At 40.1% G+C, this 71491-nt stretch overlaps 4 protein-coding genes across 8 annotated transcripts in view; 3 read left to right on the top strand and 1 right to left on the bottom strand.

Annotated features, from left to right (window-relative positions):
* Positions 1–380: 380 nt before the first annotated feature.
* On the bottom strand, positions 381–9232 carry LOC117811366 (epithelial cell adhesion molecule-like). 3 transcript variants are annotated; one of them, XM_034681605.1, is made up of 9 exons: positions 9100–9213; positions 6173–6260; positions 5004–5105; positions 4675–4921; positions 3808–3873; positions 2421–2493; positions 2234–2332; positions 1265–1465; positions 381–1179 (listed from the first exon to the last, which is right to left on the bottom strand). In XM_034681605.1, exons 4-9 carry the CDS (start codon positions 4899–4901, stop codon positions 1135–1137), a joined length of 711 nt encoding a protein of 236 aa, XP_034537496.1. In that variant the 5' UTR covers positions 4902–4921; positions 5004–5105; positions 6173–6260; positions 9100–9213; the 3' UTR covers positions 381–1134. The 3 variants fall into 3 exon arrangements, with proteins under 3 accessions (XP_034537496.1, XP_034537497.1, XP_034537495.1); XM_034681606.1 differs by lacking the exon at positions 9100–9213 and adding an exon at positions 8226–9053; XM_034681604.1 differs by lacking the exon at positions 6173–6260 and having other exon boundaries at positions 9100–9232.
* A 7197-nt stretch (positions 9233–16429) lies between these two features.
* On the top strand, positions 16430–46963 carry si:ch73-105b23.6 (mucin-like protein). Its single transcript, XM_034681585.1, has 22 exons — positions 16430–17747; positions 20382–20504; positions 23186–23319; positions 23864–24031; positions 24173–24352; positions 25993–26584; positions 26741–26890; positions 28427–28644; positions 29674–29749; positions 30759–31049; positions 32152–32388; positions 32478–32630; positions 33570–33748; positions 34786–34978; positions 35060–35179; positions 35260–35379; positions 36294–36314; positions 36446–36507; positions 37038–37230; positions 38550–38678; positions 38966–39098; positions 46158–46963. Exons 1-22 carry the CDS (start codon positions 16472–16474, stop codon positions 46297–46299), a joined length of 4890 nt encoding a protein of 1629 aa, XP_034537476.1. The 5' UTR covers positions 16430–16471; the 3' UTR covers positions 46300–46963.
* A 6465-nt stretch (positions 46964–53428) lies between these two features.
* calm2a (calmodulin 2a (phosphorylase kinase, delta)) lies at positions 53429–57669 on the top strand. Of its 2 annotated transcripts, XM_034681615.1 has the most exons (6): positions 53429–53553; positions 54986–55016; positions 56339–56482; positions 56577–56683; positions 56771–56906; positions 57004–57669. In XM_034681615.1, the coding sequence occupies exons 1-6, from the start codon at positions 53551–53553 to the stop codon at positions 57030–57032; spliced, it is 450 nt and encodes a 149-aa protein (XP_034537506.1). In that variant the 5' UTR covers positions 53429–53550; the 3' UTR covers positions 57033–57669. The 2 variants fall into 2 exon arrangements, with proteins under 2 accessions (XP_034537506.1, XP_034537505.1); XM_034681614.1 differs by having other exon boundaries at positions 53475–53553; positions 54986–56482.
* A 1362-nt stretch (positions 57670–59031) lies between these two features.
* Positions 59032–71491, top strand: part of stpg4 (sperm-tail PG-rich repeat containing 4) — a 14708-nt gene continuing 2248 nt past the window's right edge. Inside the window, exons 1-7 of one of the 2 annotated variants that reach the window (XM_034681611.1) lie at positions 59032–59154; positions 60439–60558; positions 60744–60800; positions 61665–61919; positions 66338–66402; positions 66659–66704; positions 71480–71491. The exon at positions 71480–71491 is cut by the window's right edge and continues 93 nt beyond it. In XM_034681611.1, coding sequence (XP_034537502.1) covers positions 60529–60558; positions 60744–60800; positions 61665–61919; positions 66338–66402; positions 66659–66704; positions 71480–71491 — 465 coding nt within the window. In that variant the 5' untranslated portion in view covers positions 59032–59154; positions 60439–60528. Of the gene's footprint in view, positions 59155–60438; positions 60559–60624; positions 60801–61664; positions 61920–66337; positions 66403–66658; positions 66705–71479 lie in introns of those variants that run through there. The other variant, XM_034681610.1, reaches the window with a different exon arrangement.

The raw sequence follows: 71491 nt of genomic DNA, 5'->3' as shown, positions 1-71491 counted from the left end.
CAGCCCTGAGGGTATCAAACGGAGCGGTATTAAGATAATAAAATGGAAATTAAAACATGATCGGAATCAACAGGAACTGAGAGGCTGCAGATCCTTCGCAGAGGTTGAATTTGTGATGTCTTTTTCCAAATTAATTCACAACCTCAGATTCAGATTCAGATTCAGACAACTTTATTGATCCCAAGAAGGGCAATTCATTTATGGCTTACCATACAACAACCATACAACATTTAACATCTACAACACATCCGTCATATATACATGCTACAAGTCACAAGTCAAGCACCGGGTCTGTACATGGGACTAGAGGGTCTGTGGAGGACAGCAATCAGTTAATGTAATAAATAAATAACAGTAAAATACGACAACGATTAAAAGACAATATAATCTCTTGTCATACCAATGTTATTTAAAATGACTAAAAAGACTGCCGTCTCAGTTTAAAAGCCTGATAGCAGACGGGATAAAATACTTTGAATACCGATTAGTTCTCCTCAAGGGTGCACAAAAGCGGCGAGCTGAAGGCATCAGCACGAACTCGGTACGAAGGACATGTAATGACTGGCCAATAATGTTTTTCGCTTTCATCAGCACCTGGTTCTCCCAGAGGGAACACAAGTCTCTCTGTTTAACTCCTGTGATCTTGGAGCAGACTTTTACAATGCTCTGCAGGCTGTTCTTCTCTTTGATAGGTAAGCCCTCGAACCAGCAGATAAATGAAAAGGTTAAAAGACTTTCAATAAAAGAACAATAAAAGTTACTTAAAATCCTCTTACTGACACTGAAAGAACCTCGCTGAAAAAACTCCGACATGTTGTAAACAACCAAAAACTTCTGAAGTACTCAACACCAAAATAAGTGCAACATTTTCTTTGAAAGCATATTTCGTTATTGCAAACAGACTGGATGACGTTTTAAGACTTTACAGATTAAAAAAAGTATGCAGTGCTGACAACATCTAAACAACAATAAAAGCAAGGAAACAGTTTCTTTTCATTTCATTTTGCATGCCTCAAGTAAAAAGGTGAAAAGGACATTATCCCACTGCAAGTACAGTTAATCAAATAATAGCAGCTCTTTCACCAGACCAAGATAAAGAGAAAGGTCAAGGGGAGTTCATCTCTTTGAGGCTCATTAGGAATGCTGTCTCCTTTCTTGTCGTTGTCGGTATTGCGAAATCTAAAAACACAAACAGGAAGAGAATTATGGCTCAACTCCGGCTCAAAGCGGAACGTAAGGAAAAGCTAAGGGTAGAAAAACTCACACAAATCCACGCAGTGATAACCACTATCATCAACAGCGCCACTACAAGGATGCTGATGTTCACATTTGACATGAGCTTCCCGGAGGAGGTTGGGGATTTCTCATCCATAGAGAACACCTTGATTTCCTTCAACTCAAGCTTTATAGTGCCCACTGTCAGCTTGAACATCTCTGAGGTCTCAAACAGGGGTCTCAGCTTCACCTGTAGGGCGAAGAGGAGAGGAGTGTTTGTGTTACCTGACTATAAAAGGTAAGGTTGTGCGCCACTGTACAATAAGATAAGACTGCTTGGATAATCTGTGTCACTTCACAAGAAACTGTAACCCCCATTTTTTCGAAATCCAAACATTTTGACTGGAAAATTGTTTTCTCTTGGTTTATATTCAACAGGTTTTTTTGTGTGACAGAATCCTAAACTACTATGCCATTACTTATTATTATTTCCCCTTCTAACAACAATAATGTTTGTTAAAGCAACAAAATCTTTAATAGCTGAAATTTGTAAAAGAGGGAAAAAATCCAAACGTATACATAAAGTCTCATAATGTAGTACGGGAGGTAGAGCCTTTAGTTATCAGGACCCTCTCCTTTTGGATCATCTACCAGTCAAGGTTGCGGGGTCAGGTTTGAGACCCTCTCTAATAGTAAGGTTAGTCTTAAAACATTCCTTTTTAACAAAGCTTATAGTTAGTGATTGTTTAGGCTTTGACCAGATCCTAGTTATGCTGCTATAGACTCAGACTGACCGATCTCCAGTCTCTCTCTCTCTTCTTCAATCTGTATACTTGTAAATTTATATAAAAGTAATATATAATAACTTTATATTTTTATGTCCCATTAAAGCATGTAACAGACTTTATATAAAATCTAAATGTAAATGTATAAAAGGTAGTGATTCCGAATAATGTAGAAAGCTTAATATTCCTCATTTAAACTGAATAAACATGTATAACTTTGTTTACTGATGTACATCATTCTCAATGTAGTAGGCCAAGCTGGTCAGGTCAGTATTCTCAACCCCCTCTAGCTCCTTCACGACGACTGCTATCCAGCGGTCTTTGGGATGATACTGCAAGACAACATGAAGTAGATCATTTTTCATGCTGTAATGATTAACAAATGTACTGTTGGACAAAAAAATATGTTTTCTTTCTCACCTCAATGCTCAACATTCGATCAATGTCCTTAATGGAGTTGTTGTAACGTTTGTGAAATTCATCCTTAAAATGACTAAAACAAAGTAAAAGCATACAGAATTAAAACTTTGATGTAATGGGGCTCTATTTGTTCCGTTCATATACTGTATAGTTGCATCTCAAAATTTGAAAATCATGACAAAGTGAATTTCTTGTTCATAATGAATGAATTAATACATCTATATATAGCATATGTAGTATAATAGAAAAAACATATGTATATATTCTATACATGTCAAGTGAAATATTTCAAGCCTTTTTTGTTTTTTCTTAAATTTGGCTTATAGCTCAGATAATCGGAAATCCAGCATCTTGTAAGATCAATCAATAATGGATTGACAGGCACTGTTAAGGTGTTGCCGAAGCCCAGGTTTCTTTGATAGTGGCCTTCAGCTCCTCTGTATATTTGGGTTGTGTGTTTCTGATCCTCCTCTAAAAACCCTTTTCAGAATTACCACTGTAAACTTGCCACATTAGCCTTTTACTGCACATCGACTTTGGCTGCAGATGGAAATGCAGTATTTCCATCTGGCGACTTTGGACTTGATAAAACACAGCAGATGACATAGCACCATAAATCATCACAGACTGCAGAAACTTCACGCCAAACTTCAAACACCTTTGATTCTGTCTCCACTCATTCTCCAGACTTCAGTACCTTGATTTCTAAATGATATATAAAATGTACCTTTGCAGAAGTGATAAAATGACTTTGCACTCCTGAGAAACAGTCCAGTTATTATTAGTCCTAATATTAGGAATGCAATAATTGTAGTCTCTCAATTCTGTGCATGGTGGCTCTTGATGCACTGACACCAAACTCAGTCCAGTCCTTCAGAAGCTCTCCAAGATCCCTAAATCAACCTTTCTATACATTCCTCTCAAGGCTGTAGTCTTCCATGTTGCTTGTACATCATTTCACTTCCATTCAGCTTTCAATCAAGATGCTACTATACAGCTCTCAGTGAACAGCCGACCTTTTCAGCAATGACTTTCTGTGGCTGACCCTCTTTGTGGAGGGTGTCGACGATCGTCCTCTGGACAAATGTCAAGTCAGCTGTATTCTCTGTGTTTTTGGTTGCAAGTATTAAACTGAGCCGAGAGATACTGATGCTGTTTGATTGACACTTACTTAAAATGAAATATTCTAATTTTTTTACATATTCCTATTTGTTTTTAGGTGTGGGCAGTAGATATGAAAGTAAGAAAAATAATAACAAAATACTTTAGAAACATTTTAGTTTACATGTAATGAGTCCAGAATATATTACACTTGTACCCGATGCAAAATATCAAACTTCAATTTCCTAAATTTGTAAGATATACCTGCATTTATAAATTTACTTACACCTCCAGCTTCTTGGCATCCACTTCCCCATCCACTGATTTGTGTATGAGGTCAAGGTGAACTTTGCTGGAGAAAAAAAGAAGATAAAAAAAGGTCAGTTTGGAATCTTGGATCTATTCTCTCAAAACATGCTTTCTTCACTGTATTCAAACATGGAAATTATAAACAGACAGAGAGAACTAAAGGAAACATGAGTTATTAATGTCAGAGCTGTCTTCCAGATTGTTTTTTTTTTTTTTTTAAGTTACCTAAAAATAGTACATTTTACCCATTGTAGTCAAGAATATCTACAAAAATAGTAGCTAACATTGAATTAAAACCTTGAAAATAGAAAATGTAATGAGTTTTCTGCCTTTCTTTGTTGCCAGATGACTCCTAAGTTTAGGGTTAGTGAACAGTTAATTATCAAAAGCATCAGTAGCAGTAGATTAATTCATAAAGGAATAGGAAACACAGCCACATGCTCATATAGGTAGGGTAATTTTCTGCAGACCAGCTAAATGAAGCCACATTAAATCACTTTGAGGGACAGTTGGGGTTGTGAGTCTTTGGCACCTATACTTTGGGGGTTGCGGGCTGAAAAGTTTGGGAACCCCTGCTCTAGTGGATGCAGCTAACCTTACAACTCAGCCAGTTGGGCTACTTATAGGTTTTGTCTTGTTGTCCTGCAAAACTTGCAATGGTTTTCACACAGCCCCCAGGATGGGCATTTATCAGGTCACAAGGAATTAGCAGAGGACCGTTACGGGTATGGCACACGTGAAGCCATACAGAGAGCCCAAAACTCAAATCAAATAAACTCTTAGTTTGAAAAAAAGCGCTAGCCCACTTTAAAGCTTTAAGAACACAAAGGATTTAAATACTCACTTTGTCTTCACCAGCTTCTCACACTTCAGGTCCTTATCCCCCTTGTCTGTGCGGCGAAAGCCAGCGCTGTTGACGCACCAGCACTCCGAGGAGTCGTTGCACTGCTTGGCCTTGAACATGCCGTCGTTTTCACACTCAGGGTTGTAGATAAAAGAGGTCTCCAGCGGTTTTCCCCCAATGGTACGGGTGTCCAGGCCCTTTTTGGCTCTGTACATCTCAGCCTTCATGAGTAAGCACTTTGGGATCACTGAGGGGGGAGGAAAGGAAAAAGAAGATATCAGAGGGAGGAAAGGACAGAACTACCTGCGTGAAAAAGATCTTGTACTTACAGGTGGTGCAGTTCAGAATTTGTTTTGTGTTGTCGCCGACCAAGAGGTAACACGAGCATGGATTTCCTTTACAGTCGGCCCACTGTATGGTTTTACAGACACCTTAGCACAGAATCACATTCAAACAGCATCTTAATACTGACATTACAAATGCTCTTAAGTCTGAAATTCTCAGCTCGCCACGCAGTTAATTTGAGTTTGTGCACAATGTCTACAAGGTCAAACTCACTGATGGGAGAAAAAAATGTAGTTAGTGGACTCTTAAAGCCAGCGTAAAAGAGTGGGGTCTATGGTATTAAATGTATCTGCTATTTTAATAGAATCTGGAAAATGTTAGCCATTAGTTATGACATTCTTGAGTACAGGCATTTTTTTCATCTTTGAAATGGAACAGCCTCATCAAAGAGTTTGAAAAGCAATTATTGAAGATGTTACGGGCAACTTGAGTGTCATGCTCATCTTCAACCACTGACCAGTTAACTGTGGACAGTGTGTGTTCACACTTTTTTTTAATGTTGCTGTAATTAAAATTCTGGTGAATGATCGTATGAACAAAATTTACTTAAGCGCACCAAAGCACACAATAAAATACTGGAAGATGGCCACACAATGGATACGTAAAAAATGTTATTTTTTAAAATCAGTTTCATGGTTGCAGTAATTCTTGTTGCCTTAGTTAGAATGATGAGACATGAGGATGGTCAATAAACTAGGGAAATTGGCTGTTGATGTTGAAATAGGTCAATATATAACAGTTCTTTTTCACATTATAAAACAAAACTATATTCTCCCCTTAAGGTCATGTAGAGAGGAGAGATAAGGTGTCATAAAACGTATATTTAGGTACAATCACCTTGAATTCGTACGTATTATAGATTAGTGAATATACTGAAGTATCTGACATGAAACAAGATAAGGAGAAGTTTATGTTGTTTCCAGGGCCGTAACCAGGATTTGACAAATACAGAGGTCAAGATTTGGTACAGATGGCACAATATGCATTATCTTCTGACCCTGAATACCTCAACCATGGATATTTATTCTCCCATTTATTGCTGTATCGTAACAGCCTCTGACCAAACTTCCTTTGGGGGTAACTGTGGCTTTGATTAATCTACTTGTTGTTCAGAAGGCTGTACTTCTCATCATTTAGCTTTTTATTTTTGTACCTGGCAGGATCCAATTCTTGTAGACAGACTCTCCCCTCTTCTGTCATCTCTCTTCCATCTTTGTCTCCCTCAGTGCTGCTCTCCCTTTCTTGTCCCTGAGAGTCTGCTTCACTCTTTCCCTCAGCCTCCTTTTCTGTGTCTATCTCTTTCTCTCACCGCAGTGAAGTTAGTTTTAAGTTGGATATTCGACAGACATTCGCTCCGAGCCAGCCACTCCAAGACATTTCAAGTGCACCCGTATTGCAGACTTTACAGTAAACACACGGAGAAGGAAGACGACTACAGCGTGTACCGACTTCCTTTTTTCAAAATAAAAATGTGGGATATTTGAAGCAGAGATACTTTGTTTAAAGGCAATAAAACCAGACATATGTTTTAACACTGGTTTCGATTCATTATATCACATGACCTCATAGATATTCAGCTTAAATGCGAATGTTTTCATATAAAATTTATGAATGATTTGAAAATGTGAAAACAAGAGGCGTATCTCATGCAGCCAGTGTTGTACTATGATCCCACACTGATTTTGAGTCCATTGATCAAATTTCCTGGAAGCTATTGAGTTAAAATGCTAATATTTATATGTAAAAATTCATAAAAATTATGAACTGATTTGAAATGTAAAAACAAGAGGCGTATCTCATATGGCCAGTGTTGTACTATGATCCCACACTGATTTTGAGTCCATTGATCAAATTTCCTGGAAGCTATTGAGCTAAAATGCTAATATTTATATGTAAAAATTCATAAAATTTATGAACTGATTTGAAATGCAAAAGCAAGAGGCGTATCTCATGCAGCCAGTGTTGTACTATGATCCCACACTGATTTTGAGTCCATTGAATACAGAACCTGGAAGCTATTGAGCAAAAATGTTAATATTTATATGTAAAAATTCATAAAAATTATGAACTGATTTGAAATGTAAAAACAAGAGGCGTATCTCATATGGCCAGTGTTGTACTATGATCCCACACTGATTTTGAGTCCATTGATCAAATTTCCTGGAAGCTATTGAGTTAAAATGCTAATATTTATATGTAAAAATTCATAAAAATTATGAACTGATTTGAAATGCAAAAGCAAGAGGCGTATCTCATATGGCCAGTGTTGTACTATGATCCCACACTGATTTTGATTAACTTTTTTGCTCAATAGCTTCCAGGTTCTGTATTCAATGGACTCAAAATCAGTGTGGGATCATAGTACAACACTGGCCATATGAGATACGCCTCTTGGTTTTGCATTTCAAATCAGTTCATAATTTTTATGAATTTTTACATATAAATATTAGCATTTTAGCTCAATAGCTTCCAGGAAATTTGATCAATGGACTCAAAATCAGTGTGAGATCATAGTACAACACTGGCCATATGAGATACGCCTCTTGCTTTTGCATTTCAAATCAGTTCATAATTTTTATGAATTTTTACATATAAATATTAACATTTTTGCTCAATAGCTTCCAGGTTCTGTATTCAATGGGCTTAAAATCAGTGTGGGATCATAGTACTACACTGGCTGCATGAGATACGCCTCTTGTTTTTACATTTCAAATCAGTTCATAATTTTTATGAATTTTTACATATAAATATTAACATTTTTGCTCAATAGCTTCCAGGTTCTGTATTCAATGGGCTTAAAATCAGTGTGGGATCATAGTACTACACTGGCTGCATGAGATACGCCTCTTGTTTTTACATTTTCAAATCATTCATACATTTTATATGAAAACATTAGCATTTAAGCTGAATATCTATTAGGTCATGTGATATAATGAATCGAAACCAGTGTTAAAACATATGTCTCTTTTTATTGCCTTTAAACAAAGTATCTCTGCTTCAAATATCCCACATTTTTATTTTGAAAAAAGGAAGTCGCTACATGCTGTAGTCGTCTTCTTTCTCCGTGTGTTTACTGTAAAGTCTGCAATACGGGTGCACTTGAAATGTCTTGGAGTGGCTGGCTCGGAGTCGCACTGCACCCGGAGCCAAGAAGAGGTTTTACCCGCCGGAGCGAATGTCTGTCGAATATCCAACTTAAAACTAACTTCACCGAAGTCTTTCTCTCTGCTGCCTCCATGCTGTCCTCTTTCTGTTCCTTCATCCACTGTCTGTCCCTGTCTGTCCTCACTTGTCTCTCCTGCTAAATTGTAAGGAGGATCATGAAGTTAAATAAAACATACCTCCCTCATATCAACATTGAGACACATTTAAATAATTCAAATAATAAATAGTGACACAACAGCACAAGAGTAAAAGTAAAATTTAGGTTACACAATGATTACTCTTACAGTTGGTATGTTGTTAAATTTAGGCTATATAAGTTCCATTATGATTGCCAAAGAAAACCTCTATGGTCATTACATTGTTTGAACTGGATGAGGACAGTATTTGACTTGACTTCTCAGTCACCACTTTTCTTATTTTTTCTCCCCCTATCATCCTCTTCCTGTCCCGTTTTTTTTTCCCAAAAGAGAGCAAGGCTTGAGTATATTTCTTCATCTCTGTGAACAAAGTAATCACCAGACGACTGAGTCAACGCGGAGTAACACAACAAACTGCACAATGTTAGTTAGGTCCCTGGTTGTTTCGGAATGCCGGGTATGTTAGTTTGTGTGACCCCTAGGTCAACAGAGCTGGGGAACAGGACTAACGAAGACCAGGAGTCGGCAGATTTGCAGAGCTGTTCTCCCAAGCATCCCGGGTGCTTGTTTGATACTGATGTTTCAAATTATTGCAATGCAAGCAAGTCAGAGTCACGAAGAGTCCCTCTACATCTACACATCACGGGCGGTCAAGATAGAACGATACCAAGTTTCTTTGCAAAATGAGTTAGGCAACAGTATTTTTTGCATAATCTCGCATATGATAGCTACTTTTTACTATTTTATGTTCTACTATAAAAGACAGACTAGTACTCACAGCTTTGCGATGAAGGGCCCACCACGAGCGCAGCCAGCACGAGCGCAACCAACATTGTAGAACAAAATAAAAACAGATTGGGTGAAAGTTTCCCTCTGTCCAGCGTTATTGTCGAGCCCACACCATCTGATAGTCTCACCGAGAGAGAGAGAGAGAGAGAGCGAGCGAGCGAGAGCGAGCGCTCAGCATTCGATGGTATCTTCAGGCCTCAAAAGTCTGTATAAAGTGTTTACATGCGCTTTGAAGTGAAAAGGTGACAAATGTTTGACACACTTGCACATATACTTGTTAAGCTCAGGCTTAACCACATAGCCTGCTTGTCATATTTTCCAGTAAATTTCCTGTTTGTGCATCTGCACCAGCATACACCCAATGTGAAGCCCCTGCAGTGTTATGTGTATGTTGCCTTTCTAAACGGTTGTTTTGCCTCAATTAATATCTGTAACATATCTCATCAAAGTGATTGTATAGATTTTAACAGCATACCAATCATGAGGAGCATTTTAAAGTTTTGTGCACATTAAAAATACCAAAAACACTAACAATCTTTTTAAAGAGAAGAAAACTTTCTAGACTGTCATACAGCCTTTTTAGTTCCTGCTTACAGCAGAAGTTTACAACATACAAATATAAGTGTAACATCATATGTAAACAAGAAAACATTAACAGTGCCTTCCTGGTGATAACATCAAAATTACAGTCATTGTGCTGCATGCGCAGCATAGGCTCACATCTTATTAATACAAAACAGGAGATAACAGTCAGTAACCGTTGAGAATACTGTCATGAGGGGAGCAACTGACACATCGTAAGCTAGTTAACATCATAGACTGTATACAACCACATACATTTTACAGAAATTCAACATGAAGAGTATTTACAACTCTGTTACACCTTCAAAAAAGTCAGACCCAAATCATCACAGTTTACTGAAATATGAATTGTTTTTTAAATAAAAAGTATCCTCAGTGGAGTGGAAATATCTCCTGTGGGACCTGTCACAACATTGGTCCATTAGAAAACTGCTGCTGTAGTTTTTCCTAGAGCAATGCCTCCAAGCACTGCTGTTCTCCATCAACTAAATACTTGGTATGTACAAAACCTGTTCCACAGCACAAAATTCAAGACAAAAACAACTGAAAATCCCAAAAACTACAGCAACAAATTTATTTTACTTTCCCTCTAGGTTTCTCTTCTTTTTCTTTCAAATCTATTTACGGTGGCCCTGAAGGGCAAAACAAAACATTTCACAAAAGAAAATAACATTTTACAAAATATGGCAACATTACAGACAACATCTACGGCAAAATTACGGAAGTCGGAAATATCTCGTCTGGAAGATCACTGCAGCAGTCAACAGCGTGGGTTTGGAAAACCAAACTTCAGCTGAAGTTTAAACATTTAATATATAAATCCTTCGGTGGTGAGGTGGCTCTCCTTCCCTGCCGTTACATGGCACTGTGACAGCTTTACAAGTGTTCCAAATTATTTTGCAAGTTGCAGTTTTGTGAATATTTAAAAAAATATGTTAACAGTCATTTTCAAATTTGTTAAGAAGTCAGATAGTGAATATATTTCTTCAAATGTGTAGTTAAAATTATGCTTTTCAAAGTACAACGGCTGTATTTTTAAATAAATGCAGAATCTGCAGAAATAAGAGTGCCAAATTATTATGCAAGTTGGTGATAAGAGCATATAACTTGTGAAAAAAAAACTAAACTAACTAAAACTTAAAACTAAGCACCATTTTAAACATTCTATTTATTGAAAATAGTAATATTTACTACAACTGTATTCAAAGTTCAATAAAAACAACTGTTTTCTTTACATTTGTGTAAATGTAAAACTGTTAATGTCTTTTAAACATTTGAAATCCAAAGTGTTTCTCTAATGTCCAATATAACCTTTTCTTTCAGTGGGGGTCAGAGGTCACTGGTCAACTGATTTAGTTTTAGCTGACACTATGAGCTGCACCTTGGATGGCTTTCCAAATATGCTCTTTTGGACTGCTGAACTCTTGCCATCACTGTGAATGATCTCCTTTATTATTGACCACAAGTTCTCAATCGGGTTGAGATCGGGTGAGCAGGCAGGCCAGTTCATGAGGCGATCATCTTTAAAGCCATGAGATGCCATCCTGTCCTGGGAATAATGTGAGGCATGTGACGGTGCATTGTGCTCATGCATGAACACTACCATCTTTTTCACTTTAGATGAATGTCTTTTCCTCCATGGAAGGAAACTTTTACACCCTCCTGGACCTCTTGGTCATTTCCAGGATGGTGTAAAGATATGAAACTTTTAGAGGCCTTAAGAAAAGTACTTATTTATATTCAGGGGAAATAAGGGCTGTTTGTTTGACAACCCTGACCTACGCCATGGGAAAGGAGGCTGTGATGTAATGACATTAGGACAGCCCCGTGGGAGTGTCTGCTTTGGCCTGTGTACAATATTGCAGTGTTAACAACCCATCATTTCATCATCTGAAATGGAACTAAGCAAACAAGCTACAGGTGTGAAAGCACTGCATTCATTGGTTTTGTAGGAAAAAAAGTTATTTGTTTTGAATGTCTATAAAATCACAGTAGGATGAAGACAAGAATGCAGCAGCAGAAGTCAGTTCGGTTCATGTTTGAAGGACATATTTCACCAGACATTAGAGGTATGGTGTGGCATTTAAAATATTTAATTAGACCTTCATGTTATTGTACAGGTATCAATATAGATTGTAAAGTGATACTTATGTTTTTAACATCTTTGATACAAAGTGATATCAAAAGAATCAAACAGTTAAATATCACTACACTCCCTTTCTGCCCTGATGAATGAAAGTCATCTTCCTCTTGTCTACGGCGAGGAGGACAAAAGAAGGCCTCAGGGGACCGGTCCACTTATTGTTTCTGAGCTGACACACAAACAGGAGAGCATGGGTGTTCCCCTTCCCAGAGGTATAAGATGTCAGGACAGTGCGTGCATGGTGTGCTAAGGTGGACCATTGTCCCCAGCCCCAGGGGCGGAGGAATCAAGATGTAGGTGGAGGAGGAAGATTCCACTTGACGGCAGAGGTTGGACTCAGTGAGGAAAGACAAGGAGAGAGAAGAGGGGAGTTCACTCTCTCTCCCCAGAAAAAATCTCAAAGACCACCAGGGGAAGGGGAAATATGCGGTGAGTGATTCTTTTATATTCCTTTGTTTTCCTTATCTATGTTATTGGCTGTTGTTCAGTGTTGGCTTTCCGTAGGGGTCATAAATCTGTATCGTGTTATTCTAACCTGAGCTATAACACTCTTCTTATTTGTATCAGCTTTGTTCCAAAATCCTTTTTTAATAATTAAAGAACATTCTTCATTTAGATGCAAAAAAGATGACATAACCATTGGTCTACAGATTTTTGTTGTACAAACTAATAAAGTTATTTAATAACTTATCTTACAAGACACCGTGTGTCAGGGTCTTATCCACCCTGAGGGAATTCTATTTAGCATAACCACCTGCTAATCATACATTATCTCGTTTACCCGGCTGCCAACTAAATATCCAAACAAGTTGACACCAAGTATCAATTTAAAGATGATTCTATTGATCTAAAAATGATCTATAAATTGATTGTGGGTAAATCCAGTGCATCCTGTAGCATAGAGATCAGGACCTAATTTCTAGGACATCAATTCTAAGACTCTTGTTGTGTGCATTCTTAATTTTTGATGTAACCATTTTAAGTGTGTCATTATAATACATTTTTGTGTCTAACATAACCCTAACCATAACTGTCACAACAGCAAAGAGTCCTAGAGATGTGAATTGGATCACCAGAGACATAATATATGGAGTCCGCCATCATTGTTGTCAGTCAGTCAGTGGAACACCAGTGCTACAAAGCAAAGGGAAGTTTTTAACATTTTCCACATCTGTCTCTCCCCTCTATGGCTGGCATTACATGATACAGATGTGACAGCAAATGTGATCAGGTATCATACTAATTAAGACATTAAAGAGAACCAAATTTAACAGAAGTTAAAGGTTTAGAGAATTGATTTTAATTCAATGAATTTTCTCAAAATAATGTCCACATAATTGCCAAAAAAATAGTAAAGGCGATAATAAACGATTAGAAGATTAACAGATGTGTGATCAGAATGAATTGAGCAGGCTAACTTGATTTATTATTTCTGATGTCCTCCCTACTGGGCATTAGAGATAATCCAGGTTTTGGACTTCTTTGGATCTTGTAAAACCTGGAGATTATGTTCACAGTGATTAACAGTGTTTCAAAAGTAAACACATTTTTAAAAATGACAAAACACTTGTTAAATTACTTTAGCTCTGAGGAGTTAATCTGTACTTAAGGTTAGATGTACAAAGATTAAAATAGAAAACAGTAGAGTTGTAATTTTCTTAAAGCTAGGGTTGGTAGTCACTGAAAACTAGCATGAATTTGAATGTCGCATTTCCTCAGGACTCCGTCTGTTTGTGTTTGGCACATGGTTTTGCACTACGTCAACTCATGTCTCACTCAGCGGTAAGAAAACACCATCACATTATCATAGTGAAAGTGAAAAACACAAACAAACATGATATGTACGCACACGAGGCGGGCAGAACGGCAGGACGGGATTTGATTGGTTTCATAAATTGGCTCCTGATGGCAGGTATTGGTTGGTGTTTTCCCAGGTTTACTCCGGCTGTAGATAGCAGCTTTTCTTCGCTCTTTTTAAAGAACACATCATGTATTGATTGCCATCAGGACATAAAGATCATTTTAACCAGTATAACAAAAATTGTATCTAAATCTGATTACCAACCCCAGCTTTAAAACTCAATTGCTTTTGCAGCTGGAGTATGCTACACACAGTTTAAGGCTAAATGTTTAGTGTGTACAGCCAGGAACAAGAACTTCTCTGAGAGCTCTGAATTAATTCCAGTCTGAATGAAAGATCACAATATCAGCAGTTTTCGTTCAAGAACAACCTCTTTACAGCAATCTCTTTATAGACTCAAGAGTAATGAGTGAGGATAACAAACACGGACTCAAACAATTATAACCAATGTCAAGCAGAGTGGTCTATTTACAGTATTCACCATGTTTCAGGTGTTCAAGATACACATGTCGCTGATGTTGGTGATTGAATTCAGGGCATATGTCATAACTGTCTATGTGTTAGTCACAGTCCTTCAGGGGTTTTGAAATGATTTGTAGTGGACAGTTCTGCATTTATGTAATAGAATTCTGCCTCCATACTCTCACTGGCCTTTTCAGAGGGTGTCTCCTAGGACACAGACAATAGGGCTGCATGGCCTGGAGGGAATAGTGACATTTAGATGGTAACCCAACCAAAAGAAAAGAGAGCTTGTTGGAGTTTTTCTTGCAATTTAGCTAATCCACGTCTGTGTCCTGTTTATAATGTTGGGATTGATTGACGGACATGAATAGAGCATCAGGAAAACACATTTTAAACCTGAGTCAGTTACCTTATCTGAGAAGTATACATTAATAGGACCTTACAGTATAGGCCAAGTATTCATGAATGCAGAGCTGTGGTAAGATCTTTTTTTTCTGAATTGGGTTGGAAATCTTAGAAATATAAACTTCTATTATCTACATGTTTAAAGTTGACTTGAATAGATTCAAGTTATGACTTCACTTGGGCATGCAAGCACAGATCAACTCTAAAACACATAAAACTTTGAAGTTAAACATAACTTCACAAAGAAACCTTAAACTCTTCTCAAAAGCAAACATAAAAAGGACAGATAAGAGGCAAACACCATACTGAATGATGGACTAAGATGAATTTGGTTTTGAATCAGTCAAATAAACAAATAGTTGGTTGGGATCAATTGTTTGATTATCAAGAACAAGATATCATAGACTAACTTCTTTGGCGTTGAGTCAGGATAAGTTAATAAATGTATCAGTGTTACACAAACTGCAAACAGTACACACTAATCCTTGTCCTGTAGTGTGAAAGTAGGTGTTGCAAACAAAGTACATGTAAGAAAAATAGCACATACTTCAAAATCAGGTCAAACCAAGACTTGACTTCCTTTATCAGAAACAGAGCTGGATGAAATTTCAGACCCCACGTAATCCAAAACTTCATAATCCTCTCAAATGAAGCCACTCAACGTTGCTCAGATTTATACTCTGGGATTTTGGTTAAAAAAAGTTCCACAAAAACCAAAAAATCCTGTTTCCTTACCTTAGCAAAGACAGAATCTGTCATACAGATAAAGTCTCAATAGTCAATATGTAGAACCACCATGTTTCTACAAAGCAGAGAGGAGGGTCGTTCAGAGAGGTGATGGCAGATTCTTATGATTCCTTTTTATTTGTCCTCACAGGTTTTCACTCCTCTGGCTGACAAGTCTACTTGCAGGGCTGGAATACTGCTGTGCAGGTATCTTAGATTCAAATAAACTACCACACTCATCTCTCTATGGTTTTACCCAGCCATCATACAGACAGTAGACAGCCAATACACAATGCATTATGAATATATTCTTTAAAAAAATGTTTGGCACAAAATCATATCCAGTATTTATTTTGGATCTCCCTTCTTTCTGCAGTTGCTGATCTGAAGGACTGCGAGGCCGCAGGCAGCAAGTGCCACCCTCAGGCAGAGTGTCTGAAGGTCAGCAACAACTTCACCTGTGCCTGCCGCATGGGCTACCAGGGCAATGGTCTACTGTGCAGCGACATCGATGAATGTCTCAGTGGTCTACATGGCTGTCACCCAAAGGCCCGTTGCAACAACACCCTGGGCAGCTACAGCTGTGTCTGCATCGATGGATATGTTGGAGATGGCACCAACTGCCAGGACATTGATGAGTGTCAAAAAGAAAATGGCGGCTGCCATGCCGGCGCCCTCTGTACAAACACTGAGGGCGGACGACAGTGTAAGTGTAAAAACGGCTTCAGGGGCAACGGCTTCCAGTGCACTGATGTTAACGAATGTGCTAACCAAAGGACGTGCCATTGGAACGCTACTTGTACCAACAACCCGGGGTCCTACGTGTGTACCTGCAATACTGGATATAAAGGCAATGGAAACTACTTGTGTCTCGACATCGATGAATGCTCAGAGACTCCTCAGGTGTGCTCTTCCTCACTTGGCTACAGAGGCTGCAAAAATCTGCCTGGCAGCTATCGCTGCACATGCAGCAGTGGCTTTGAAAGTAACGGGCAAAGCTGTGTGGACATTGATGAGTGTGCCAGCAACATCTGTAGTCTGTTTGCAGACTGTGCAAACACCATGGGGTCATATCGGTGTGCCTGCAATAGTGGTTTTGTGGGAAATGGATTGACATGTGCGGACATAAATGAATGCAGTGAAGGTAATCAGTGTGACTCCAATTCTGTTTGTATCAACCGGATGGGGAATTACGAGTGCTCTTGTCTGGGGGGGTTTGTAGGAGATGGCCGACTGTGTGAAGACATCAATGAGTGTGAATTACCAAACATATGCCCTTCTGTCACTACCTGCGTCAACACTGGCGGGTCATATTACTGCGACTGTGGAACTGGCTTCATCTTCAATAACTCCCAGTGCCAAGACCTGGATGAGTGTGTGGCAGGCCGATGCAGCCCCTTTGCTGCCTGCACGAACTCACCTGGCTCCTTCTCTTGTCAGTGTGCAGCAGGGTACAGGGGAGACGGCTTCACCTGCGAGGATATGGATGAGTGCTCACTTGCTAAGCAGTGTCACTCTAATGCCCTGTGTGTTAACCTTCCTGGCTCCTATAACTGCACCTGTAGGGTAGGTTATTCTGGAGATGGGGTGATCCAATGTAATGATGTAAACGAGTGTCTGGTGAACAATGGGGGTTGCAGAAACAGAGCTTCATGCATCAACAACCAAGGTTCCTTCTCTTGCCTGTGTGAGTCAGGCTTCATCCTGTTAAACCGGACTCTTTGCCAGGATATAAATGAGTGTGAGGAGCTGGACAATCCATGTGGGGTGAACGAAGACTGCAGGAACGTTGATGGGTCATACGAATGCCCCTGCCGAGTTGGCTACTTTCGCCCTGCCAGTAACATGGACTGTGTTGATATGGACGAGTGTAAAAACAGCCCTTGTCATGTCAATGCAACGTGTCTCAACACCATCGGGTCGCACACGTGCACCTGTAAGCGAGGCTTTTCAGCAAATGGTAGCCAGTGCGAAGATATAGATGAGTGTTCTGCAGCTGGTACATGCCACCCACGGGCGCTATGCACCAACTTCATAGGGGACTTCTTTTGCTCCTGTCAGCAGGGTTTCAAGGGTGATGGCTTTTCCTGTGAGGACGTGGATGAGTGTGCCCTTTTGAATACTATTTGCCCAGCCTTCTCAAAGTGTATCAACTCCCCTGGTGCTTTTACCTGCTCATGTTTGAATGGTACTCTGGCCTCCAATGACACCTGTGTAGAACCAAGTCCTTTGTGTGAACCTGCCTGCCACAATCATGGCCTGTGCCACCTATCGCCAGCTGGATACCAGTGTGTGTGTGACCTGGGTTACGTAGGCGATGGGCTGACTTGCTCGGACATAGATGAGTGCCAGAGGGAAAACATTTGTCCTGAAAATGAAACGGAGTGCGTTAACATCCCAGGATCATTTTCTTGTGTCTGCAAAAAAGGCTACATTCTCAATGGAAACAAGTGCTTTGGTAAGACAGTTACTTTATTGTTACTCTCAGATATTTGATCAAGGGGACAGTAAAGTTAGTTTAGATTAAAACATTGTACAACTGCCCACATCACTGCAAAAAAGTAGCTCTTTGATTTGAAAAGTGAAGACTATGCAGAAGCAGGCCAGAAGGAGGCAACTCTACAGGTTACAGAGAGAAGTCTTAGAAGAAAAGACCAACAAAATGTTAGTTTTGTGAATTTTGATCCATTTCAGGTCAAATATATGTTCAAACAGTTCATGCATTAGGACAGAGCTTCCCTCCATCAACAGAATACTGCATAATAATAAGGACAATAACCTATCATGAAGGATTAGAATGTGTCTACTATCTGCAAATCTAGAGATCGTGTAACGGCACATTGTGTTGTCATCTTTTGCAGTTCTGTGCACACAGATGCATGTTGAGGTTGTTTAATGCACCGAGCGAACACTCTGATGCAGATCACAGGAAACCACACATCTCACACTTTTCAAAGGTTGTCCTGAGTTCTCGAAGTTGACTGAAAGGTGATTTATCCGCTCATTGAGGGAGTTTCAGAGAAGTATTAGAGAAGTTTCGACTCAATTTCCACAGAATTCAGTCAGGACTTCTACCATTTCCATGCAACGGGTGTTTTGGTTTAAAGAGTGACCTAGATAACCGAACTTTATATAAAGTTGTCAGTGGTTGTCATTACAGCAGCTGTTGAAAAACAGAGGGAGTCCTCAGGTTTGCATTCAACTTTATTTTTTATTGTCATCAAAATTGTCTTTAATGAAAAACTAAAGGCTTTACGAGGGATGCTTTCAGCTTAAAGTTGCCAGCAGTTAACAAGGTAACTCTTTAAACCAAAACAGTCAACATCTGCAAATGTGTTTACTGTATCTATCCTCAGCAAAATCAGGTTTTGGCTGCAAATAAATAATATTAACTGCTTAATTCAAATGAATAGTTAAAATTCTGAACCTGTCACCACTGTGTGTAGTTAATGAAAAGTTGGTTTCAAGCATTTTCAAGGATCCCGGTTAACAGAAGCAGAATTAATGCTCATCTAACAACTGTATCATCAAATGATGAACTATGCTAACTAGTAAGCCAACGACCCAAAATGTGTAATGCCCATAGACTGTATAAATAATGGACGTAGTATCTGTGATGTCACCCATCTGTTCCTGAGAGCTGTTTTGAAGCCAATCATCAGTGGGAGCCATATTGGTTATGCTGAACTCAACCAAGCTTAGTGTGAGGGAAAGAGGTGGGGTTTGAGCCTCCTAGCCAACAGCTATGTGTTCCCACCAAGCGGCAACCTCCGATCTAAAAATATGAGTCCAATGTGGAAGTGTTAAAAGCTGCAGTTCATGAAGGATCCGCTTGAGGCTGGCCCCGGAAGTACAGGAAACCACATACACATGAATGGGAAAAAGACGATCTTTACAGCAGAAATAAACATGTTTACAGCCTGGTACAAAAAACGAGTGTAGTCTGGATAGCTCATTTCTCGATCGGCTCTCACTGTGAGGGGGGTGGATTTTTTTCTAATGCAGCAATTTCGAAGATAGTGAGATTACGAGTCTTCCAATGAGAGGCACAGCTGCCTGCGGGAACGCTGTAGCTGTTGGCTAGGAGGCTCAAACTCCGCCTCTTTACGTCACACTGGCTCGACAGAAGCAATATGGCTGCCGCCGCCGATTGGTCTCAAAACAGCTCTTCAGAAACAGATGGGTGACGTCACGGATACTACGTCCATATTTTATACAGTCTATAGCCTACCTGACAGTCAAGTCAGTCATGTCCTTGTTTGGGCAAAACTCGGAATCTTAATATCTTCTGAACTGTTGAAAAAAATCACCCCCCGTACAGTGTGTGCCAATAGAGAAATTAGCTACGTAGACCCAAGCCGTTTTTTCAACCAGGCTGTAAACATGTTTATTTATGCTGCAAAGATTGTCTTTTTTGAATGGGTGTGTATGTGGTTTCCAGTGTTTCTGCAGCCAGCCTCAAGCAGATGCTCAATGAATTGCAGTTTTATAACTCTTCCGTATGGGCTTCATATTTTGAGACCGGAGGTTGCCACTGATGCCACTGATTTGCCATGTTCTGAACATGGGCAAAGATAATGTAGTCATAAGCATCAAGTGACTTGATTTCTCTTAGGTGTACACACTTGATTTCTCCACCAATACATCTTGCCACTGAATATCTGTCCACTTGCTTTCTTTCCACTCACTGATCTCAAACAGATGTGGAAGTCATGTACTGTTCATCAAAGTCCGTTTGTTTAGGTAGCAATTGAAATCTTTGGTGCTTAGTCCTCTCGTGTAGCCTGACAATTGTACTATTATTGTTCTCTTTTGTACTTCTGTTGCCATTCTGTGCGCACATGCTTACTGCGGCATCATTGTAATTAGATCTATTAGTCAACGTTCTTTTTTAAAAGTGTGATATATTTTCCTGTCTACAAGCAGCCACCAGCATAAGCAGTTTTTTTCCCCTCACAAGTTAATTTTAAGAACTTAGCTTAAACCAAACAAAGAAATGTTTAATTCTGAGAAGACTGATGTGATGATATTAACATGAACCATCCCTTCATTTCTCTTTTCTCACCAACCTATTTGTCCAAAATCTTTCTAGATGTGAACGAGTGTGAGACAGGGCAGCAGGAGTGCAGTGATTTTGCCCAGTGTGTCAACACAGTTGGCAGCCATTCCTGCTTTTGTCTCAGTGGCTTCACAGGTGACGGGAAGAACTGCTCTGGTAGGTATCAATTCCTCATTTGAAACATCTATTCTTTTTCTTCCTTTCCCCAATAAGTTGACACATAGCTTACCTGTAGTACTCTTTGGGGCTTGTTTTGCCTGACACTGTCCCATTTTGGATAAATTATAGACATTGATGAGTGCCAAGTCCAAAATGGAAGATGCCATCCAGCTGCCAGCTGCACTAACACACTTGGATCTTTCTTCTGTGCCTGTCCGCCTGGCATGGAGGGCAATGGCTTTGACTGTCAGGATGTGAATGAATGCGAGCAGAACACCACCCTGCCGCACAACTGCAGCTCCCAGGCTTTGTGCCACAACACGAATGGGTCCTACATCTGCCAGTGCCAGATTGGATACCAGGGTGATGGTTTTGTTTGTGCTGATGTGGATGAATGTCAACTGCCTTCAACATGCAGCAGGAACATGACATGCATTAACACTCCTGGCTCCTTTGCGTGTTCGTGTATCTTGGACCTGGAGTACGAAGTAGGTACATGTGTCAGTGAAGAAACTTGTCTGAATGCAAGTAAAGACTGCCACCCCATTGCCAAGTGCAAGCCATATCAGGGCTCTTTCTACTGCCAGTGCAAAGACGGGTACACAGGCAGCGGCACAGAATGCCTGGATGTGGATGAATGCGACCAATCAAAAGAGCAAATCTGCCCTGCCTTCTCCCACTGCTTCAACACCAAAGGCTCTTATTTCTGTAACTGCTGGGGTGGGTTTCAGGACAATGGGACACATTGTCAGGACTTGGATGAATGTGCGACAGGTAACTTCACCTGCCCTGACAACAGCACATGTACTAACACAGAGGGGAGCTACGACTGTATCTGTGATCAAGGCTTCTCAGGCAACAGTTCTCTGTGTTTGGATGTCGATGAGTGCTCTCTTGGCATCATCCAGTGCCCTAATTTCTCCAACTGCCTGAACACTGCTGGATCTTTCATGTGTGAGTGTTTAGAAGGATACCAAGGCAACACTGTCTGTGAGGATGTCAATGAATGTCTACACAACTCTACCTGCCCTGAACATAGCACTTGCATCAACACGAATGGAAGCTACCAGTGTGTTTGTGATGCTGGGTTTTCCAGTATTGATGACATGTGTGCAGATGTTGATGAATGCAGTAACATGGGGTTTGGGGATCTGTGCACCAATGGCACATGCATAAATGCTTTGGGCTCATATTACTGCGAATGCAACCAAGGATTCTGGAGTAACAGGACAGAGTGCATGGATGTAGATGAATGCTCTGACTCCCTTAACTCTTCTTTGTGTCAGCCCAATTCAACTTGCATCAACATCCAAGGGTCCTACGAATGTCCCTGTAATGAGGGGTATGTACAGAATGGTACAACGTGTCAGGATGTGGATGAGTGTCACGACCCAGATGGCACCACTTGCCCTGAGCACTCATCATGTAACAACACAGCAGGGTCCTTCTTCTGTCTGTGTTTACCTGGGTACAAGCCTGTTAGCCAGGGCTGTGAGGATATAGACGAATGCAATGACAACAGCACCTGCCGCTTTGACCAGGTGTGCACCAACCTGCCAGGCACATTCAACTGCGCCTGTCTGCTGGGGTATCAAGAGGAAGAAGACGCATGTGTGGACACCAATGAATGTGGGGATTCACCATGCCACCCCTTGGCGCGATGCTGGAACACTCCTGGCTCCTTTTCATGTCATTGCCCACTGGGTTTTGCTGGAAATGGTTCCTGGTGCAAAGATGTAGATGAGTGTGTGGCCCTGACTAAACCATGTCACCACCTTGCACGCTGCCACAACACCCCAGGGTCATTTGTATGTGTCTGTATGCCTGGCTATGTGAGTATTGGGCCGTTGTGTGTAGATATAGATGAGTGCCAACAGGATAACATGCAGTGCCACTCAGCTGCTGCTTGCTACAACAATGCAGGAGGTTTCGAATGCTCCTGCATGCAAGGCTGGAGTGCTACCAAAGACAATGGTCATGGAAAAGAAGGATGTGTTGACCAGGATGAGTGTGCATCACCCAATATATGCCCTGGGCAAACATCGTGCACCAACCTGCCAGGGACTTACAGCTGTTCCTGTCCCAAAAACAACACACTGTGCAGAATGATGATTCAGAACGGTTAGCTATGTCTATGGTTATGACTTTACTTGATAATCATACTTACAGGCTTAGTTCTTCTGCCCTTTGTCGATGTTGCTGTATTAAGCTTTTCCCCCCAAAAAAGCGCATCATGCTAATTACAATGACAACATGGCAGCTTAACTTCACCAAATAGCAAGCTAACGACAGCTGCATTATAAATAGTTCTGTAGACTATTATCCAAATTTTTTCCAGCTGAAGTTTAAAACTATAAATGAGACCTCACATGACCTCTAAGGTGGTTTGGAGTTTTTAGTGTTTAACACAGTGTGCGACACAGCTAGCTAGTCTTCAGCATTGCATGTATGCTAAAAAGACTGGGATAGCCTAGCTACAGGGCAGAGAAGAGTTTAGAGAGACTCCTGCTGGACCAGGGTACAGTATTGGAATTCTTCAACATCCAAACAACATTTTGAATGTAAAATGAAATGTGACAGCTTTTGCAGCAATTGAACTTGGTCAACCATTTGGCGATGATGACAACAACTATCTTAGATTTAAAAATGATCATCTGTCTTTGCTTCCCTCCTAACAGAGAGCATCCTGTACCCATTTGGAGCAGAGGTTGGTGATAAAGGAGTAAAGATTGACGTAGAAGACGGAAATTCACCATACATCAATCCACCAATGGGTTTCCCCTTTTTGGGGAAACTGTATGAGAGAGTTTATGTGAGTTTCTCAGTTTAGTTACGCATCCCGTACCCATCCCAGCAGAGATTGTATACTCCTGGGTCACCTTGGCTCACTGACCATATTCACACAGCAGGAAATTTTCTAAGACGCCATTACAAATATGGAAGCTCAAACACTTCCGTTGAAGGGTTATGTTGGTTGGTCAACAACTACAAGGACAATTGATAGTTAAAACCAGAACTGGTCCATTTTCCAAGATCAAACAACATATTTGATAACCTGTTAGTTAGTATTAGACAACAGCTAATGCCAACACTCAGCTACATCCTAGCTAAAAAAACATTATCATCCCTGTGAGAAGATTGAAGTTAGTCAACACACAAAAATAAACAGTGGTGCCTCTTTATGACCTTAAAATCTCTCTCTATATAGATTGTAAATCTCAACCGTTATTACAGAAGTAACATTATTGCTTAGTGCAAAAACATGACTATAGTATTTGATGGAGGTACTAACAATTTCAATGGCTCATAACAAGATCAAAACCCACTTGGTGATATACTTTCCCTTTCTTTCACAGTTTTCTGATAACGGTCTCATCCAGTTCCAATCCATTACTGAGAACGAGCAGTACCTTCTTCCCGCTCCGTCAGCTGGTGGTTTCCCAAACAACATGAATGTGTCTCTTTTGGCTGTGTTTTGGGATGATGCTGACCTCACACGCGGGGACGGGAAGCTGCTCTACCAGGTGAGATGATGCGTTCAGACTCAGATTGAGGCTACAGTCATTTATTCTTTTGATAAGGTTCAGTAAAATCAAAGAAAAAGTCATAGAACTATCTTTTGTTTGAGTTGCAGAGCTGTAATTTCCTATATCTTTTTTCTTCAGGAGTACCATGAGGATGATCGGTCTGATGTCTACTCCCAGATAGTTTTCAATCGTACAGCAGATGAGGTAACAAAGTTTGAGGAGCGGAGAAACAAGCCTGCTTTCAGCCCTGCCTGGATCCTCAAGATCACCTGGGACCATGTGATGCCCGTCTTGTATCAGAAGGTCAACTTCTCAGAGGTACGGTTAATGTTCATTATACGTAAATCCTTAACTGTAGAAACTTTACCACTAAGCTTTATCCCATATTTCTGGTAAAGATCGGTAAATACAGATTCTAGTTTTGTGTGTTTGCAAAATGTACTGAAATATTACACATCACGTTCATGACCAAGAGAAGTGACTTTGTTTAAGTGGTGTGATTAATACAAGTCAAAACAATGACCTGAATATGCACATTTGTGTCCTTTGATGTGAATCATGCATTTTGTAATCTGTTAGTCACATATTTTCTTTTGTTGAATTTTGACAAAACAAGCACAGATGAAAAACATCTTAAAATACAAAGAGATTGTTATCATTTAATTCTCTGATAACTGGTCTCATTGAAAGGTGAGATGGGGAAGAGAGAGTTCCTGTTTGCATCCAGGCTTGTTCTACTTCATCTGCTGTTATGTGCAAAGTGAAGAGGCAGACACTCATTTCCTTTTGTGTTACTCTGATGCCACCTTGAGGCTGTTTTACATACAGGACTTAAATGCAGAGTTTAGAGCCATCTGCTGCCACCTGCTGACTGAATGTGTTGTGCAAAATACCATGTTTGCTTTGTATGTGATGTTTAGTTGCTCTTTAATGGTTTAAGCTGTGCGGTCGTGCAAAAAAAAAAAAAAAAAGAATCCTGTGATTTAAATAAATATCAGATGTGGTCATGTATGCAGATATATCTTTTTGCTTCTTGAAATGTTGGGTACTTGTGTCAGTTTAGCATATTGTTAATAAGTTATGATTGATGCTAATGTTAAGTCATGTTGTCTGGCTTCCTTAAAGCTCCTGTGAGGAGTTTTGATCTGGTTATGAAACAGTCCGGTTGTAATACTGATGTTTTTTATGATCTATTTATTTATGTTTATTTTTATTTTTTTGCTAGGGACAGAAAAAAGTATACATAGACAACCTAAGAACAGCCATTTGGTTTTTGAGAGAATAAAATAATAATACAGTAAGTTAAAATAAAAAAGAAAATGTATGATAAGTACAGCAAGATACAATAAAACACACATTTGGCAATGACAAAACATGCAAAAAAAATCAGACATGAGTGCAGGTTTGTTGCTGAATTAACCAGGATCCGATGACTCACATACATGGGGAAGTTTGTAATGAGTTTGACGTGATCAGAGAGTTCCAGGATTTTGCTCCTTTTGCAGAGAGAGCTGTTTGAGCAAAAAATGTTCTGTAGAACGATGTTCTCTACCTACAGAAGCAAACAACACTATCAGCAACATTTTTTTTCTATATTGTAACCATTAATACCTGAAACTGCTGCTGCAGGAGAGATGCCAGATAAGAAGATGTACAGCAGCCAGCAAAATGAGCCTTTTGTTACATTAGATAGAAAAGATGAATGATTAGTGATGCATTTGACAGTTAAAAGAAAGCAGGAGAAGATAACATTGTTAAGGGAAGAACACAACTTGCATATGTACAGGCCAAAACAGCGAGAGATACGAGATAAGTCTTATCCACAGGGGGGCGCCAACATCAGCATAATCCTAAAGTTCGTCATAGGAGCCTTGATTTAAGCAACATTATTTTTCATATAAAGAATAAAGAGTAAACAGGACATAAGTGCATTAAAATGGTCTTTCTTGTGGTTTCAGACAAACACATTTCAGTGTATCCTGACCACAGACGGAGCACGCTCCTTCGCCCTCCTGAGATACGGGGAGATGCTCTGGGGTCCCGGCCAAAGGAAATACCATGACGCGCTTATTGGCTACACAGACGGAAAATTCTCCTTCAAGGAGCCCACTATACCCCCTGGAAACCTCTTTGGGCCTGGGGGCAGCTACAGGCCCCAGCAGGTGAAAGGCATCATGGGAAAATTGGGTCAGCAGGTATATGATCTGACAGGGCGGGTGGGGTCAGACGTGGATCCTCGAATCAGATGCCAAGTGTGGGCCATGAAGGAGCCCCACCCTGCTGAGTGGACAGAGCAGCTGTTTCCGTGTCCCTGCACCCGCACACAGGCTCTGGAGGACCTCTCCTTCCTGCAAGACACAGCAGATCAGGGGTCAAGGGTCAAGACTCTGAGGGTTCAGCGGTGGGGGGGCACAGGAGGACACGTCTTCCGGTCTATTCTGTCCAACAGACAAGGATCGGGGAAAAGGTGTGTGTACGAACCAGACGGACCGCTGCTGGCCGGGTTCAGTGAACGCTACTTCTCTGGGCACAGCATCCAGAAACACATCGGTAAATACTGATGGTTTTACTTTCCATGCATATAAAGAATGAATGATAACTCCTGGTGGTCTCAAACCGATCCAGTAGTTATTAGGAATATTTAATTTGAGGTTAATTTCCTCACAATATCAAACTCATCCTGGCTAATCTGACTCTCTTGTGCAGATGAAGATCTCCTGCCTTTCCAGTGGTGCTGCATGGAGTCTCCTCTGTGCCACCTTTACCTGAACAAGAGGCCTCAGGACCGTTGCCAAGGTTACAGCTGGTCCAACCCCAATGGCTGCACCCACAGCATGAAGGCAACACAGGGTGTAGGTGAGGAACGGAAGAGAAAGCACCTGACAGGAATCAAATCTTTAAGTAACGCTGGTGGGATTTTTAGTTTCTGACCAGTGTTATGCATTGTCCAATGATTTTATTAATTTCTGTGCAGAGTGAACTTGGCAGCATCTTTTTCTCCTCATGTCTTTCTCCAACTTATTACATGAATTCATTATAATTAAAAAATTACATGACATGGACACTGCCCTACAGGATGTGTCACGCTAATTTGTATAATTGTAAAATATGCATCAATAGCTACATGATTTCTGATTGGTCAAAACCCCACAACAAAAGTACTTAAATCTGAATATCAAGAACAACTACAGCGACAACCAAATCACACACGTCATTTCAAGCCACTCCACAGAAAGGAGTCCAACACATCTATAAAGTTTATGATTTCTCCTCTGCCTGTTGATGATGTGGCAAAAATGTCAGTTTCTGATGGTATTGGTGGACTTTTAAAACATCATTCTCAATTTATTTGGAGAGCACAAAACTTTAGATCTGTGGTTAATGGCTGACTAAACACCAGCAGAGAAAAGAAGACGAGAGGAGGGAAACAGTGCAGGAACTAATGAGAAATATTAAAACACATAAGGAGCTGAGTGAAAGAGACGTCGAACAAACTGAAGAAAACAGACACGAAGCAAACACAGACTGTAATATGGTATGAGCTTTGGCAGAGCTACAGGGAAGTTGATCTCATACAACTGCTGCTGTTGTTTTCTGTATCTGTTAAGACTTGACCCTGAAATTCAAATTTTAAGGTTAATGTGACTTATCACAGTAAAGCAGGCTAATATTTAGACTTTAATGTAAATTTGACACTTGAGTGGGCTGATAGAAATACTGTTGCCATAGATGTACCAACCTTCAAAACAGAGGGACTATTTTTTCAGCTGCACAAATAAATCCCATTAAAATAAATGAGATTATCTTGAAATCAACTTAGAGTCAACTTTTTTGTATCTTTGGGGAAATATGAGAGATAATAGGAAATGAGCGGGTGGTAATGTGAAAAAATCCCTTCAAGTCGGGGACCTGTTGGGATTCTATATTGCAGTACATTCTGCTAACTATACATTATCCCATACATAATGTCAGTAATGTATACTATACTGGAAACTCACTCTACATAGTTTTATACAGCTATACAGCTGCAATACTGAAACATATATACAATATACACAATATCCAAACTAGGAGATTGTGGTGTTTCAGAGATGTTAAAAATGTTCGCATAACAATTCACAAAGATGCTGAAATAAAGTTTTTGGTGCTCAAAATGTCAGGCAGAAGCCCCCTGACCCCTTTATTGTGTGCACCCTACACCAGGTGGCCACAGTCAATCTCACATGATGGTGTAGACAATTTACCGGCTTATATCACTGGGTGTAGCTTTGTAGTTAAGTGCTCTCTGTGTGAATTTCTGCTTTTCAGTCCTTTCTCAATCAATCATGTGTCTTTATGCTTAATGGAATAGATTGATCAGAAAACCTCTCCCATGTGTGTGTTCCCCTGCAGGGATGGTGTTTGGCAGCCTCCACTTCATCACCTTCGATGGGACAGAGTATTCCTTCAAGGCCCTGGGAGAGTTTGTGATCCTGCGTCTGTCCTCCACCACCGGCTCTAATATCTTCACCCTGCAAGGACAGACGGACAGGCTGCACACAGACACTAAGGGGATCATGGAGGTCCCAGCGGTGGTGCGCATGGCTGCCTTCCACCAGGGCATTGGCAAGGTCAGGATGTGACTGTGTGTGTGTATTTGTGTGTCTTATTAAAGGAGTATTAGATTTTAAATAAGTAGGAGATGAATGCTTCTCTCATTTAGCAGTGTAAAGTACTGATCTGTCTATGTGAGGGGATTAGCCTAACTTAGCACAATTTACAATAAACAGAAACAGAAGGACCCCAGCAACACCTCTAACTAAAGTGAGACATTGTTTTTGCACTACAAACACAGATGGTAAAACAAATGTTATTGTTTATTAACTGTAGCCTTCCATGGACTGTATTAAAGAAGAGTACTTAGCCTCTTGCTACAAAAAAGTCCTATTCTGAGTCAAATAGAAGCAGCAAGTGTTAGCTTAAAAATGTGACGCTCAGAGGTCACTGCTGACCCCCGAGAGTTCACTGCTCATGTTCTTAGGAAGAACCTTTAAAGCCTGTTTTTAGCTAGCAAAAAGCTGGGAAAACCACAGCTACCAAACAAATCCTGCCAACCAAGCTAATGTTTACACAAACTACTCTCTTCCTTCTCTGTGGTTTAACCCTCTCGTCCAAATACGGCCATTTCTGGTTGAAAAAAAGAGCTACAGCTTAATAACTATACTCAAAACTTCATATCAGCAGCCCACAGATAATTGCTGACATCAGAATGGCTAAAACTGCTTCTTATAGAGTCTACACTGAAGACGCTGCACAAGAGTTACTGCAAGCAACCATTGTGTCATAAGCCACAATTTGTGTTATGAGCAAAAATGTGGTAATAAATGAGCTTTAAAGGTTTGATATTTTGTTGTCAGTGGCTTCAGGGAAATTCAGCTTAGCTGTTTTCAGGCTTCCTATCTTTATGCTAAGCTAAGCTAATTGCCTCTTGCATTACTCAGGGCGCACATGACATATGCCTCTAAGAAAGGCTTGTAGAGAGTTGATTCATGAATATAAACTTCAACACCTACCAGTAATCTGTCATTGATAATTGAACTGTTTCAGTATTATGTCCAGTATGAAATGTTCCTTCTTTAATATTTATGCACGATTTTCAGATTGAATGGAGATGTGCGGCAGTAGGAGAGGGGCTGCAGCTGTTTGTGGACGATGTTGAGGTCCCGGTCACAGTCGGTACGGATCGCCACACACATTTCACATACACTTCAAAAACGATTTTGTTTATTGTGCTAGAAATCAAATTTTATGCCACTGTTCTAAATTCTATTTTATTTGCAAAATGCCACATAACAGTCAATGATCATTTAAGACCTGGAGACCAGTTTAAAATATTTTGGGGGTTGAATGGCTAGAAAGTAAATTTCAGTGTATATCTTCAAAAATAAAACAATCATGAAGAATATCTGAATATATATTAGAAATACAAGTACATGCAACAACTGACAGGCCAACTGTTTTTCCATGTATCTGACTACAGAAGAGAAAAGATCCCTGTAGAGGTAGTTCAGTATAATGCTTAAAATACTACTAAATTGTACCCTTTAAAGCCACCTTGTATTTCTCTCCACCTAAATTTCACAGAACACAGCAATAGTTCACTGCTCAGTTTGCTATTTTGGGAGGGGTAATGTGACTTGAAACGTAATGTTGTTTAAATGATGTCAGATCTAGCATGAATAAACAAAAAATAAACAAATAAAAACAGCAGATGACCATGAGCTCATTTAACCTGCAAAGTAAAGTTGTTGTTTTTTTGTCAATGGAGTCTGTGGAAAAAACATGGAAAAAGTCAAAATTTGCTTACAAAGGGAAAATTATTTTTAAAAAGGGACATTTTTCTTCAGACACAAAAAAGTAGGAGAAGGGAAAGTTCAATTCTGACTTGACAAAAAAGGGACAATTTGCTTTTAAAGCGGAAAAACATTAAAAAAAGGGGAAATTTTGAGTAAATCAGTGTCAAAAATAATAACTTTTAGTTTAAGCCATTACAGCCTGTTGTACTGCCACAGGCTGATTCACTATGTCATAGAATTCCATACATATTTGTACCAAAATGATTATTTAGACCCAAAAGTCTGTAAAAAAAGTTTTAAAAGGACTTTAATTATCCCTCCCTTTTATTTAACCCCAGCAACAGGTATAAAATGATGCCCTGTTGTTGATATTACCTGTCGTTTCTCAGGTGTGGTGCACATGGGGGAGAAGGACTTTGCTGTGCGCTGTGTGTCAGTGTCTCGTTGTGCAGCCGTTTATGCTGGTGGTCTCCATGTGCTGGTGTGGAAGCTGGTCAAGTACAATCAGCTGGCGGCCATGGTGGAGGTTCCTCAGACCTTCTACAACCGCACCGTGGGTCTGATGGGTCTTTGGAGCTCCAACCGTTCCGACGACTTCCTCATGTCCGACGGCAAGCTTCTCCCATCAGCCGATCTCAACCCCCCCTCTGAGGAGAGACTGCATGACTTCGGGTTGTCCTGTGAGTGCAGAATTATATATAAACACTTAAAACAATAATAAAGAACAGTTCAACTAACATAGCTCTTATGGACAATATCGAAATATTAATATGTCAAAATTACAAAGCTGATGTTATGTAGGATCAAAAACACTCCCAACTCTCCTGACCCTGCTTTGCTGCTGCTTCCTTATAGCGACCTTCAGCTACAAATCATGTACCCTCTCCGTGTGTTTTCATTGGAAGATCAATGTCTGACATCAGGTGGATCAAACTCCTGTTGCTGCTCCATGACGTCACAGAAACTGGGAGCATTTATGTTTAAAACCAACCTGTCACTGTTTGTTTAGGTTCAGGGAAAGACCCTTAAATGATCTATATAAACTTTCACATTGATATCTAGATAGACCCTCCTCATCTGAGTAAATGTTTGTTGTTGGACATGAATTAGACCATAACAATGTGGATATATTTTAGCACTGTTTAGTATATATGTTGGAGTGTAACATTCTGATAGTCAGTGTGGGAATTTATCAAGGAAGTCTTCATTGGTTGCAGCTTTGTCAGCAGTAAAGTTATGAGGAGAAAAAAATCTAGTTTCATAAATTGATGATATAATAATAAGCCACGGTTGCAATCAGGCTGAGCTCTTCTTTCGCTCTAATATGCAGATTAAAACAAACATCAGCTTCATGAACTGCTGTTTAAGTTACAGTTAGGGAAGCTTATGTAAGCGATAATGTATCGTTAGAAGGTACTAATGGGAAACAGAATCCTGACAGGGTGAGACAAGACCCTGACGGAGAGATCTTGTCCATCCTAGCTAACGGTTTTACCTCACCTTACAGTCTAAGGCATCGACAAGTAGAATGTGGCCCGCTTTAGTGAAAGTTAATAACTGTTGTCAAGGGGTTTTCAAGGGGTTTAGACCAATCAGAATCAAGCATCTTACACAGCCGAAAGATCAGTAAAAAAGCCGGGTAATAAAACACATTTAAATGTTTTCTTAGCTTCAGTCTTTAAAACACCATAGTTTAAAAATATCACTTGAAAAGATGTTCACTGGTAAATCTTTTGTTGTGTACTCTCTACCTAACCCTGTAAACCATGTCTGTATGTTTAGGGGCAGTTCCAGTCCCAGAGAGCCTGTTGTTTTCTCCTCCTCCCCTGTCTCCCCTGAAGTCGTCCTCCTTTGAGCAGCTGATAGGCAGCGTCAGTCCTGCTCGGGTGGAGGAGCTGAGGAGAACCTGTAGAGGCACCCTGCAGTGTGTTCACGACACCCTGGCCTCCGGCAGGTCTGCCCTTGGTCTGCAGACTCTGGACGCCAAGAGGCAGTTTCAGAACCTCGCTCTGCTCTATGGTAGGATGTCTACACTATAATGGGAAGATGTTTTTGTTTCCATCACTAAACTGTGCCAATCTAATGTCATCTGACTGTGTTTTCCTTAGGTAACATGCCTCCCATAGTGACAGAGCCCACAGTGATCCACTGTAAAATCAACTCTACTGTCAACATCCAGATTGAGGCACAGGACCCAAATGGAGACCCCATCACTTACTCGCTGCTCTACCCCCGACCTCCACGGGCTTCCATAGGCAGCGGTGAGTTTTTTGCTCTCTCAAATGTCCTCTTTTTTTCTGTGTCACAGATGATGTACCAGATTTTAGTACTGGAAGAGTTCTTTTTTCCATTCTTACCTGGTTTAATAATATCGTCCACTTGCATTTCTGCAGGTTTTGGTAAACAAGGAAACAGTCTGTATAAGCTTCTGGAAAAGATGGCTACCTATTTTGACATTCTGATATAGCCAGTGGTTAGCCATACATGACCTTTTTCATGAACTGAGTTTACAAAACAACCACCAACTGGAGAGCAGCCATGTGTTCGGATCAAAAGTGAAGCTAAACTCTTCAGATATGTCTGCAAAATGAACATTTTGTCATGTCTTGGTGAATTACTTTCCATGTAAGAGCTCCTGTTCATCTCTTTCTGGTGAGTCTCAGTTTCACCGTAAATAGTAAGCTACACAGAGACTTCACTCAGGCCTACATCAGTGATATGAACCAAAAATAAGAAAGCAGTTTCCTTTGATTTACTTGCAATTAACAGGTTCTAAGTTGGCCAAATTAACAACAACATGATTTGAATTTGTCAAAAGTAAAAATGCAAGCTTTGTCAGGTCCAACCTCAAGAGGAGAATAAAACAACTTTTGAAGTCTTTGTTTAAAGGTCTGGTTGATCATTTCTTATGCATTCCAAGTGGTCAAAAATTATGTATCCGTAACTTGCACTAGCATGCAGATGTGGTTAATTTTGTTTTAATTTCTGCTGATGGAAGCAGTGATGTTATCATAGTGGAGTCCAAATGTTGGTTTGGTAATTATTGCTGTTTGAGTATCATTCATTATTCTTACACAGTACAAAGAAGAAATTACAAATATTGTTTATCTTCCAAAGTCATAAGGTCAAATCTCACTACATGTCAGGTGTGACCCTCAAGATAAACTCCTGTACTTTGGTCCTTAAACTTTGGTCTGTAGGTGATGGCCTCCTGTCATGGATGCCCCTCAGCACACAGCCCGTCCAGCTGACCCTGAGAGTCAGTGATGATCTCAGCAGCTCCCTGTTCACTCCCATCCTGAGAGTCTGCAACTGCCTGAATGGAGGATCCTGCCAGTACGACAGTGTCACTGAAAATCACTTGCATGGAAAGTTCCAGGTACGGTTCTGAGCTCAGATGTTTTAATTCACTACTAGAAGAGTTTGTTAGCTGATCGTAGCTCTCTGTCTGAAAGACTTGCAGATGTTGAGTCTTGAGAAGAAAGTGAGTATGTGCTATAAAATGTTATCAGATGGACTTCTAATCAAGTGACTGCAGGGCAATACCTGTATTATTACATTTGTGGGGTCTAAATGAATAATAGGTAAACAAGTTTTGGTATTGGTCCATCAGATTGCTCCAGCCTGCAGCAGTCCTATTGGCTGTAAGTGCTGCCGTGTATCCTTGCATGGGCAAAGTACATAAATTAAAAGTTCTTATTTTTTCGGAGTTACTGAATTACTCCTATAAATAGACTCAGCCTGCACATTTAAACCAGGCTGTAATGGCTGCGGGGTAATATTTGATCGGTCAATGTAAGTCCAATAATTGCTCCATGAGATTGCTTCAGCCTGCAGCAGTACAGCCAGATGTGATAGCTGCTAAGTACCTTCGAACAGGCAAAGTGCATCCACTGAAAGTTCTAGTTTTTATCCCTAAAAGGCTCAGATTGTTGTTCTTTGTGTCTGACAACATTACAGAAAGGCCCTCAAGAGAGAAAGACCTTTCTGTTAAAAAATAAGTTTACCTTTTAAAAACTTTTGGGTGGATTTTTGATTAACTAAGGATTACATTGCAGCCATTGTAGCCTGTTTCACTACTGCAGGCTGAAGCGAACTACTGATGCAATACCAAAATACTTTTTTACATGTGAGTCATTGAGACACCTAAATATATAATGGTAGACTCCCATTCTAAAAGTACAAGAGTACATTTTCAGGGGTGTTGTTAATAAGATTCACTAAAATTCTGCTCATTCAAATGTCATTTGGATTCTCTGAGCGTGTGGTTCCTTCTTTGACCTCTGTGTTAACTTCTCTCTATAAAGTATCCCTTGACTTCATGATGACAATATAATAGCAGAGTATAAAGTGATGTATTTGGGATCAAGCAGATGTGGTGACTGTTGTGCGTCTGTCATTCTGTTTGCTCCTCAGGTGGTGGGCTGTCTGTGTCCAGGGGGATTCAGTGGAAAGTTTTGTGGGAGCTCTGTAAACGTTTGTCGAGGCAGACCTTGTTTCCGGGGGGTGCAGTGCCAGTCAGGGTCAGAGCCAGGCCAGTTCAACTGTGGAGAGTGTCCCGGTAACACTGTCTCTGAGAAGAAGCAGGGATATAAGTGCTTTGAGCATGGTGAGTAGCATATTTTGTGATTACATCACATTGTTCAGCCTGGAGACCCACATCCTCTCTTATCTCATTCTTGTTCCACAGACATGTGCATCCCTCCTTTCAGCTTCCCCTGCCACAAAGACGCAGACTGCCTCAGCACCAAACTGAACTACACCTGCACCTGTAAGCCTGGATTCATTGGAGATGGGAAGAACTGCACAGGTACTGAACATCTCAGTGTGAATAGAACGCATTGAATTACAACATTTTTAACATCACTGTTGTGTTTGTCTGTGCTGCAGATATAAACGAGTGTGAAGAGCTCTCCACCTGTCCCAACGCTAAGTTCGAGTGTAAAAACACGCCCGGCTCTGTTGAGTGCTTCTGCAGATACCAGAACGCCAAAGAAAGTGATAGATGTGGTAGGTGTCATATCAGGTTCATTGTTTATCCATCAGTAGACAGTTTTATCTGTTTTACTCTGAGGTTAAAAACAAGCTGATGAGATTGAATAATTTGTAATAAGTTCATTAAACTTGGTCTTAATGGGGCCAATGATGCTTCAGTCAACACCCTCTGTAAGTTTTAATTCAGGCCTATTCTCTGAAACAAACCAAATGCAGCCCTTTCATTAATCTAAGACATTTATAAATATGAAAAAAGGAGAAGCATATTTCAAATAAGAGACACACCTCATGCTCAAATAAATCTTATGAGCTCACAAAAATCTTGAAACATGCAAAATCTGCAAGTGTCTTACAGTTTATAATTAAGTGAGTTTGAGTGTTTACATTGATCTATTCAGACAGTCATGTCCTCCATTGAAGTTTAAAGTAATGCAAATCACTTTGTGTCAAAGTACCTTAATAAAGGTATTTTTCCATCACTGAATTTGAAAGTAAATCTTCTCATTTTTTAATAATGTTCAGCAATATTATCCACATAATTTATTGTATATTGTTTTTACTTAAGCTGTCTAAAAGTAGAAATGTAGGTGAGGTAAATTGATTAAAGAAGATGGTTTCTGTTTTTGGTTGAAGTTAAAAGCCTGGCAGCAGAGGTCTGAATTAACTTTAGTTTATTGCTCTGAAAACATGAGAAAAGATCACCACAGCAGTCTGATCTACTTGGAAACATTTTTTTTAAATGTGGCACTAAGTTGGGAGAATCTGAAACTTTACAGTAATATTTCTTGAGGTAAAGAAATCATTTTGGGTTGTTTACATAAAAAAGAGTTAATAATAATGAGTTGAAATTTAAAGAAAACTCAGAGCGACGGTTTGTGCTTCTGTGAAGAAAGTAAATGTGTTAACCTGTATGTTGTGTTTCTCTGCAGGTGACTCTGCCAATCCTCCAGGTAAGACTTCATTGGTCCATAAATCAACTTCATCACAGCTTTGCTTTTCTTCTGGTGCTGTTGTGGTAAACACAGCCATATATGGTAATGACAGGTTGAACTCAGATGTTGTTGCTGTTGTTTATTTACAGGGAGCAATGTATTCAATGTCTCTGTGGGCTGGAAGGAGAACAACTCTAATGGGCTCAAACAGGTGTGTGTGTAGCTCACACATGATTTATTTATTCATCCATCCATCCATCCATCCATTAATTTAATTGTTCATTTATTAATTCAGTCTGTATTTAAAGTAAAAATATGTAAACAACTGCCCACTTTGTTTCTGTATTGTGGATCATATATATAGTCTCAGTTGTATAAGTTATTATAAATGAAAAAAAAAATGCATCCAACAGTTTGATAAATGTTGTAAAATTTCAGTGGCTAATTGTGCAGTTTCAGCAAAGCAAAAAATAGTGAATAATCTGTGTAAAGATAGAAATAATTTGTGTCTTTTCATGAAAATGTTGTACTATTAATTTAAAGTGTGAAAAAGAGAGGACCAAACCCTATGCCTTGTGGAACTCCATACATCAGTGTTTAAAAACAAAGAGACATTATTTGCTAAAATAACACACTGCTGTTTAAAAGCTGTGCAGTTCTTCTTACATTTACAAGCAGCAGTAATATTATTATTCAACAAACTGACACTACACAATAACGACATTTCTCCTCGTTTCTCAGCTGGTGGACATTCTCTCGATGGGTTTCCAGAACAAATTCTACAATGCTAGTAAGATGAATCCAGTACCCGGCTCTGGTCCAGATGTGACTGAATATCTTGTCAACATGTCGACTGACACCCCCCACTGGTACGTCAGGGACTACCTGGCCAGAGTCAGCAGCCACTACGACATCAGAGCTGTACAAGTGGACGGTTAGTTCACCTTTTACCTGATTTCTTATATTGTTCAAGACAATGATACTGAGGCCCTGAGAGACAGGTAAGGGTAGTAATTAACTCCTTATCTGAGAGTGAGAATAGATATCAGGAAAGTGTTTCTGGTAAAATAATACTTCTATGATCTGTGTTTTCTTTACATGTGAAAAAGGTACAAAAATGAATGACAGAAGTAAAAAAAAAAAAAGAGTGGTCTGACTTTACCTCACGAAGTTCCACAAAGCACAGTATTAGATCTCTTCTTGTTCCAACTTTATATTAACAACATCACACCCTTAAACATTTTTTTATGTCATTAGGTAGATGATTTAGTTCTGCATTGCTTTGTTGATATTGCACAGGAAGTTGTGTATCTAGGTGAAAACTGTAGATACTGATGTTAGCTTTTGAAAGAGTCAGTGTTCATCCATATATGTTTTCTTATTTTAAACTGAAAGTTCTACACGACTTCCAGTAAATTCTTTCAGATTTAACTGCTCAACATGTAACTGTAAATAAATGCATCTGAAGGTTTTCTGAGATTAACTACTCTGCATGTGATGACTCACACAAAGAATATATGTACTAAATCAGCGGTCTGAAATATTTACCAATGTTAACAAGGAAACTTCTACAAATGAAAAGGACAAGATAAGCAAGAAGAGGGGATTATTGGCTTTGTCCACATGAGGGCGCCAACAACTCAAATCAACAGTTGCTCACAGGAGCTTTAAACCTCAACCTGTGATTTAGCTACACAGTTAAAAAACAACACACACACACACACACACACACACACACACACACACACACACACACACACACACACACACACACACACACACATACATACATACACACACACACACACAAATTGATTAATTCATTGAATTAACTAAGATATTTTCCCCCCTGTGGTCTAAGAAAAAAAAATTACTTATTGTTTTTAAGAGTGTTAATTTTGATAAATGTTGTGATGATTTCAATATTATGATAACTCATTTGGAGGTCTTAGGATGGTCACAGTATACACTCCTTCCATGACCACCATGGTAATATTTTTTTATCATTTAACATTAATCTAAGCCTCCTGTGGCCAAAATTAGTGTTACAACAACAAACAGAAAGAATAAATGTACCTGATTTTTCATTACCTGACAAACTCTGTCTCCCTTTTCAAAGATGTAAAGAATGATGCTTGTAAATGCTTTGTCACTTGTTCTTTCATGCCCTTGAGAGTATCTTTGTAGTAATGAAAGTGTCAAATACACTTCACTATTTTTTTTTTGTTAACCTCTCTATGTGCACCCCTTCAGATCTGGATGAGTGTAAGGCCAAGGAGGCGATGTGTGTCCTCCCTGCCCTCTGCACCAACACGTACGGAGGTTATAGGTGTATCTGCAACGGCACAACAGACGTGGATGAAACTCAGTCCTGTGTATTAGGTGAGCAGACTTTACATTGATCCTGCAGGCACAGCAGCCGCTCCAGAGCTCATAAACGGACAAAATCAATATAATGACTGAGTGCTAAATCCATAAAAAGCCTCTCAGGTTGGTCTTTTATGTCTTTAATAGTGATCCTGTCATTATTTAATACAAAACCATCTCATTAGTTTGTCAGTAACTGACCTGCTGAGGACATTTACGCTGTCGCCTCTCACTCTACAACATTCTGAGGCAGTGAGGAGATTGTTCTAGTAAAATGTTGGTTTACTTGCTCCCCCTAGCAGACCGAGACCAGGCGAGCGATGTGGAACTGGACCTGGTTCTGGGCCTGGTTCTAGGCATCGGAATTCCTCTGCTTCTGCTACTACTACTGGCTGCTCTGGCCTGCTTCTGCTGCAGGAAGAGGGTGACTGGAGAGTGAGTAACACCATGAGCACCCTAAGTAGAGTTTACATACAGCTCAGTAATGATAACCAATCAAAAAACATGTGGAGTAAGAGATGTTAATTGCATAGGTGGATGAGCAAAGCTGTGTGAGGTTTGGGGGTGCAGAGGGTGCAGAGGGTGCAGAGGGTGCAGAGGGAGGGATGAAAGGTGAGGTGGTGGAGGGATGGGGGTGGGTTTAGACTTTAAGTGAGATGGATGGCGGAGTATGTTGATGAACCAGTGTTATTAGGGATCTGAGTGTTGGACAGTCTCCCTTTCTTCTCTAGTGTGGTACTAAATGGAAGCACATATACCACCAATGTCTTTTTAAGGAACAGCGAGAGGTACTTGAGATATTTTAGATTGTTGATCAGCCATGTGCAACTCCTAAAATAATCACACAGAAAAAAATCAACAACAGATGTAAATTTTAGGCCCTTAAACCACATTTGTTTTTAATTCAAAGCACTTGTTAAACTCTAAACTGTTATCTGTAGCAACAAACTTTGATAGCTCAAGTCAGATCTTCTTTTATGTTTTAAGGGCTGTCAACGATTAACCTTTTAAATCATGATTAATCGATGAATTTCAGTAGTTCATTGCATTTAATCACATGTTTTAATTTCCATTATTCTGCACTTAAATACAGTTTTTAAGTCCATATTAACAATGTAAAGCAATTCTTACCAATGCCTTAATTTAGAATCAAATGAATGCATTGAAATGTACTTTATGATCTTGACTTTTAGATTTATTATTCAAAGAAATGCTTCAATGCTACACCAGTGTGTGTTCTGAAACCGTTATGTAGAGGTAGACAACATCTTCAGAGTGTGTATTCTATGATATAGTGTTTTTTTTTTTTCCTTTAAGGATAACACTCTTTCACATGAAAGATGCAGCAGTGCATGTACAAAATCATCATCAAGTCTGTGGTTGTTCACAAACATCAAAATAGTGCTCTGCCAGCTCCTGTAATAGGGTGCCTGCTGATATTCTGATTTGTTGCACCTGTATGCTCCGCTCATGGGCAGTAGCTTCAATTTGAAGTACTTTGGTGATATTTTATTCCCTTGAAGTACATATTATTTTTGACTGGTCAGCTGTGTCCAGGAGTGATATGTTTCGTTCAAAACTGTAGTAGTGTCATAATAGATGCTGCAGCTGCTTTACTAAGGTGTACTAGAAGGGACAAGAACATGCATATCAAAAAACAACAACATAACTTTCTGACCTTGATCACATTGCAATAAATGAGTTCACAGTGACGGCCCTGGTTATAAGCATTAAAAAGGAGTGTAAATGTAAGTTCCTCAAACCACATTTTGTATTTGATAGTCCTATTTTCAAAGCAAATGTTTGTTACTGTGATCTGTCAGCTGTCACAATGAGTTAATGAATACTAGATCAAATGAAGAAAGTGGATTGAGCAAGAAACTGAACGATGGTACAGCTGAAAACTCAGAAAGAAAGGAAAATTGAAGAGAAACAGATAACAAAATTGTACATGTTTGGCTTCACCGTCTGAAGAAATGTATTTATTGGGATAAACCCCTTGAGATGTTCCATCTTGTTTTAGAGGGGGTCCCAGACAGACAAAAACAAATAGAAAACAGTGCAATACAAAATATACAACAAAACATGAATCCTTCAGAAGAGAAGAAACAAACAAAACAAACAAACACAAAAACATGAACAGTCAGACAATAGACCAACTTGACGACAGAAACAACAGCAACAGCAACAACAACAACAACAACAACAACAACAAAAAACCAAAACAAAACAGGGGTTGGTACAACCTTAAACAAGGTACAATTGACAAGGGAAGAATAGAATACAATTCAATAAACTAAACTAAAGGAGCATTGGCGAAACATACAAAGAAAAAATTGTAACAATAATCGTCATAAAAAATAAATGAAGAAAAAATATAAGAGAATAAAAATAAGTAAAGGAAATAGAGGAACACTGAGAGCTTTACTGAAAACATAGACAGTTTGTTTTGAAATGGGAAAACAAATAATTTTTAAATAAGGGAAAAGAAGATACAGAACGAATATTTAAAGGTAAGTTATTCCAGTCGAAAGGAGCCTGAAACATAAAAGCTTTTTTACCAACTTCCTTGGCTGCAAATGGTACTGTCAAAAGTTTATCACTTTCAAAGAAGAGCATTTTTGTATTTACATTTTTCATCCATACAGTAATCTTCTCTACATGTGCATTGACCAAAACACACATCAGACATCTCCTTAGTTGTTTGATGATCACTACAGCCTCACTGCAGCCCTACTAACACTTTGTGTCAAACCTTTGTGCTGCATCGAAACTCTAATGAATTAAAAGAATGTGTTGAGGTGGCTCAGCAGCTCCTGTGGGGTGCAGTGAGACAGGGTTCAATGCAGGTCAAATGAAATATATTGCTGCAGAGATGACCACACACACTCACACACTTTCTCTCACACACACAGTTCCACACACTGAGTGTTTTTCTGAGAACAGCAGTCAGTTAGGTCTGCCCGGAGATAATCTTTGCGAGCAGCTTGAAGGCTTTAAATCGTGTCCTCTGTTCTGCTGCAGCATCGTCTTCTCCTTCTGCTTTACTTCTTTCTGCCCACTCTCTTACTATATTAAACAAAAACACTTCCTACTAACTGCTTTGGTACCAGTTATGAAACTGCACTCGGGTAACACTTTGCAGATAGAATAAACAGTAAACAAGGATTAGAATTATATTAACACATCTGAGATTACAGATGAGAGCTGTGGTTTATTTATCAAATCTTCCACTTGACTGTCTGTCTGTCTAGCAATACATATATACATATGTATACAAATATAAATGTATATAAACACATACGTATATATACAATATATAAATATATACAGTACTTACACCATATATACATTGTATATATGTATATGTGTGTTTATATGCATATACCATATATACACTATATATGCCCTGTGATGGGTTGGCGACCTGTCCAGGGTGTACCCTGCCTTCCATGCAAAGTCAGCTGGGATTGGCTCCAGCCCCCCGTGACCCTGAACGGGATAAATGGTCAAGATAATGGATGGATGAACACTGTATATGTATGTGTGTGTGCATATACATTCAGTGTATATAAAAAGTGTATATATATATACACAGTATACTGTATATACCATATATATATATACCATATATACTGTAAAGTTATGTATGTTGATTCATGGTTGATTGCCTGTGTGTGTTTGTGTCTGTATAATTTTTTTTTTACTTTATATATTCATCAATATTTCAAAATGTATTGTCCCTTGTTTGATTACCCTGTTAATCAATAGAAAGCCACTTTTAGAACAAATGAATGCAGAATGAATAAGTACAATATCTCTTTAAGAGATTGAAATGTATTAACAAGTAGAAATCAGATCACTGAGGGATAATAAAGCACCGATCTAATGATACAGCTTAAGTCTATCTCATTTTCAGTTTTGCATGTGGACGTCACTATTTGTCCATGCTGTTGTGCATCAGAATGTGTGTGTGTGTGTGTGTGTGTGTGTGTGTGTTTGTGTGTGTGTGTTTGTGTGTGTGTGTGTGTGTGTGTGTGTGTGTGTGTGTGTTTGTGTGTGTGTGTGCTTGTGTGTGTGTCTGTGTGTATGTGTCCGTCCTTGGCCCCCACATGTGTGCACAGATGTATGGCATCTGGGCCAGGTGTTAGTGGGCCACAGAGACACATAATCCCCCTGATGACTGGCCTGCTTTCTCAGCAGCAGTAAACTGCACCCTATGGATATAACGGTGCCAGCATTGTGGGATTATGTTGTTAGATTAGAGTGAAGCCAGGGGAGAGGTTATGCTGTTGTCTTTTAATGCAGCTCAGAGATGTAGATTATTTTTTATGATATGATAGTATTTAAGTTCCCAGATGTAATCGATGTGATGGAGAAGGAATGGTTGGATTTGATGTTTATAGTTTCCTTTTAATCCCTAAAACGAACTAGTTTAAAGCTTTGTAAATACTTCAAATTCAGTGATATCGATAAAAGACCTTAAAAACAAAGTGTAACTGTAATAGAGGACCAGAGAAAGACTCTGTTGGGCTTCAAGCGACCACTGGGCAAGTTTGCAAGGAATCATTGGCAAGAAAAGTGTTTTTTTTCACATTTCTTCGCAGAATGATTCATGGCACACCAGGTTGCACCGTCTGTGGCTCATTATCAGCGAGGATATACATGTTTGCACAAAGAACAATTGTAATGATATACAATCCAAAACATCTGAGCTGCAAATCATATGACAGTGGGTCTGCAGGAAGCATTCGAGTGTGTGCTTCATGTTTTTAATCAGCTTTAGCCCCAGATTTCAACATCTTTCAACACCCTGAATATCTAGGCTACAGCCAGCATGAATATTCATGAGTCACTGAGTCTTCCACAACAACTGCTGCTGCTCGTCCAATCATTTCCATAAAGTGCCTCAAATGATTGTTCACTATATGGAGAAATGTGGAGAGCATTTATTAGAGGCAGGATTCACTGCAGAGGAAACAAATTGTGCAAAAACAATACAAACCACCAGTTCATTGTCAACAGAAATAAGAAAAACAAAAGAAATCAAACCAGAAAGTGAGGAAACACTTATTGACTTTAAGCAAGGGAAAATCAGAAAGAAAATAAGAAGAAAAAGAGTGAATGCATGTTTTTGTTAAACTATAAACTGCATATGAATATGGATGGTGTGCTCATTTCCTGCCATTGAGAGAAGTGAATCCAAAGTACCATTTTTTTTTAGTTTTTTTTTTTTTTAGTTGTCATTTTAGGGGACTTTTTGCTTTTATTGAAAGGACAGCTGAAGAGAGACAGGAAATGTGGGGAGTAGAAAGTGGGGTAAAATATACAGCAGTCGTGGCCGGGAGTCTAATCAGCAACCTCTGTGACGAGGGCTATGGCCTCTGTACATGGGGCGCACTTAGACCACCAACGCCCCAAAAATACCACTTTGATGGAAGCTGACATGTTGCACTGGTGAAGCCAAGGCATGTGCAAAATCGACCAGGCTGATGACTAGCATCATTAACTTTGGCTAACAAAACATAAATTTAACTACAGACCGAACAGTAAATTTCCTTCAGGTCGGTGAAATCTACCATATTCTTGTACTGACTTGAAGCAGACAGTAATGGTTTTGTGAAGCCCAAGACTCTGGTGTTAGTGTTTGTAACATTTCCTCTTACCGTTCCTCTTCTACTCTGCTGATCTGGTAAAGACAATGCAGGAGCCTCATTTTTCAACAGAGCTATTATTCATGACATCACATCACAACATCAAATAACTGATTAAAACTTAACTTATCAAAAAATTTAACACTTGCACATAAATCACCATGATAAGTACTATTTGCAAAATTGATGTGACATGTATCCTTATTTTCTAGTTTGACCCATGTTCCATTTATTATATTGAAGTAAGCAGGCTTTAAGGCCTATACTGCAGCCAGTCACCATGGGAAGTTTTACAAGTTTTGGCTTCACTCGGGTAGCTGTTGTGCCATCCATGTTTTTATATATACTACATTGATACAAATTATGTGAGTTACTTTAGGCTGATATAGATAAATGAATGGTCAGATATGGAAATAGCAGTAATTACTGCATTAAATGTCTAATGTACATGGCATGGGGCAATTTGTGTTACTGTCTTTTCTGTGTCTCTTTCCATGTTTGTTTCAGTGCCAAGGGCAGAGAACAGAGGTGTGAATATAGTTTTTTCAAACTTTCCTGAAAATTTAAACTAACTGAAGCTAGCTTAAAGAATGTAATGAAAATATTTTCAACATTGCTAAAGGGAAGTTCAGATTATAGTTAATTAAGTTTAAAAACTGAGAGTCAGACCCGAAATGGCAGATTTTCACCTTAAACTCCTTTCACACTTGTAGGCTTCTTATGAAACATTGGTGAAAAATTGATTCAAAAACAGTCGCAAAGATCAACAAATGAATTCACTTTCTTTAACATTGTGTGTTATATCTACTATCACAAGTCACAGTCAAAGCGCATTCAACGTTATAAGGCTTTGTAAATGAGTCAATTCATTTTAATGTTTATTGAGTGAAACATTTTTAGTACATAGCAATATCAGTCATTTGTTTTACCTTCACAGAAAGAAGAAGTAGTCTAAATTTCAAGCTACCTTTTTTTTTTTTAAGTTATATTTTTGGGCTTTTTGCCTTTATTGATAGTACAGCTGAAGACAGACAGGAAGTGTGGGGAGTGGAGAGTGGGGGAGGACATGCAGGAAATGGTCGTCTCCGGGAATTGAACCGGCGACCTCTGTGATGAGGACTATATTCTCTGTATGTGGGGCGCTTGGACAGCTAGACCACCAGCACCCCTCAAGCTAATTTCTAACAGTGAATTGTTGTTAAGGAAAACAAAAGGCAAGTCTGGTGTAATTGAGCAAAGAAAAAGTGTTTTTTTCAAGTTTTACAAAGGTCTGATTAAAATGCTTTGACAAAATGATTGAACTTATTTTTTTACCATAAAATGAAAAATCCATATTAATTTACAACCATATACTTTAATTGTACAGGCTGGAATCTGAAGCAGCTGAGATAAATGGCTTCATGACACTGTCAAAAGTATCATTCCCTTACATAGATGTCATATGTTAGTAATACAGTTAAAGATCAAGGGTCAAATCACAAATGCAAAGCTGGCCTGTCACTGCAAACAAAAAAAATATGATGTGGATCATTAAAAGTGGAATTTTGGCAACACTGTGCTATGGTGATGTGAAAACAGTTGTGACAAATACTGAATTGAGAATTTTTAGCTTTGTTTATTACATCTAGATAAGTTAGTTAGTGTTATTTTTAGGAGTTATTTAAAACATATATTATTATATTAGCTGTATCAATCATATGTCTCATCTGCAAAGGAAATTAAAATACATTAACTTTCAAATCAAACTAATTTACTTTTTTGTTTGTTTGATTATAATCAGGTTAGTCTGTAGTGTCTTGTGTCTTCCTGTGTTCTGATTGGCTCGTGTGTTTCCTTGCAGCCTCCCCCACTTGTTGCCAGACTACATCCAGGAGCAGTACAACCCTCCACCCTTCAACTACGCAGACCCAGCCCTGCATTACATGACCCACTGCAGCCCACGGATCATAGACAACATCACACCTAGGCAACGCCACAGATAGCGCACACACACACACACACACACACACACACACACACACACACACACACACACACACACACACAGAGGAAAGCTTGCAAACACGTCCATGTGTTTTATAACTGCAGGATGAATGATTCTTATTTATATGGTAACAAACAAGTAATTAAAGCAGAGTGACTTTAAAAGTCGATTATTTGTGCCTCTCTGGGCTGAGTGATGGAGCTGGAAGTCTTTCTGCCTGGACGACAGTTTACAGTCAGAGTCTGAGCCAGCAGAACTGGACCACCTCTTGGCCTGAGATGCTGTTGAAAAGTAAACCTCTGCAGTGGTGTTCAGCTTCCAGCTGATCCCAGGCCAGCAGCCGCTTTGGTAGCAACATTAGCATTAAGCAGAGTACCTGGCGTCAGACTCCTGCCCTCTGCTCTGATCCACTGTGTCAGAACTTACAGCATCATATCACTTTAAGTCCTCTAAACTTTCCATTCATCTTGCTAGTCTGCAAAGGCTTTCCATATAAGTATCTCTATAAGCAGTAATCTCATTCTGGAGTTTCTCTCTAAACGATTGTGCCGCAGCTACTTTAACACAACAGGTTCAGCTGTCGTTTGTAAAGCTGGCCTGTCACTGCAAACAAAAAAAATCTGTAAATATGATGTGGATCATTAAAAGTGGCATTTTGGCAACACTGTGCTGTGGTGATGTAAAAACAGTTGTGACAAACACTGAATGAAGAATGGGATTGTGGGTAGTGAGGTAAATGTTTGAACTCCATAATGCAAAGTGTCTCTCAATCCTTACCTACTGTTAAGATTATCTTTGCGGCTCACTCTGAGCTTTGACCTCTGACTGAAGCTGCTGAAACTTAAAGGACTCAGACAAATTAATAATTTCAAGATCCATCCATCCATGTTCTTCTGCTTATCTGGGGCAGGTCATAAAAGCAGCAATCTAAGATAGTCAGCCCTCTCCCCAGCAAGGTTTTCCAGCTCCTTCAAGGAGATCCAAAGGCATGCACAGACCAAGTAGGCCTGTCATCCCTTCAGAGAGCTCTGGGTCTACCCAGGTTGGACACACTGAAACAGGTCTAAATGGAGGTCTTATCAAGCGCCGGAGTCACCTCAACTGACTCCTTTCAGTGCAAAGGAGCAGCAGCTCTACTCAGAGCTCCCTGACCCAATCTCCAAGGCTGAGCCAAGCCCTTAGGAGGAAACTCATTTCAGCCACTTCTATCCTTGATCTCTTTCTTTTGGTCACTAACCACAGCTCATGATCGTAGGTGAAGTTTGGAACAGAGATCAACTGATGAATCAAAATGCTTGACCTTCCAGCTCAGGTCCCTCTTCGCCACAAAGAATGGTAGAGTGCCTGCATTACTGCTGATGCAGCACCAATCTGCCTGTCAATCTCAAGATCCATTTTAGCCTCACTCGTGAACAAGTCCCCAAGACACTTAACGATTTTTACACATGTACATGTATATTCTTATTCTGGTGGGTTAACCTTACACACTCCAAGAACATGACAGATGTTTAGTTTTTTTTCACTGACAGTGTGCGAAAAAAATATTAATTATACAGTTAATGAAAGTCAAATAAACTACAGCAAAGCAGGTTTTGGAAACAGCTAAATTTAGTAACCTGCAGTAAGAAAATACAAGCTAATGCTCCTGTGAGGAACTCTCTGTTTGTGTCACCCCCTGTGTACAACGCAGTACCTCTTAAATCAATGCTGATTTTGTCCTGCATATGCGTGACTCATGTTTTCTGACAAACAATCTCAATCTGCTTTCCTTTCTAAGCGAAATGTGCGGAGATTTGCTGCTGAAAAATTAGAACAGAGGCTGTTTCTCCAGCACCCTGTCAATCGTCTGGTCAAACACCTACCTTTTCACAGCAATTAAAGGCATTAAAATTTCAATATAGAAATGTCAGTGTTGTTGTTGATGGCCTTGTTTGCTTTTGAGGGTCATACAGAGACATCACTATTAATTTACATCTGTCTCATAACCAGTGAAAGTCTCCTTACATGGGCGTCAAAGTATTATTAACACTAGAGAAGCCAGGAGAGGTGAGTCATAGAAACTTCTGGTCATCTTATCTTTAGTGATTTCTTACCAGAGTTAATCATTTAAAACAGGCGAAAACATTTTTAAACAACTTGATCTTTTGAAGTATCTCAACTTTTTCATATGTTAAACAAGTTGAGGGAGCAGTTTTCTTAGATCATTTTCTAAATAACTTTTCAGTTCTGTGAAAAAAGTTTAAGCTAGTCTTAAAAAAGGAGTTTGCGAAATCATTTTGTTTAATTTCTTTGAATGTCTCCCTTCGTTGCATTTGCAAAACCTTTCGTAAAGCTTGTAAAAGTTGTAACGGGTTCTGCTTTTGGATTCATATTTGTGTTAGCTGTTAAAGCTACAAGAAACCTAAAGGCGCCATAATCCCTTGTTCAGGGCCCTCAAGTATTAATATTTTCAGATATGGAAAAATTCCAAGGAAAATTATATTTTCCTCTAAAGACTATTTTACCCTTTTTCACAGTTAAAAAAAATCAAATAAACTAAATCCCAGAGTTCCACACTGGTTGTATACATCTGCAGTGTATTTATTTTCTATTTCTTTCATTTTCAAAGTAACAACGAGTAAGTAGAATTACAGAAGTATAAAGCAGCATACTATGGATATACCTGAATGATGAATAACTCTCATATGATACAAGGTGTTAGTTATTTTGCTCCACTAGAGGAAAGATTTCTTTAACCACATAATTCAGTTTGTACTCTCCTTGCAGTTTCTTCTACAGACACAAGATGTCACCGCTGAGTCTCCCACATGAAGTAGATTCATCCACTTTGTTTATGAGTGTGGTTACAGCAGAAACCCAGCACTCTCACTGCTGTACACACACACACACACACACACACACACACACACACACACACACACACACACACACACACACACAAACACACACACACACACACACACACACACACACACACACACACACACACACACAGAAGCAGATACCTGCTCTGCAGCGTTCATCTGGACGTGGCCTCCGTCTGCAGGATGAGATCATCTAAGAGGGGCATGGAGCGAGGCGGCCCTGCAGGTCCCTGCAGAGTCAGATCTGGTTCACAAAAGAGCCAGGGTCAAGGACGGGCTGCTGCTCACACACTCAGTCACTTCCTTATTGTGGTCAAACGGCTCACTCACACACATCTACCCCTGCATAACCTCTGCAGTGCTTCTCATTCGCCAGTTTCACTTTCCAAGCGATTGATTGAGAGTAAACTGAGATTACAGCATGACACCACACAAACCATCTGAGGTGGGAACTTCAGGAGAGAATAAAAGTCCTCTGCTGGTAGGGCTCCTCCTGACACCTGTTAAAGACAAAGTGCAACACTTCTGGAAGGTTCTGAGGAGCTGCTGAAATCTGCAGTGCTTTAATTCCAGCTCCACACTGACTGCAGCAGACAAGCTGGAAACAAGCCAGAGAGGGAAAGAGAGACAGAGAGAGGTAAAAATAAAAAGAGAGAGGGAGCATCAGCAGTAGGGTTTCAATATGACATTCAGTCGCTGGTTTTGTCCCTCAAATAAAACAACCAACCTGCTGAGATTCAGAGATGCTCGATGATCTCTAAACAGAAACCCGCTAGCAGGAGAGAAAACTAAGTGCATGCTTGACACTATATCCATTTCATCACAACGTGATTGAAAGAGGCCGCCCGACAAAATCCTCTTATCCGATTTGAGTCCATTAATCATTTCTGCCTCATGATGTAATTTTGGGAAACATGTCATTTCTCAGTAACAGGTAGGCCAGACAGTGATGGGATTGGCTCCTGAACGGCTAGCCTGCTGTTGGACCTTAACCTGCTAATGCCCTTTTAGCACGGCTGTAAAACCATTCACCATTTACTAGGGAGGCCCTCAATCGGACTGAGCCACAACCTTTGGCCAGCGCATGCTGGGAAACAATAAAGAGTTTTTCTGGAGATGGTCAGGTCATAAAAAATATATGCTTTTCCCTGTCATATTGACCATCATACAGAAGCATTAGCGAAGTGGTGTTCAGCTAATTTCATGTATTGATTTGCATGTGAACGTTAAAGCAAACAGATGTGTATACATCCATGCTCATACAATGTCCAAGTCTTTCATTGATAGTAGGTTGACATCCGTGACGCACAAAACAACTGCCATTCTCTCCCATGAAAGGTGATCCACAGGCTTGGCATGGAACCAGCAGGTGCATTACAAAGCCTCATCCATTAGTGATGCCGTCGGCGTCTTTCTGTTACACAGGTAAACATCTTCTCATATTTGTCACAAGTGCTCCATCCCCACAAATGAGCCTCCTTCTGTTTAGGCTCTTTGCTTTGGAGCTGCTTTGTTTCAGAACATGGTTGCACAATAACACCACGCTGCACAGTGCTAACACACACTCTGGATCTCATGTGCCGAGTGCCAACACGCCCCCAGTGCCAGAAATTGGACTGACCCACATGGTAGGTTTCTCTGAACAGGGAACAATGCTAACTGCTATCAGCTGGAGTGATGTTACAGGCCACTAATGAAGATAGAGGACCGACTCCTGCCATGCCTCCGCTCAGCTAGAGTGACCTTTGACCCTCAGTGTTATAGAAAAGAAAGCTGCCGTTTTATAGAAATGTCCTGGGTTGAGCTGAGTCTGATAACAGTCATTATGTGAGGCCGTTAAACATTCACAGAGCTGAAAAGAAGAGGGGAAGAAACAGAAGCAGCTGTAGTTTGAGCGTTGATTAATCCGGGTACAAAATAAAACATAACACCAAACATCCATAATGGAAAAACAGCACTGTAACACATACTGTATTGTGCTCCATGTTGGGTTACTTCATGGAGATTGGTTTCAGGTTTAATAGACCATTAAGTCATGTCTCCGGGGCTCCAATATTCCCCATCCATATTAACTTCCAACCTGAATTCACCTTTGACCCGGAGCAGGTCCTCCGAGACCTGCTGATCACTGAGGGCGAGTCATCAGGCAACCAAACCGCTGATTCTGCAGATTGGATGCAGACAAAGTAGGAAGCTATTCTGATTTTGAAAAATGTATAACCCAATAGCCTCTAACAACAGTTTTATTGGCGCAATTCAGAGGTGGAAGAAGTGCTCAAATATTTAACTCCAGTAAAAGCAGCAGTACCACAGACTAAAAATACTCAGAAGAGCAAAAGTAGTAGCATCTAAAACCCTTATAGTATAAATGTAAAAATGCTCAGTGTGACGAATGAGCCATTTCAGAACAATGTAGATTTAGGTACAGGATTATAATAGGTTTTGAATCTGATATTGGCAAGGCTGAATTTCATTTACGTACACTCCTGGGTTACTTGTACATTTTTGGAAAGGAAACAGAGTTTATTCTTGATCCATAGCAATGGATTATAATTTGTTTGTTTATTTGTTTTGTAAAACTGAATCTGGAAAGTATCTTAAGTTATTAAGTTAATGTAATTTGGTAAAAAGCACATTACTTACCATTGAGCTACAGTGCAGTAGAAGTATAAATTTGAAATACTCAAGTATCTAGAAATGGTCCTTAAACTTGATAAATTTCCTCAAGTTTTTTTCTACCCTGTACACCGTAATTATTCTGCACTTATGTCTTAATCAGCGGAATACAAGACGAGGCGCAGTTCAGTGTTAAAGGCAAACACATACTAAATGTCTGCCAAGTACTTTCAAAAAGGCAAAAGGTGAATGAACACATAATACACCTCCACATACAGACGCACACACATGCTCCAGCTTATCTGCTTCTTGTGATGGGCCTTTGTGCCGTCACCTTTGGCATTACATAATCTGCACGGTGACAAAAACCCTGTAGCAGAAAAACAGCTTTAAATGAAAAGAATCCAATGTGCTCCAGATTAGGTAGGTTGGGAAAAAGCCTGGCTCATTCTAAAGCTGCTCAGCAGATCACATGGCCCAGGCAGCATCACCTCTGCAAATAGTGCAGATGGAAGTGGGAACCACTTTGGATTCTCGTTTCTTACATTATGTGTGAAATATTGAGCTTTACACAATCTGTGGCAAATAAGAAAAAGAGAGGCAGTGGTAATGGGAGGGGGGGGGGGCTGTTTAGGGACATGGAGATTCTAGTACATTCTCTTTCTGGGTGGTTATTCAAGTCCTTCTCCTCGCGCATCCCTGTCCACCCTCCTCCTCTTCCTCTGCATCTCTCATGGGAGCAGGCTAGAGACAGGTGGTCACTGGAAGACAGGGGAGCAGTCAGGCATAAGAAATAAGGCTATCAGATAATCCCATCCACAACAGCAGCACAATTAGACCTGAAAATCCACAGTGAGCTGACAGCAACGCCTGCTGCAGGCCCCGTCACATATCACACATCTATTACAAACTGCTGCACACAAACACTTCAGTCCTGACACTGCATCTCATTATGCACGAAAGTGATGAAGACTTGCAAAGCAGACAGGAGGAACTTTACTCTGAGCCACACTGAACTCCATCTCAGTCAGTGGTCATATTGAAAGAAACGAGAAAACAGCATCAATATGACAATGAAACATGTGTAATGTCATCAGAACTTTAACATAGGCAGCAACAGGGTATACACAAAATTCCGTAGCGCAAACTGGGTCAGTAATACCCCAGTTATAAATAGCTAATTCTGCTCCTGCTAGCTAATTACTTATCAAAACTATCTTTATTGGAACCCTCTACAGAAAATGTCCATATGTATACACACACAATGCAACAAGCTTGTCTGTTGTGCCTGTGGCTCTGACTGGGATGTCTATGGACAAGATGCAGCGGCAGCAGCGCAGACCATGGGAGTGACGCATTGCAGGTACAAACGCACCAATCAGAGAGCGCGATTTCTCTCAGCTACGTCTTGTGCCACATCACAGAGTAGCAGAAAGTATTCATACGCCTCTACATAGATCGTCAGCAATACGGAATATAATCTCTAATACCGATGGTAAAAGCCTACGTATCAGTTGTAAATGTGCACAGCGAGTGTATATTGATTATTTCGATGCAATATTTCGCCATTCGATCGCTTTACATATTAATCAAGGGAGGAAGGAGAAGGTAAGCTGGCGGAGTGATACTGAAAAGAGGAGGAGTTTGGGGTAGCCGTTAAAGGCGAGTCCAGTTGCCTCTCTCTCAGTGTTTCATAGATTCAGAACATTCAGTTTGGCTCTCATTTCAAACGGATTGTGCCGTTAACACGCCACTACATCTTCATCCAAATGGTAAGAAACGCTTTCTTTTTACTTTTCAGCCTTTACTTTAAGACTGATTTAATTGTTCTCTTTTTGATACACAAGATGAATGTTAGTACACCGTAACGTTTGTTGTAACAGAGCTGGAGCTGTGGTGCGGACCAAGACGCCTTAACTCGCTTCCGCCCAGCGGTTAGGGTTCTGCTGCTCACTTATAGCGACTACTGAGTTTTTAAAATCCTACACAGGGAGGTTTTTACTCAGTAGTGTTTTAAGAAGACGCATGGTTGATGGCACAGTGAGGGAGACAGGCGTCCCAGCTTGGTACGCTCTGTATTTCAGCTTGGAGTAGCGAATCATCCGCGTCCAATACAGACTAAATGGGGGCGAATTTTCAACCGCGTCTGTTCGCCTGCAGTGGGTCTAAACCACTGCAGTGTCTGACTATATATGACAGCATTCTAGTTTTCTATGTAATGATAGCTTGTTTGATTAAGCTAGCTTTGGCTAAACCTGAGTCTGAATGAATACAGTAGCATCGTCACTTTGCATACTGTAATACTGCTGCTTGTATCCCAACCTTAGTGCTGGGTGCGGTTTTGTGTAGCGCGGGTATAATGTTTGTTAACCCGAAGCTCTGCCTGACATGAATGCTTGTATTAGTCATTCAGCTAGGTAACATTAGCTCTACCCAAGCTAACTCTTCTTACCGCCAAATTGTAAGTCCATTCATTGCATATGACAAAGTTGGCGTCATCGAACACGGTTGTTTTTTTCCCTCCAAACTTTATTGAACTGTATTTGAACGTGCAAACAATGCAGACATATGCTCAAAACAACGTTATACAGAGATAATGATGAGATAACAAGAACAAAGTCATGTGTTTATCATTGCAGCTCATTTTTATGTTTGCAGAAAGAGTCAAGTCAGGCATTAAATACCACTTGAAATAGTTTTGATTTAAAATATTGTGTTCGGTAACTAGAATACTTATTACTGACATCAGTGTATTAATACTCTATATAACCAGGTACTACATTTCATTAAAGAAGAAGAATTTTGTCTGACTTCATGTGAAATCATGGTATTCTTAAAGTCGTAAGGCCTACTACAAGTATAATTGACACCATTGTAGTACTATATGTGACACCATTTATAGGCCACATTCTTGCTACATCTGTATGAATAGTTAAATTCTAAAGATAGACTAAATTAATCTGTTCTGGAGTAGACAGAGAAAGCTCTTTCTGCAGAGCTGAATGATATAAGATGATCACATATAAAAAGGCCCAACTCCTACCACTTCACTGCAAAAAGATAAGCTTGCATCATTTTTCACAAAATGGATGTCCCTGGCTCTGAGGCTTGATGCTTCTCTGGATTATCATAACTGTTCAATCTGAATGTCATCGTTGTGTAGCTTGCTCTAAATGACCACCTCTTTTTTTTGTGTGTTTTCAGGCTGATCAGCTTACAGAGGAGCAAATTGCTGGTAAGACATCGCTCTTCTACTTTCCTCATGTCCCGCAAAGCTGTCTGTGTTATGGATCCTTGCAGTGGATTTACACTTTTGCCTTTTAAGGCATTCCACCGGGCGGTCTGCTGCTCATAAAACAGGAATGAATGAAACGGCTGTTGCTTGCTGGCTCTGCAGTGCAGAAGGACTCCCTCATGGAAAACTTTGCATTTTCATGGTCGCTGTGCAATTAAATGATGTAATCTGGAAGGGCGGTGTATTCTGGCCGATCAGTCACCTTTCACATAGTGTGCATTTAGCGTCCTTTGCCCTGGGTGTGTTCTTATTGGGTGGAATGCTTTAAGAACAACTGCAGTAAAACTCCGGCCTGCAGGACCTGGACCAGTGCTGAAACCAACATGCTGTAATGTCAAGAATGCAGGAGGAGTGTCACTGAAGGCATTACTGCCAGTGTGTGCTAAGGGATGCTCTCTATATTGTGTGTGTTCTCTAAAATGTTGTGGCGTATTGAACGTCTTCAGTTTCTGATGACTCGCCTCAGATCCGATCACAGCTTTCACAATATGCTGATTACTATGCTTCTGACTTTTGTTGACTCAGCTGTAGTGCGTACAACCTCGCTTGATGTTTTGCTGGCATTAGATCGTTCTGTCAGACACGCCGCTACGCTAATGTGTTGGCTTTGGTTGATTAACAATCAATTGAAGCACAGTAAGTGACCGCAGTGACTCTGGGTTTAATGGCTAGCACACCCCCTCCTCCCCTTCTGTCCCTTTACTGCAGTCCAAGCAGACAACAGGACTTCCCTCACAACAAAGAGGGTGTTGCCCTGTGTGTTTGACCCTGCAAATGGCAGGGAAGGTTGTGGTTTTTATGATGCTGACAAGCTGCTGCATGCCACTCCACATTGCCCGTTGGCCTCATCAGACTTGATGAGCGTGTCATTGTCCTCATCCCTCACAGCTCCGCGACCCACACAGGCTGTCATTCTGACCGCCCTGCTGCTAGCTCTTGTGCTTGTTGTCCTTGTTTAGCCACAAACTACTGCAGTTGGGAGTAAAAACAGAAGAGTTGGTCGGTCTGCTGGAGCGAGTTTATACCTAAAACATGATGGTGCAGTGCCCTTTTAATGCCAGGACTTCGTTAAGGGCTTGTATTACTCTGATTTGCAGATATTTGAGTTTCCTTCTTGATTGTTCGATGCATATTTTTATCTGGGATTCAGGCCTCTGCTGTGTTTTTAACAATAAAACTACTATCCTGCCAGTCTTGATGTGCATTAATGTGTAGCATATGTGCCCCTCTAAAGAAGAGCCTCCACCTTTTTCTGCAAACAGAGTTCAAGGAGGCGTTCTCGCTCTTTGACAAAGATGGAGATGGCACCATCACCACCAAAGAGCTGGGCACAGTCATGCGCTCTCTGGGCCAGAACCCCACAGAGGCCGAGCTGCAGGACATGATCAATGAAGTGGATGCTGATGGTGAGAGCTCAGTTAGACAGCTAGACACATATTTACACAGGACATGGATGTGCCAGACACTAATCACTTGTTGATATCTGTCTGCTGTCTCCAGGTAATGGAACGATAGACTTCCCAGAGTTCCTGACCATGATGGCCCGGAAGATGAAGGACACAGACAGCGAGGAAGAGATCAGAGAAGCATTCCGTGTCTTTGACAAGGTAAACACGGTCTATACACTAACACACACGCACACACGCATATACAAACAAGTACAGCAGTTACTAACTGACTGCTGCAATGTTTAGGATGGTAATGGATACATCAGTGCTGCTGAGCTGCGCCATGTGATGACAAACCTCGGGGAGAAGCTGACTGATGAGGAGGTGGATGAAATGATCAGGGAAGCAGACATTGACGGAGATGGACAGGTCAATTATGAGGGTTAGTACATGTTTTTATTTTCATGTTCAATGATCATTCCTACTCAGTCATCACACACCGAGTCCAACATTTTGTTTCTCTTCTCTCTTCCCTGCAGAGTTCGTACAAATGATGACGGCGAAGTGAAGGCCTTGTACAGATTTCGTATATAAATAATTTGCCTTTTTTTCTTTGTGTAATTTATCTGTAAAATCTTAATAGCCCCCTTCGTCCCGCCCCCTCTGCTGTCCAAAGGAACTGCATGTAAACTGCATAGGCTCTTGTCCCCATGTCCCTTTCTTTTGCTGTCATGGTGTTTTGGAGTGACAGAACGGTCATACAACCAGAAGCCTGCGGAGGCCCCTGGGAGCCGGAGAACTTCGAATCTTCCAGTCTTGTGTGCTCGGGGCCCCACCACGCATGGCGACATTGGAAACCTGTCAGCTGGTTGTCACTTGGCAACACTGTTGGCATGGAAACGATGTAGAGGAGTTTAAACTCTGCATGGACTACGGACAAAGTATATATGGAAATCTCTCAGCATTGCACTACTGCAAAAAAATGACACGGGTGTATCTCCTAGGTACTCGTACAAACTCTTTTTGTATCTGCTGTTCTATATACCAGAAAACGACTAATCTTACCATGCTTTTTGATGTTTTACTCACTACTTTTACTTTCTTTCTTTTCTCTTTCTTTTTTTAATGACCTCTGGTCATGCCTCAAATAATCCATTCCAAGTTGTATATTTTTGTTTTCCAATAAAATTTACAATTTACCCGGATTTGAAAATTGTCTTGTTTTCTCAGTTCTAATGGATCCTTGAGTTTGTATACCCTGTAATAATTCCCATTTTTGTATTGAGGACAGGATGCTCCGTTTTTGATAGGATCTTTTATTTTTCTTGTTGCTTAGAATACATATGAAATGTTTACCATTTTAAATTGAACGTGTCCCCTGTTACTTCCCCAAAGCACTGAGGAGCATCAGCCAATGCCTCTTAATGTTCAGATAAGCTCAGATCAAATCTGTATTGTCATCAAAACAAAAGCACCGAGTGGGATCAAAGGCTTCTAATTTGAAGTGCACGCGATGGTACTTGACATTGAATTAGCCTTGTTCTGTCCAGCTCCCCACCGACTGCAGGCCACGTGTCGTCTGCTGCTTATGGCACCATGTAGAAGCTGCCTCATGTCTTATTTGGCATTTGCCCCACAGTTACTCGGTGCAGGTGATCGAGCGTACATCAGAAACATGGTGTAAATAGAGGTGTACCTGTTCTGTTTTTTTTTTTTTTTTTTTGTTTGTTAATTTCTGATTATTGAGTTTGTTACAGTAGCTTGCAGAGATACTAAGTTTGTTATTTTGATGAATGACAAAATAAAGCTCTATTGTGGACCTCTGATCTGGCTCCTGTGTGGATTCTATGCTGGCTGCTTTATTTTGTGTTCTGATCCTTCGCGGTGGTCGGAATGACTGAAGCGCTAAGAAATCCTTAAATTGTGTTTATAGCTGTTTGATGGGTTGTGACTTCCTATTGAGAGTAGTGAGGGTTGTTTTTGGCTCGGTCGGCCATGCATGATGCTCTGCTCCCTGTGGATGCACGTTTAAACATTTAGAGCATAGCAAAGTGCACTTAAAACTCATACCAAAAAGGACTGGTGCAAAAAATACATTTACTGATATTTCCCTTAATCTTGTGTCATGTTTTGAGCTTCAACGTGAGTCGATTTCCAGAAACAAGTTCAGCTCCAAGATCTGAAACAAAAAGGGAACAGCACTACCTGCAACAATTTCAGGTGTGAACTGATGACACAAGTAGATTGCATGTTGTCAAAACCAATTATCACAAGACTTAAAAAAAAACCTGAGTGGGAAGTGTGATCACAGTTTACTTGTAAAAGCTGCTAACGACACAGCGCACAGGTTACAGTCCAGTCTAAAATAGAGAGATCAGGTACAGAGAGACGTACAGTACTGTGTGTTTCATCTGTGTATGTCTCCTCATATACTCTCAGGTCACATGAGACGTCCTTGACAAGCAGTGTAAACATGAATTCTTGGCCTCCTCAAACCATGTGTTCAATGTCGCCTAGCAACAAGGCTGAATGTTGTGCTTAAGCTCCCAGAGTGAGATTTTCTCTTCAGGTGATGGTCTTTATTTCTGCTGCACTCAGACAGACAGAGGGAGACTGTGTTTGTGTGTTTGTGTGTGGCCTGGTATGCCACAAGGGATGAGATTCTTAACACGTCATATACCACTAAGAGAGTAAGTTCAGGAGAATTCATAAGGGTGAATATCAAAACTGAAGCCCCTCTTTCTCAATAAACAAAATCACAGAAATGTCTACACTGCAGGTAACTTAAAGCACCCAGCTACTTAATGATTCAAACTGTATGTTTTGTCTTAACTTAAGCTTTGAAAATAGCCTTTTCCTTCCACAAATGGTTTATATCTGTAAGAATCCCGTCTGTAATGTTGTTGTATCTTGACCGCCAGTGATGTGTAGATGTAGAAGCAATCTTCGTGACATTGGCTTGCTTGCATAGTAATACGTTTATTACAAGAATCAAAACCAGTATCAAACAAGCACCCGGAATGCTTAGGAGAACAGCTCTGAAAATCTGCTGACTCCCAGAAGGCTGTTCACCAAGAGTGAGAGTCTTTATAGGTCTGAGAACCACTGACATAGCCTACTACAGAGCCCAAACTTATCTTAACATCTGGTCTTTTATTGTACTGTCCCTCAGCTCTGCTGACTTAAGGGTCACAAAGACGTATCCCTGCAAGTCAGAAAACAGGAAAGGGGTCTCTATCTAAATGTCTCAGAGAGTCTGAAACAACATAGTCTTCTCCTTGACTTGTTTTGTATCAGATACTCATTTTATGTCAGATACTTCGTTGTCAAACTGTAAGAATAACCTGATCCTTTTAGTGGGACAAACAAGGACTTTTAGTGGACACACGTTAGACTACATTGCAGCCTTTTCAGTCCATTGTGTTGCTATTTTGAGCGATTCGAGCTATCCCAAGACAGTTTGAAGCCAAAAGTAATTTCACAAGAAATCATCTCAAATAGAGCCCAGGTTTAAATCCTAGAATCAACTTTTACATTCAAAGGAAATACAAATGTTCATAACTGATGTGTTCTTGTCTATTTTTTAGGACCTCATGTGGTCTGAAGACCCTAGTTTGGAAAGTGGTGCGACAACAGTCATGCACCTTTTAAATATTTAGATGAATAAGACCTCTTCTCTTGCTTCATCTTGTACTGGGATGTAATTAGCATTGTAATGATACATTCATATCACCTCTAATCAATATGCCAGAGGCCCTCCAAATATCACACAATGGTGGATAATGATGATAAGGTTTAAGTAACTAAGTGGTCCATGTACAGTGTTCCTCGGTGCTGGCTTACCATTGTGTCTCAGTCTCAGTCAAACTGGTCGGCGAGTCTAAATTTAGCCCTCTACCAGGCCAGCTTGTTGAAAAATTGATCGATAGTGGAGTCGCTGCTATAGTAACAGTCACAGTTTTAATGGTGGTCAGGTGTCACAGGATCTCCAGCCAAGCAGATAGTGAAGGAGAGAGCGGGCTGCAGCTGCATGGAAAAACAGAGCCGTTCGTAGAGGCACTGACATGTCCAGGGGCGGTAATAGAACAGATAAGGTAAGGCTCCTCAAAGCCAGAGTAACTGTGTGTGTTTAATGAGGACAGGATGAGACAGGACAAGACACGTGGAGACGTATCAACACATTGTTGGCATAGCAATGTCATCATAGCAGAGCCAATCTACTGTGTGTTTGTGTGTGTTTATGTGTGTTTATGTGTGTGTGCGCGCTCCTTATCTGCAGGCCGATGACAAGGTGGAGCGGTGTGGCCGGGGGAGCTGGTGGCTGGGAACACTAAAAGTAGGTGTCACACTGCAGGGTGGGTTCATAGTCTGTAAACACCAGCACACACACACACACACACACACACACGCACGCGCACACACACACACACACACACACACACACACACACACACGCACGCACGCACGCACGCACGCACACACACACACACACACACACACACACACACAATACAACAAGAAGAGAGAACAGTAGATCCAGTCAACATTAATGGATGTCCTTACGCTCCTATTAACTGTCTCTCACACACCTGTGAGTCAAGCCCCTGCGTGCTTCACAGTGCATTCTGTGTAATAATGCACACCCCTAATTAATTATCAGGTTATCTTGATGTGATCCAGCTTTTACACTCCATTGTTAACCAGCTGCTGTCTTTTTTCCATGGCTGGATCATATAGATCTGACAATAGGTCAGTTCGCTTGACAATTAGTCTTTGTATATGAACGGCAGGCCTGGCTCTGAAGTCAAAGGAGCACTTATAGACATAGGCGTTTGAACAAACAGATTTTGCTCCCATGCTGCTTATGCATAGTAAAGAGGCATAAAGTTAAAGAATTCTTCTTCTTTTGTATTGTCAAAATTCAATTAAATCCTATAACTTGAACAGGAAAAAACATTTGCATTTAGATTGATAAAATAATGGAATTTTATATTTTGACTTCATAAAATCTGTTTAAATAGTGTTCCAGTTTCTTTAGCTGAATTTGCTTTCTTAAACTGCCACCTAGCAGTTTACAAGGGTAGTCATGCTAGTAACCATTTACCATGGTATATAGATGATAATATAGGTCAAGCAATACATTGGTTGACCTCTGCCAAGCACCAATGCATTAAACTTCTCTTCTCTCATCTTCTTCCAGGACACACCGATCCCGGGTCTTTATCACATCCGTGACTTCATCGAAGAAGCTGAACTCAACCCTGTGAGGAAGACCTATGGGTTTAAAAGCGTGGGGAGAAGAGCCCAAACTCTGGGCATACGTAATGGGGATCTACTTCTACCAGGAGCTTATGGCTACACTGACTCCATACAGGAGGTTCTGAAGCACAAGGCCTCCTACTCCTTCAAGAACTGTCCACGACCTGACATCGTCACCCTGGGCATCAGGGACGAGGTAGGGTTAAAAAGTGACCATAACCTACTCCACTAATATAATGTAACAGAGAAAATAGTGTGTCAAATGCTCTTTATTCCGGTCGTTCCTGATGTGGATAGTTTGAATTCAGTCATGGGAATCATATTTCATGGGAATAGTTTGGAAAATAACTATTTGCCGAAAGTTGGAAAAGGAGTTGGGACACTCATTGCTGTGCATTAAAGAAACAGCATTAAGTTTTGTTCACCCCAGGTCTATGGAACTTTATGGACTTGTTATAGGCCTTTTCCCTCTTCTTGTACATGCAGTAGACAGTACATGGATGTAAAGCATACCTATCAAACAGGTTATTCCACACCCTAAGATCTGTTTGTAGAAGACCAGTGTGGGACAAGCATATGGCTAACAGAGAGCAATAATGTATGTAGGCCATTCACGTTTTCAAATGCTAAATGTTCATGTTCATGAGGAAGAAAAAACATTCAAAACTTTTTTGGCCAGGATACAAGTGACTATTTTGGTTAGAAACAAGGAATACAAAGAAACCTCAATATACTGAGAGAACTCTTGAGGGTACCTTAAAGTACAGAGCCTGGAGATGGCTGGCTTATTTTGGGACTGAAAATACAGGCACATTGTAAAACAACATGCTTGAATGCAAGCTCTTCTCAGAAGTGAACACATTTTGACATATCCCATTACTTTACTAGTAATTACTCTGTAACTTTACTTTGACATCAGTATGAAGGACACTGAAAAGAACTTGGGAATTCTCAGCTGCTGCAACAAATGTGTGAAATTCTACTCTGTTAAATTTACAGAAAACACAAGGTTATTCTTTATGAAGAGTCCCCCTCTAAGAGACCTGACAATAAACATAGTTGAGATATTCAGAGGTGGATCAAGAATATCATAATCAAGATAACTGTTTTATGAATGTTGTTATTGCTCAGTTGTTATTACAGTATTTTTTGCTCTCTCTAAATGACCTGTGGACGGCTTTTTGTTGTTCATCACCAGGAGATTAAATTATCTTGTATCTCCTCTTCTATCAAGAAAGCTACATCATTACAGATGTATCAGCAGTAATAAAGAAAAAGTAAAGGAAAATATGTGCTTAATATTACTATAAAAAGTCTGTTTGCAAATGCAACTAGTCAGTGATGATAAAATGCAGCTGTTAATTGATTAAGCTAACGAGACAGATAAATTATCGCAACACATCACTTTATCACAAATATGTGTTGGATAGTAAAGTTTTTTTCCTCCATTTCTCCATTATGTAATCTGGCTGTAGTTGTAACGTGTGTCTAGTATGTGAGGTAATGTTAAGATCCCCTGATCAAGGTACTTTCACCTGTTACCTGGGGCAGCTATTTAATCCATCTTTAATCCAACTATCTGCTGCTGTCACAGTGAGCAGGCATCAACAGACACTGAGTTGCTACTGCTGCTTAATGGTAGCTATGCAAGACGGACACACAAATTGATACAGTAATGAAACATTTGTTATGCTGTTCACAGCAAAAAGAGACTTGTGGTGTCGGCAGTAGTAGCAGTAGAGGTGTGCTGTTAGCTACAGTAGCAGTATAGTCAGAGCCGGCCCTAACCGACTTGGTACCTTGGCAAGATTTTAACTGGTGCCCCTTGTATTATAACCAACTCCAACAATCACATCACATATACACTGAAAGACAACTGACATCCAGCTTTATGTTCTACAGGTTTCCTTTGTTTTGAAATAAAAATGATCTCTAAAAGAATATTAATAAAATGGTAATAACACTGATATTTAGCAGGAAAATAATAATACAATTTCAAAATGCATAATGTAATAGTAGTAGAATTTATTCTGTCATTATATGACAATAATTTTCACAGTGCAGACACTTTAAACAACAATAATGTATTAAGTGATGACTGAAAAGGCAGAAACAAAATGCTTATTTAAACCTAGCCTACATTTTCTATCTAATTAAGCTAACAGCTTCCAAAGTGTAAAGAAATAAACAAAAACAAAACAAAAACAGGTAAATCATGAACACTTAAAAACTGATTTGCATACCATTATTTTTAAAACCAAAAGTGAATCACAAGCTTTTAAATGTTTACTTGCATCATTCCGCAATTTAATCCAAAATTAAATTAGATAAAGCAATATTGTTTTTCCTATTATCTTCAAATTTTCTTCCTCTCATTTAGCGGCGCCCCCTATGGATGGCTGGTGCCCCTAGTATTTGCCTATACTGACTATGCCACGGGCCAGCCCTGAGTATAGTTGAGCCCAGGTTGAGCCATTAGCTATAGTAGCACTAGAGTTGACCCATTAGCTATAGTAGCAGTAGAGTTGTGATTTATACTATAGTACCAGTAAATTTGGGATGTTAACAGGAGAGATAAGATGTGAGTTGCTGTTGCAGGAGATTTGTCATGTTAGCTTTAGCATGAAGAGACTTGTGATTTTAGCAATAGTATTAGGAGAGTTTTGTTGCTAGGAATGTTAGCTTAAAGGTGACATATTACACTCTTTTCATCAAAATATATTGGTCTAAGAGGTCCCCAAAACATGTCTTTAAAGTTTATGATCAAAAAAACACTTTGATATCAGATTTTGGCAAGCCTGAAAAAAACTATTTTTCAGCCCTCCGCAGAACGGTCTGTTTTCCCTCTGACCACGCCCCCTCAGGAACTGGATGTGGCCTTGGCTCTCTGGCACGTTGATCTAATGTTTACATGTTGGCTGAATAGACACACTGCATACAGACTGCGCTACTTCAACCCTCTGAATTTGATCCAGAATCTGATCCTGACAGAGAGGCGCCTGCAGCAGGACCTTTCTCAACGATTGGTCACAGATTTAGTGTTTCTTGTTGTTTTATTTGTCAGTATGTCGACGTGTATCTTGGTACACAGCTACGACATGTAGCTATGTGGCTATGCTAACTAGCGCTAGCACTTTTCCATGAAAAATAAAAATCATCCACTAGATGTTCAAATCTGCAGACGTGGGGAGTGAAACCTACCTTTGTGTTTATTAAGACAGCCTACAACTAGCATGCCTCCCTCCTAAGCTCCTTGTTAGCACACGTGTGCAGGGAATGAAAAATGGAGGAGAAGTTGAGTTGTATTTTATACAGTCTATGGGCTGAACAAGCTCCAAGCTCTGACTCCGTGACAGACCGGATATTGTTGTGACGTAACAAAAACACGTAAGTCTGAAACGGCTCGTTTCACACACTTTTACAGAAAGGTGGAGAAATCAAAACAGGGGCAGAATGGATTTTTTTCATTTTCGGGGGGTTTGTAGAATATATTTCAGGTAGAGAACCAATAAAAAGTCGATTTTGCATGATATGTCACCTTTAAGTGGTCTTTTATCACTTTGTCTATGGCTATAGAAGAAACAGAGCCTTACTGAAGTAGCAGAGATGTGATGTTGGTTAGCAGCAAGAAAGTGCTCATGTTAGGTTTAGTGGCATGTATAGAACAGTTGTAATGTTAGCGTCAGAAGAAGTCAAGCTTTGATTTTAGCTCATAGTAGCAAAGGTGGTGAGTTAGGTATGGGAGCAGGAAAGTAATCAGACAAGCTATGATAATCAATGTTACAGTAAAGCTGTTTTTTATTCACTTAGGTTTATTTCACATTTGTATACCATATTTTGAATGTTTTTAAGCTTGGATCTCTTTAGATCAGAGATGATAATGATATAACTTGATTTTAGCCCTCAACACTCAAACGATTTAAGTAAATGTATTCTTTCAGAAGTATAAATGAATTGTTCTTTTTTGTTCTTTTTTTTTCACAACATCCCTGCTCTGTCTGTCACACTCCATCATCCCATCCCGAACTCTCTCTTGACTGCTGCTGGCATTATAATATATAATATACTGTATTATACATTATAATGCTATATTATATTATGTTATATTACATTCTAACTACAACCCATGGTCATATTACATACAAATATTATTTCTATTTATTGCTTAATTTGTCATTACCAACCATAATCACGCCATGTCAACCTGTCACTACTGAAACATTTTTTATTTTATTTTTTAATACTACCAGTCATTACTTCTATTTAATTTAAATTCCATTTGTAACATTGTATATGTCTAAATTGTACTCTAGCTTTATTTATCTATTTTATTTTACTTATTTTAATTTAATTTTATGTTATTTTTATTTTATTTTGTACTTATTTTGTACTTATTTTGTACTTTTTTGTACTTATTGAAACTTCTTTCTTGATTGTACTTATGTCTGGGTTGCTGTAACAACTGAATTCCCCCCCCAAAGTAAATGCACCTGCATCAGACTTCCTGGAAGCAGAACAAGTTTGCAATGTAACACCATAAAACAAATAAAGGCAGCTCATAGTGATACTGACATTTACATTTAAACCCATCTTTATCTTTTCCCCTCATGCCAGCATATACACACTTCACCCTGCGACTACAATGTGAGTGAGAAACCAGTGGAGAAGACTCCTTGCAAGTAAGAGCTCAACAAACAGCCTCTCTTTAACTCTCACATCACAGCTGAGCAGACAAACTGTGAATCATCTCTTCATAGCAGAATCCTTCCTCCTCCTCTTTATCCATCTCTCCCCTCACCACAGAGATGGAGAAGCAATCACCACCCTGCTCCTCATTGTCTCTGCTCTGATCATGCTTGGCCTTATTCTTTTCTTCTCTCACTCTTCCATTTTTCTTTGACAGCCACCCCCCTCTTTTCTCTCCTCCTCTTGCAGGCACGTGATGTTTCGCTCTACTGTGCAGCGGATCAGCTTTCCACCTGTAAGTATCCAGTCACCAGGACTAGTTATTAGGACCATTCAGTGTTTCCATTGCCTACAAAAAGGCTTCATTACAATGCACTTTCAATGGGTTTTGGTTACAAGCTGTGCGCTAATGTGTACCTGGTATGTGCTGTACGGGAGCTGGTTATGACAACCACAAGGACTGGAGAAAACTGATCCCACAGGGTGTCTGATTGTATCATCTGAAGGCCCGTTATGGCCCCGTGCTGGCTGACCAGTCATCTGTGGTTCATGTTGCAGAGTGTCACAGCCTTCGCCCTGTGTCCGTGCTGGTAGCTGATGGATATTTGAGCCGTGCTGGCAGCTGCTGAGTGTTGACAGAGAAGGAAAGGCGCTAAGACATCCCGAGGGTGTTATTACTGCAGAGTTGGGAGCAGTTTTCTGCTGTTAGTGGTGTCACAGCAACTCCAAGACAAGTCTATTGTCAAAGGTTAAGCAGCAAACAAATCCCGCAGCGAAGTTAACTGGAAGTGCAGATCTTTCAGACAGCTGGCCTGACGGGACATTAGCACATCATAAATGAATAGTCTTAATGGTTTACAGTGAAAGCTCCTGGTCCTCCCTCAGACGCTCTGAGAAGAATAAAATGACACAGATTGCTACACATTCAAAGAAAAACCTCCAGTGATCTGAGGATGTTTGGGAACACAACAAAATAGAATCTTTTTTTTTCTGATTTGACTTAATTTCAGTCCCCAGGCCACAGTGCGTCCCAGATTTACATGTTGTGCCTTTTTGCAAAATTGTCTGCACGTGCTGTGCTGAAGGAACAAATCCCCCCCTGAGATTCAAGCGAATTAAAGTCATAATCCCACACATTTCCATATGAATACACATCTCCCTCTATGAGCACACAAGTGATTCAACCTTTAACTACAGCATGAAAACTTGCTGATCCAAATACCTGCTGCCGCACCAGCAGCTCTGCGCTATGGATGCCAAAGCTGCTCTGTCCACATACCAATATATCAACAACTGGTGGATGGATATTGTGAAGACATTCTTCTCACTCTGTACTCTGAGGATGAATCCTGCTGATTTCAGAGATCCTCTGATATTACATTTAATGCAGCTTGCTGGTTAATTTTATTTCTAAATGTTAAAAATAGATCATAAAGATGTCAGGAGTCCTCTGAAGATGATCCAGCCAATCAAAATTGTATTTAGTGAAGTTAGTGTACTATTGGATAGATTGCCATTATATGTAGATGATTATCTGATTTTATTTAAACCATCACCCTGAAGTTGATCAATTATTTGCTAAACTGTGTGACATTGAATACAGACATTTATGGTTCCAACAGGATGAAGAGTGTTAACTCAAGTGATCCTTCTCTCAGGCGTGTTCAGCTCAAAGGCACTGTGCTGAGTTTTTAACTGATGTTGAAATTGTCTCACTCTGACACTGATGCCTCTTCATGACCTACATAGTGAAATAAGATTATCAGCAACAAGATTAGTAATTTCTTTCTCCTGAATTGTAGTGCCTGTGTTTGGGTTGGAGTTTCTGCAAATACAATTGAGCCTATCATTGGTACTCAGCCCTAAGTGTCTTTGTTTGGCTCTGCTGGTAAAGTTTGGTCGCGAGAAGTAAGTCACCAAGCAGGAGGAGTTTTTTTTCCCTCCGATAATTTTCTTTTTTGCATTATGTTTTGTACTCATGACTGATGCTGGAGCAGGAGTAGAAAAAGACATACGTTTTCTGTTGAAGTATTGTTTTAGACAGAGAAACTCTGCAACCAGGGCTTTGGTTGGTAAAACAGCAACATGTCCATGAACAGGATTTAAAGGTCACATATTATACTCCTTCTCATTAAGTTTATATTGGTCTCAGAGATCTCCAAAACATGTCTTTGAAGTTTCTTGCTCAAAAACCACTTCGATATTGGATTTTGGCGTGCCTGTAAACCCCTCTGTTTCATTCCTACTCAGAACAGGCTGTATCTGTAGCTTTAAATGTTAATGAACTGTCTGGCTAGCCCCACTCTGGAAGTGGATCTGGCTTCACGCAGTGCTGCAGTGTTTATGGTGGCCATATAGATATGGCTGCTAACAGAACCGCTTTACTTCCACCCAACAAATTTGATCCACAATCTGATCCTATGACAGTGTGTGAATGCTTCACTGCTCTTTGAGGATTAAGGAGTTAAACTGTGTGCATATTTATGTTATACAGACATTAATCAGGACACCAGAGCACACATCATAACACCAGGGCTGTGACGGGTAATATTTAACTAGTACGTCTGGTCAACTTTTGTAAGCTAACGACAAGCTTTGGTTGATGTTACATTGCAGTTAGTAATTTTACAAACACTAGGAAAGGCTACAGAAAATTAGTATTAATAAGAAGATCTGTATTCCATTAATTTTCTCAACAACAAATGCACAAATTGGCAAGAGCTACATCTACACAACAGAGAGTGATGGTGCTCATGGGAAATGCAGTCTTCAACACTGATTATGTCCTGAGAGGTCACCAGATGAACAAAACCTGATAACTCCTCATTGTGCCTTTAAATTTCAAATTTTTGCGGACTAGTTACTTATCTATTGTGTACTTTATTCCTGACTTTGAAAGTAAGCACAATTCGGATTCAATTTGGATGTAGTTTTCTTGTTGATTGAAGGGCCTCTGTTATCAAGGTCTTAGCTCCAATCAAAAATGATCAAAGTTTAAATAGCCTCCTTAACTACTTCTTAACTGGCTAAGATGGGTCTGTTATGCCTCACTGCTTTGTGCAATTTGGGATTATTTCCATTGGTAAGTCAGCATTTGAAGTAGTAAAAAGGAGAAATGGCAAAACTGTAAATCACAGAGCTGGCCAAACTTAACAATGTTGTAAGTGTATTTGTGTTAAAGTGTGCATGTATGTGTAGCTAATGCTGTTCGATAACATGTCAGGCTTATTTGCTGTGACTTCCAGTAAAATCACACACTGGGGCACCGTTATAAAGGCACTAGTTGGTTTTGGTTTAAAGTATAAAGACAGAATAACAGCAAAGCTTTCCTATGGCGCTGTCGTTGAATCAAAGGCTAAACAGTCACTGGTGTTTTCAGTGCGTGTCAGTTACTTTCCCCACTCAGGATGACATTCTGGCGTGCTGTGGCACTAGAGCAAAGTAGGCCAGGTGCTACACATACACACATGTGAAACTGTTTCACGACTGTCCACCGGCTCCTATGAAGCACACTTGCATTAGCACCTTTTTGGATGGCGAGATGGGCAGCGGGCCAGCCGCCGAGGGTTATTTGAATGGGCCATGGGGATCAGATGGCGTGTAATGCTAGAAACTGTCCGTCTGAGGAGCAGAGAAGAGAAAACCTCATGGTCTCTGTCAGAATCAGGGAGCAGCTAAAAAAACAGTGACTGGTGTTGCATTCAGGGACAGAGGGACAGTTTTATGTCTGAGGATGAGGAGGGTGGAGGGGGGTGATGCTATTTCTGCATGGCACGCTGCTGGTGGTGACCAGTATGTGTGTTAGTGGGTAAGAGGAAAGGAGAAGTGAAAGGCAATGAAGTAGGAATAGGAAGGGTTTAACCCTAAACACCAATCACACAGTCTGAAAAATCAGGCAGGAATCAAACCATACATTATTGCTCTTTAAAATCTGGGTATGCAACACTAAAATAGAACATCCAAGACTGTCAGTGCAACCTTTAGATATCAGCATAGTGTTACCAGCTTATAGGTCCCAGGGAGAAAACTTGTCATTTGACTCTTACACTGTAAAAACCTCTATATAGCAGGTGGATTTGACACAGACCTTTGGAGCTGGAGAACAGGGTGCTGTGGGTTTACTGTCAGCTAACTTTTTTAAGAACAAACAAAATCTAGACTTCTGCTCATGTCAAGAGGTTTCTTTTGGCTGTCCACAACTAAATAACTAATGGTGTGACCAAAGTTACACACAAAAAGATAAATAAATAGGGACTGGAAAACATTTTCTAAGAGCTGTGAATATTTTGGATGAAGATGTTGGACAATAAATGCACATTAATGCCTGATAACCAAATTCATCAATCAGTAGAGATAAAGCAACGTGAGTGTGTTGTTACAGCGGAGGGGTCAAGTCTTTCCCTGTCTTTCTCTGCAATAGTAACCTGCACCATATAATATCCCACTAATTACACCCCCACTTACCGTAAAGTTAAGGGTTGAGGACACACTTGTAACACTTTTTTTACATGTAAAAAGTTGGCTGCATTCCCAGCTTTCCCTCAGAGAGACCTCCAAAAACAGACAGCGTCTTATATACCATCGCAACCTATATTTGGGGTTATGTAATTTTACGCCTTCTTGGAATGAGCAAAGCCCTTGTACTGATGGTGAAGTAAAACAAGGTTAACAGGACCTCATGAGTCAGCACTGGACCAGATTTCTGCTTTGTCACTGTCAGAGTGATGAGGCAGTCATTAAACACTCCCCTTATATAAACCATGTGACATTAATGGTTACTTTATGCACCATCTTCACTTTCGTTGTACCCTTCACATTATATGTCTTTAACGTCCTTTGCCTCCCTTTCGTATCTTCTAAGTTTCCCCACTGTAAATCAACATTCATTAATAAGTTACCACATTAGTCTGTCAGAGTCTGGGATTAGAGCTTGATTCCTAGCAGTGGTGCGTTTGGTCTGCTAACAAGAAATTACAGACCATTGCTATGGAATTTTTCTTCCTAATGACCAATCAGAGTCAAGAACCAACACAACCATGTAGTAACAGATTTTATCTCTCACTATTGTAGAAAGAGGGACCT

This window comes from Notolabrus celidotus, chromosome 4 (genome assembly GCF_009762535.1).
Source record: "Notolabrus celidotus isolate fNotCel1 chromosome 4, fNotCel1.pri, whole genome shotgun sequence".
Classification (NCBI taxonomy): Eukaryota; Metazoa; Chordata; class Actinopteri; order Labriformes; family Labridae; genus Notolabrus; species Notolabrus celidotus.
The sequence above is the reverse complement of the archived record's forward strand: the minus strand, read 5'-3'. Positions and strand labels throughout refer to the sequence as shown.

Excerpts from the sequence above, each read along its gene's own strand:
- LOC117811366 (XM_034681604.1), bottom strand. The coding sequence starts at position 9,154 with ATGTTGGTTGCGCTCGTGCTGGCTGCGCTCGTGGTGGGCCCTTCATCG. Across the intron at positions 4,922-5,003 it reads AATTCTGAACTGCACCACCT|TGATCCCAAAGTGCTTACTC; the intron begins GTAAGTACAAGA and ends CTCCCCCCTCAG. Across the intron at positions 3,874-4,674 it reads GAGAAGCTGGTGAAGACAAA|CAAAGTTCACCTTGACCTCA; the intron begins GTGAGTATTTAA and ends TTTTTTCTCCAG.
- si:ch73-105b23.6 (XM_034681585.1), top strand. The coding sequence starts at position 16,472 with ATGGGGAATTACGAGTGCTCTTGTCTGGGGGGGTTTGTAGGAGATGGC. Across the intron at positions 26,891-28,426 it reads GAAGGCAACACAGGGTGTAG|GGATGGTGTTTGGCAGCCTC; the intron begins GTGAGGAACGGA and ends GTTCCCCTGCAG. Across the intron at positions 34,979-35,059 it reads ATATAAGTGCTTTGAGCATG|ACATGTGCATCCCTCCTTTC; the intron begins GTGAGTAGCATA and ends CTTGTTCCACAG.
- calm2a (XM_034681614.1), top strand. The coding sequence starts at position 56,284 with ATGTGTAGCATATGTGCCCCTCTAAAGAAGAGCCTCCACCTTTTTCTG. Across the intron at positions 56,684-56,770 it reads CATTCCGTGTCTTTGACAAG|GATGGTAATGGATACATCAG; the intron begins GTAAACACGGTC and ends TGCAATGTTTAG. Across the intron at positions 56,907-57,003 it reads TGGACAGGTCAATTATGAGG|AGTTCGTACAAATGATGACG; the intron begins GTTAGTACATGT and ends TCTTCCCTGCAG.